Genomic DNA, 72,089 nt, shown 5'->3' on the forward strand with positions numbered 1-72,089 from the left:
CTGTTCGTGTGAGGCCAGAGATGACTTTTCTGAAAATCGCACTTGAACGGTTATGCCAATATAGGGAATAAATGGATTTATAGCCGAATAGGGGCATAAGGTCACAGTATCGATCAGGAACCTAGATAAACACATAACAGGGCATGGAAAGGGCAGCCTCACTCCTGACCCCTGCCCAGCCTTAGGATACAGACCCTAGGCTAGGATCACTCCTGACCCCTGCCCAGCCTTAGGATACAGACACTATGCTAGGATACCAGTTGCAAAATAAAACCCCTGAACTGGTGGGCAACTTGTGCAGGACACCTGCCACAGATGTCCTGACAATTCTGTAAGGGGGTACCGCTCCAGGTGGGAGGGTGCAGAGCCCCAAGGAGGAGGACGAGGTGTGGGAGAGACCACCCCAGTCCCCTCTCCAGTCTCAGGGTACAAACCCTGGGCTGGAGGGTCATTGTCAGGATATCACCCCTGACCTGACAGGAGGGAGAGTGGATAAGGGAAACAGCCATTACAACGCGGCTTTACACCGCGCTACTATTACGATGCAGCAATCACAACGCAAGTCGTTACAATGACTTGTGCTGGATGGCACTATATACTAAGGAATAACATGATTTACTATTCCAGCCCCTTCCCTACTGTTACATGGGCTGTAGTTGGAATAGTAAATTATACTATTCCTAAATCCAGCGCCTTCAACGAAAGTTGTTGTAACGACTTGCGTTGTGATGGCTGCGGCATAATGGTAGCGCGGTGTTAAAGCCTGCGTTGTAATGACATACATCCATGAACAAACGTTGCCCGGCACCTGGGGCTCCTGACCCCCACTCTCTGACGCCACAGAGGTTGGAGAAGCATGAAAGACCTGGGGCCTGGCTCTCATCACTGACAGCTGTCAGTGGCCACTGTGGGTTGCTGTCCTGGTAGAGAGAGTTACTTCTGGGAGGGGGACAGGAGTCGCACACCGGGGGTGGACAGGGCCACACCACTGTGTTGGCCATGTGGGTACTGTCTCCCTGTTGGGACACATCTGTGAGCCAAGTAAGTTTAGGCGCTGCACAGATGGGGTCCAGAGGTGAGGAGGGTTCCTCATGGGTCAGTTTAGTGGTCCCTGAGATTAAGGACGGGGCTTATCCAAATGGGGTCAGAAAGGCGTAGAATCAGAAGGTGCCCCCGTTGTGGTGGACCAGGTCTAGCTTCTATTGCCTCAACCAGGGAAGTCCATCAAGGGATTGATTAGTCTACCCTTGATTTAGGCTGGAAGAGGGCTGTGTTGGACCTGGCTTGTCCAGCGGGTTTATCAATAGACTTTTTGCCTTTTGCCTCCCATTTTTCTGACCCTGTTTTTGTTGACTTTAGTATTATGGGCACTTTACCACTGCTGTCAAGTGCTAAAGTGCATAAGCTCTCTGTATACATTGTGATATGGATTGGTGATTCCACATTTGGCATATCTGATTTACTAGTCAGTCCCTAGCATAGTGCACTGTGTGTGCCCAAGACATGCAAATCTACACACCTACACAAGCAGCCTTTCAACAAGGTCTCAGGCCTGCAATTGCAGAGCCTGTGTGCAGTCTAGTACTACCATGTCAACCTGGCAAGTGCACCCACTTTCCAGGCCCTAGCCTTCCCTTTTTGTTACATGTTAGTCACTCCTAAGGTAGGTCCAAGGGAGCCCTGTGGGCAGGGTGCAATGAATGTGAAAGGAAGGACATGCCCCTGTGTGTCAGTCACGTCCTGCTAGTGAAATACTGCTAATTTAGTTTTTCACTATTGCAAGGCTACCTGTTCCCATAGGATAGAATGGGGAGTTTGCTCATAACATCTTATAAACATAACTACTCCTGGGAACAAGGAAGGAAAATAACGTCTAGTATGCCTGAACTCAGAATATTAAAATGCATCTTTTAGTGAGGGTGATTTTTACATTCTTTGTTTGAAAATACAATTTTAGAACGTAGGTATTTTCTTGCTTGGCTGTCCAGTGTGCCTCAGCCAGAATGTGTATTGACCGTTTGGCTTTTGAGTGACAGGGGCTGGGGAGGTGCAGTGGCTCCAGAGAGTCTGGTTGAGGCAGGGCTGGGATGAATAGACCTGGGCTGCAATTAGAGTGGGGGAGGAGATTTCCTTTCACCTGAATGGGCCAGGAAGCTGCACCAGAGAGGACAGAACTGGTTGTGACTGAGCACCGGACTTCTGTTGCCACCATAGAACAAAGGATTTTGTTTATAAATAGAGGGGCCCAGACCCCAGACTTTTAGATCACTTCTGGGAAATCAAGAGGAGCATTTACCAAGAAGAAGAGAAACTGAGAAGGAGTACTGCCCCTGTGCTATTTGCTGTCTGAGGGAAAATCACTTTGCTGTTTGTTGTGCCCCCGGCTTGAGGAAGATCTCCAAGGGCTTTAAGAAGAGCTTGTCTCCTGTTCTGAAGGCTGAAGGACACAAAGACTTCACCCCCAGCTCCCCTGAACTTCCTTGCTGGAACCTCTGACCTGGCAAGAGATGCCTGGAGCTGTTTTGAGCCTCTGTAGGTTTTCTGGCTGTTGGGAGCTGGAAAAGCAACGCAATAACAAGAAGCATGACGCATCCGCGCCTGTTTCAGATGCATCACCAAAGAAACTCCCCACAGCTCGAGAAATCACTGCACAACACATTAAGTGCATTGATCTCTGAAGTCCGAGATTACTGTACCGATTCCGACGCAAGCCTCACTATGCGGCTGCAAGAAACAACGCATTGTCTCGGATTGTTGCATCGCAGCTAGGCGCCAGGCCTGTTGCATCGTTGGGGGACGCAGTAAGAAACTGATGCATCACCTTCCCCTTCAGTAAGAAATCGACGCATCACCACCTCTCCGGTAAGGAACCAACACACCATCTCTCCTCCGCAGCAGTATTGAACCAATGCATCACCTTCCTGAAGCAAGGAATCAACACATCACCTTCCCTGAGTGTAAGGAATTGATACATCACCTTCCCTGCAACCCTTTTTGTTTGTTTGCATGACAAATCTAAGGTACTTTGTGGGAAAAGTGTTGCATTTGCAATTTGCTTTGAACAGAACTGTTTCTACAGTTTGAGAATCATACTTGTAGTACTGTATTGTGGATTTTTCTCATTTTGGGTCTTGTTTGGTTTAGATAAAGATTACTTATTTTTCTAAACTTGTGTGGTTTCCACTTGTAGTGTTTTCACTGTGTTACTGTATGTGTTCACACATGCTTTAAACACTGCCTCTGAGATAAGCCCGTCTGCTCGTGCCAAGCTACCAAGCAGGTGAGCAGGGGTCATTTTAGAAGTGTATCCCCTTAACCCTGACTAGGAAGAAGGGTCCTTACTTGGACAAAGGTACCTACCTCTGCCAACTAGAGAACCCCATTTTTAACATCTCTCATTTCTAACTACAAGCCTAACTTTTTGCCTCTTACTTGCTGCCTTTTTCAGCCAATTACTAACTTTGCTGGCTTTTTCTCCCACTCTCCACTGCTCGCTCTCTTGCTTCCTGCCTTTGCATGACCCCGCCAAGAGCCCTTCTCCCTCCCAAAAACCTACTTAGTGCAGGATGCAGCGCAACCCTATTGAGCAGGTCCCCAGCACAGCTTCCCTCTGCAGCTGCAGATTGGGCCCCGCTTGAACCTGCACCATGCTGCCAATCCGTTTCACTTTTGTACTTTACTTACTGTCCCCTTCTCTTACAGCGGAACCTTGAACATTCGTCATCCCCTAACCTTTGCCTTTCTCTTTCTCATAACTTTTGCTGCCTTTCTTTGTCATACCTTTGCCTCTTTGATTTCCAATAACTTTTACCTCCTTCATTTTTTCATAACTTTTGCCTCCTATGTTAACCATAACTTTTGCCACCATCATTTTTCATAACTTTTGCTTCTTTCAATTCCCATTACTTTTCCCTCCTTTGTTTTTCATAACTTATGCCTCTTCACTTCCCATACCTTTTGCCTCCTTGTTTTTCAGAACTTTTGCCTCCTTCATTTCCTATAACGTTTGCCTCCTTTGTTCCTCATAGGTTTGCCTCCTTCCTTTCCCAAAACTTTTGCCTGCTGCTCTTCCCATAATGTTTGCTTCTTCATTTTTCATACCTTTTGCCTCCTTCGTTTCCCATAACTTTTGCCTCCTTCATTTTACATAACTTTTGCCTTACAGCCTATCTCTAACTTTGTTTTGCCCCCTCACATCTAACTTTTTGCTCCCAATTGTGCTATTTTTTTCATCCAATTGCTAACTCTGCCGCCGTTTTCCCCGACTGAATGAATTACATTTGCATCACATTTTAAAAACTTATTATCCGACTAAACTGCAGGGGAAAGCAGTGATTGGCAGTAGCTGCTCAACAACTACACCTGAAAAGAGTGAAAAAGGACCCCCTGACAGCATCGTCAAAGATTTCTCCACACTCCCAAGCATCCAAGAACACCATCACCCCCTCCCAGACACTCTGCAACACCATTGCAGACTTCTTCCTCAGCAAAATCAAGTCCATCTACAAATACTTCAATCCCAAAATATTTATCTCTAACATCCACAACCTACTCAACCTCACCCACTTCACCTCAACCCCAAGATCACAGCTTGGGCCCCTCTCACAATCGACTCAGGGGCACCCAGGGATTCCTGTCCCCACTACATGTTTAACCTGAGCAACAATGCCATCAACAAAGAGCTCACCTCAATCCTCAACACCTCCATCACCGCACCTTCCTTCCCAATGGAATGGAAACACACCAAAATCAAACCCCTCCTCAAAAAACCCTTTGCAGACCCAGAAGAACTCAAGAACTACTACTTCATCTTACTGCTTCATTCAGGTAAAAGCCATCAGTTACCAACCAATTGGAGGAGATTTAGTGATTAATATTTCCTTCATTACCTTCACATCAATATTCTTGTTCCAACCCTGGTCACCAGTCATGCTAAGAGAAACTGGGACCCAGCTTTATTAAAGATGTGACCTGGTACAAAGAGACTTAAAGCCACACAAAGGGCCTCACTCTCTGTGGGCAGGCGACTGTTCTACAAAGAGTCGGTGGTGCCACCTGCCCTAACACGATACAACCACTATGCAGGCACTCTTAAAATGCCTTTTTGTACTGTGGCCAAGGAAAAGGGCCACAGCTCAAGCCACAGTACAACAGGTACTTTTTGAACATTCATGCATCGTGGGCCAGACAACATGTGGTTCCTGGCACACAGTGCATGGATGTTTGGGGGGACCACATGCCCCCAAAGTCCCTTTCCGTCTGCCTTTACATGGCAGTGGGACCTCTATATAAAGGCTGAGGGAAAGTGACACTGTAATTCCTATGGCAGTGCCTGCGAAGGCACCACCTCCATTGTAGGGATTACAGTCCAACTGTCACCCGACAGGCTCCTTGAGCCTGTTGGAGGTAGTGGTACTCCCCCTTGACCACTGTGCTCCAACCGCTGGTATTCTGAACCAGCTGTCGGCCCGCTGCCCTAGATGTCGGTGAAACCGCCGCCGACAGTCTGTCGGTGGCTGTCCCACCGACATCATAATGAGGGCCAAAGCCTCTCAATGGTATTAACTTTCCAGTGCAAAGTTATTTTCAGTTATAAATGTACCCTTTTCTCAGCACAATTAGTGCTTTCCAACACTGTGTCTCAAGGTTGGGCAAATCAGCCAAACACCTATTGTTTTTTATGCAAAACCTGATCCACTAAGGTAGGCAGACCGGGCTTTTCATTAAAAAAAAAAATCCTTATCGGATCAAGTTTAAAAAAAGGGAAATGCTTTCATTTCTCAGAGCAACTCAAGCAGTGCACAGCTCACATGAGTATGATGCTTCAGGGTTTGTCTCACAATAGGTCTTTGCACTGGAAAGGCACACTCACATCTGCACCTTTATGCGAGACTGCACGTCAGATAAGATAGTATTTTTACTGTGCTAGTGCAGGTGATGACAGCAGCTGGTCATTTTTTCATAAATATGACTTTGTGTTGTTTTCTCCCTTTGCACAAACAAATAAATCTGGGCCCATGCCTGCAGTCATATCCATACCACAATGTGGAATTTAAGAACTGATCTAGACAATAGTGGTGGTGTTGGACCTCTATGTTGCGCTTGGCCACTCAATTCTGATGGCTATCTTCGTAGAGCAGTAGTTTGTTTTGTTTTTTGGCTCTGGAATGAATGTATCATATCATAAATAATCATGAATAAAACTGACTACAAATCCCCCAAAATTATAATTTCCTGATTCAAAGAGTGGGCGTCCACAGTGCTCTGCCTTATCGAATACTCTCTTTAATAGTTGCTGTTACTACTCCAATTGGTAGAATCATATAGAGTTGAATTGTGCAACTTTGCCATTGATATGAAGTTCATTTTCAAACTTTAGCTAAAGTCAGTGTGTCAAGACCAAAGTTCACTAACTGCCTAGTAGAAACTGATAATTGTAAGGAGAATAAAGTTAAAACTGAATAGGTCCAAAAATGAATTAATGACTGTAGGTGTCAGTGACAGAGATTTACCTTATGTCCTTTGACAAACTTAAATATTATAATTTTGTCCTTCCCAGCGATTATGGTCAAAATAGTTCAGGAGTTTATCTTTAACTACGAATTTACAGACCTGTATATATCTGAAATTAAAAAAGGAAATTGTTAGTGTTCTTTTTTGACAAAAGAATTTCAAGTTGTGCTTGCATTAGTCATGTAACTCACAGACTATGAAAATAGCATATATCTTGCCGTTTCCAAATATTTGATTCACTGGCTTCTTCCAGTCGCATTTAAAGTACCACAGTAACTGAAATACCAGGTTCAAATAGTGTTTCTCCTGATTTTACCTTTTAATTTCAATTGCTTGTTTTGATCTAGTTTTGCTCAAATTTGCTTCAATCTTGGGTTCTAACTGAGTTCTGGGGTTTTGGTGTGGGCTTTTATTTCCCTAGGTACTATCTGGAGTAAACAGCACAGGGAAAACAGTGTGAAAAATTGATTGCAAAAATAATTTACTCATGTTATCCAACATTACATTGCAAAACTCCACACAAGTTGCCTCAGATTGAAAAACAGAACCATTACAGTGACATTATTTCTGTACAGTACTGAGAATGAAGCTGTTATTCAGCAGTTCTTAACTAGAAATGGTCACTGAGGTCATTTTCCTCTTTGACCATTGCATTCTTTTACCAATACACTCATGGATGCCAGAAGTGGTTCCTCCTCTAGGGCAAAGGAGTGTCGCCCCGCCTGCTGTGAATGGAACGCAGCAGCAAATGTAAATTAATGAAATAACTTTACTAATAAAGTGCCATGCATGCACTGTTCTGTCCAGTGCTTTAAATGGTCCGGTACTCACCGGTACTGAGTACCAGCACTTCTTTTTTTCCCCCTCAAGAGTACCGGCACTTTTCCGTTACTAAATAGAGTACTGGTACTCACTGTCACACAGTCATGTGAGCATGCATCGCATTTCTACACTGCGGCGCATGCTCACATATTGGTGATTTCACAAGGAGGGCAGTAACGCCATGGTGCCAAGGCAGAGCAAGGTGTGACCCAGGCACGCAACGTTGTGATCAAAGGGCTTCAGCCCCCCCCCTCCTCGTGTGTGTCAGCCCGGCCGAGATAAACTTCCCGGGCAGACATACACACCGCACCCGAGTACTTCACATGTCTTTAAAAGACCTTTCGCTTTTTTTTTAAGTTTGAGTTTATTGAAAGATTTAAAAAAAGCAAAGACAGTATATGAAGAAACAATCAAAAGTTACAATCATGTAGAAACATCTCATGTAAGTAAGAACACAATAAAATATCTTGAATCAGCAAGAAAAAATACAAGGCAAAATTGGACAATAAAGAGAAAACAATGTAAGCAGAATAATTCAAATTGATAATAAATATGCAGTCAAAAGAAATATTAAAAGGCATTGGAAGGAATCATGGTGGTTTCCGAACTTCAGCATTTGCAGCTTGGAAAGAGGATGTCGAGGAAGCAACTAGGGACAGATAAGTGGTTAGAGGGAGCCATAGAAGATCACGTTTGATTGCAAGGGAAATGGGGGTGACGAAATTAGTGTCAAGTCTATGGTGGAAACAAACTGCATTCCACAAAGCCCAAAAAGTGACGTCAGTAGCTTGCTTCCAATTGGAGGTGATGAGATGAAAAGCAATAACTATCAAGAGGTCTAATAAAGTATAATGTTGTGTGGATTGGGGGTAAATAGGGGAAGGGACCCTAGAAAAATATTGACAATGGAGAAGGGGGATTGAAATTTAAAAATCTTTCGGAGTTGAGTCCAAACCAGTTTCCAAAAACGGGAGATGGGTGGGCATTAAAATAGCGTGTGTTTTAAATCTGCAGAAGGGCAAGAACAGGACCAACAAGTGGAAGGAGTATCCGAGGAAAAGGTTGATAAAGCAAATGGGGTAAATAAAATGCGATTATAAATAAAATATAAAGTTTTGGAGGTATTAGCAGCTCTAGAGGTTTTATGTAACTTCGACCAAATCTTGTCCCATAAAGGAATGAACCAATCCTGCAAGAAATCTTTTTCCCAGGCCAACTCAACTTTGGACTGAACTCAATCCACTATGCACTGAAAGGATTTATAAAGGAAGGATGCAGATGGAAGGTTATCCAACGCAGAAGAAATGGGACACAGAGGAATGGGAATGTCATTAGTAGTGGGAAGCAAGTGAAGATATTGGATGAGAACAGGAGAAAGAGAAGTATATTGTAAGCGAGAAGAAGAGGGCAAAGAAAATCGTGATTGTAGATCCGTAAAAGAAAGAGGTAGATTAGAAGAAATGAGTTGGGAAATCCATTTCAAACCATGAGAATGCCAAGACTTCCAAAAAACAAAACGATTTCGAATCTTAATGTGTTTATTCTGTCAAATAGGTTGTAAATGAGTAGAAAGGGTAGATGGATAAGAAGAGGCTAAATAAGGAGTAAGAAGTTTACGAGAATAAGAGATGATGGGATTACGCAGGGAGGTCACATTTGACGTAAAGGCTAATATTTCATGAAAGTCAAAAGGAACAAAAAAGGTAGACCCTATCTGAAGCCAGAGAGGACGATAGAAAGGAAGGTCAGATAAAAACCATCAAGAAGCTTGCTTCAAGGAGAAGGCTCTGTGGTGAGTCTTAAAGTCAGAAAATTTAAGTCCTCCGTTAGACTTATCTTTCTTCAAGGTAGCAATAGCAATACTTGAGCGTTTACCTTTCCAGAAAAATTTAAGAAGAATAGAATCGATCGATTTAAAATAATAAGAATGAATGTGAATAGGGATCATCGAAAGAGTGTATACTATGATTGGTGCTAGGATCATTTTAATAGAGTCAAGTCGACCCCACCAAGAAATAAAGAGGGGATTCCAATGTGTAATGGCAGCATTTAGTTTTTTACAAATGCAATCAAAATTAATTTTAAGAGTATCAGATATAAGAGTGGCAAACCAAATCCCTAAATGTTTAATTTTCGAAGGTTGCCAAGAGAAACCAGAGTGTTCGAAAAGATGCTTTTGACAGAGAGAGTTCAAGGGTAAAATTTCACATTTATCAACATTAAGACGATAGCCAGAAACTTTAGAAAAAGAGGAGAACTGTTGTAGAAAAAACGGAAGAGAAGATTGAGGGCCAGAACAATACAAGAGAATGTCATCGGCATAGACCGAGAGTTTAACTTGCTGAGAGCCGAATTGAAAGCCAGAAATAATAACATCATTTCTAATTTTAGTGAGAAAAGGTTCTAAAGCCAGAACAAATAATAAAGTGGACAAAGGACACCCTTGTTGCACTCCTCTTTGTAATGGAAAATAATCTGAAACCATACAATTTGCAAATAACGAAGCGTGAGGGCTCGAATAGAGTAAGGATATAAGGGAAATAAATTTGGGGGGAAAGCCTGCCCGCTTAAGGGCTTGAAACATAAAATCCCAGCCAATCCTATCAAAAGCTTTCTCAGCATCTAAGGAGATGGCAGCCAAAGGATGAGAAAGTGAAGGAGCCTTACTTAAGATATTAAAAAATACACGCGAGTTATCGGACAAAAGACGTCCTTTAACGAAGCCGGACTGTTCTGGGCCAATTAAGTCAGGGAGAAGAGGATCCATTCTGAGGGCTAAAATTTTAGCAAAGATTTTATAATCGGTGTTTACTAATGAAATGGGACGGTAATTCTTGCATAAAGTATGATCCTTATCTTCCTTAGGGATTAAACATATCAATGCTTCTTGAAAGGATCCACGAGAGGAGCCTGAATCAGAAAAGGACTGAAATAGCGTAAGCAATTTTGGAAGGAGAAGAGAGGCAACAGAAGTATAGAATTCAATGGTAAAACCATCAGGGCCAGGGGCCTTACCTTGCCTCAATGACGAGACTGCGCAAGAGATTTCTGTAAGAGAGACATCAGAGTCTAGGGAATGAAAGTTTACGTGGGCAAAGGGGGGTGAGGGAATATTCTGGATATAAGAATGAAGGTCAGCCGAATCAATAGACGTTTCAGGAGTGTATAGAGTTTTATAGAAAGAAACGACTTTGTTTAAAATATCTTTATCCTTAGACAAGGATAAACCAGTGGAGCCCCGAATAGATTCAATTTTCTGTCTATTTTTCCATATTTTAATATAATTGGCAAACACCTTCCCCATTTTATTTTGACTGCGGTAATACCGAGAATTACACTTCAGTAAAGAGTTTGAAGCAGCAGTTGTGGTAAATTTATTAAAAGTAAATTTAGCATCAATGAGTTCTTTAAGGGACGATTCAGTGTTGGACTGATAATAGAGATATTCAAGTTTTTTAATGTTATCCAAAAGCTGAGCTGATTTGGCTTTTGCCTGCTTCTTCTTTTGAGACACAAAATTAATCATAAAACCTCTAGCAGCCGCTTTAAAAGAATCCCAAACCATCACAAAAGGGGAGTCAGGGGTTTGATTGAGTTAAAAAAATTCAGTAGCAAATGTATTACATTTAGCACAAAAGGAAGGGTCAAGGAGAAGAGAGTTATTAAATCTCCAACGCCCAGGGTGGGGGGAAAAGAGAATGAGATCGATATCTACAAAAATGGGAGCATGATCTTAAATTAAAATGGATCTGATATCTGAATGGAGGGTAAGCTGGGCTAGGGACTTACTTAGAAATAGATAACCAATGCGGGATTGTGAGTGATGAGAGGGGGAATAAAAACTGTATTCTCTAAGACCTAACCTCCAAATATCGACAAGAGCATTATTATGGATAGAAGCAGTAAATTGAGAATGCATTTTGGAAGCGAAAAACTTGACTTTAGAATTTCTGTCTAAAATAGGATCTAGGATTTGATTGCAATTACCACCAAAAATAACATAATCCTCAGTAATTGTAGCCAATTTTTCAGATATGGCAGGCCAAAACAATCTATCAATGCCTGTAGGAGCATAAACATTGTATATAACCACAGGAATCTTATCTATAAGTAACCTAACCAATACCCATCGACCCTCAACATCACATTCTTGAGAAACAAGACAAACATTTAAGTTTTGTGACATAATCACACAACTCTATTTTTCTTACCCATAGCAGGTGAATGAAAAACATGACCCAACCAACAACGCTTGAGTTTTAAGGCCTCAGTTTCACAGAGGTGGGACTCTTGGAGTAGAGTTACATTAACTTAAGTCTGGCTAAATGGGATAAAACCCGTTGCCTTTTAATAGGCTTATTCAACACTTTAATGTTCCATGTAACAACGCGGAATTTAAATCAACAAAATGATGTAAGGAAAAACCATTAGATGAGAAGAAAAAAAAGAAATGAGAATAAGTAGAAGTGAAAGAGGTAGCAGCATAAGTAGAGAGAACAGAGAAATCACAAAGTTTTGCGAGGACGAAGGAAGAAGAAAAGAGAGTAAAAGAGAGAGAGAAAAGAAGAGAATACTAGAGTGTGAAACAATAAGCAAAATGTAACAAAAAGAAACAATGAATAACATACTTACAGATACAAACTGAAGAGCGGGAGTGACGACGCCGGAGGATGACAACCCCAACAGCGAGAACAAAACACCATCAGAAACCCGAAAAAGGACAACATGTTACTTGACTAAAGGTTAACATCAGGATGGAGAGGAAAAAGGGTAGACCTGCAAAGGAAGGGAGAGAAGACACTGAGCCAGCAAAAGAAACAAAACATACCTTTTATGTAACAATACAAAGAGGAAGATATAAACACATAAGTACACAGAAGGGGAACTTATTGAGGATGGAGCACAACAATAGATAAGAGAGTGAGCTAAGCTAAAGTTTAACAATTAATCAACTCTTGAGATGTCCATGACATCAGCCCCCTGTCGTCGAAGAAATTCCTGCAAAGCGAGAGGATCCTCAAAAGTCGTAGTCTTATCTTTGTAGGTAACCTTGAAGAGGCAAGGATGGAGTAAGCCAAACCTGGCGTTGAGAGCACATAGCTGTGGACGCATATCCAAGAATTGTTTGCGACGGTCTGCTGTAACTTTAGCCACATCCTGGGAAAGATATAGGCGGTGACCTTCCCAAACAATCTGCTTTTTAGATTTGGCTGCAGACAAAACCTGGAGAAGATCAGTATACTGTAAGAACAATATGATGACGCCTCGGGGCTTTGCAGAAATTTTTGGTCCCCGTCTATGTGCTCGTTGAATATTGAGAATCGTGGAAGTAGGAAGGTCTAGAATTTTTGGCAAAAATGATTGAAAAAAACTCAGTCGGGTTTGAACCTTCTGAATGTTCAGGTAATCCATAAATTCTGAGGTTATTCCTGCAATTTTGATTTTCTAAATCTTCCGCCTGTCTCCTGAGGAGGGAAAAGTCTTTTTCCAGAGTTGCAATCCGAGAACATGAAGCCTGATGGGATTCCGTTGACTGTTCCACAAGAAGAACACAAGACTCCAAAGAGGACCATTTATCATGTAAAAATTGCAAAGTTTTTGTAGTTTCAGCCATAAATGGTTTCAAAGCACGAATTTCCTCTAGTGTAAGATCCATGGCGGCAGAATTTGATGAAATATCTGGGGAAGGAGGATCTTTTTTGAGTCTTTTAGATGGTGCAGACTGCGGGAGTTTACTTGAAGATTGCGTTTTTGGAATAGCCCCAGATGTGAAAGCAGGTTTCAGTGATGCACTTTCCTCCATGTCGGGGTGAGTAGAATCAGAGTCTGAGCAAGTGCGAGTGTGAGTAGGGGCGGAGAGTTTAAGGTTGCGCAGTTTCCCCATAGAGAAAAACGGAAGGTAATGTGAAAGCAGCAGTCCTCTCAGTCAATTTACAGCACTCCAAAAGAAGTCGACGACAGCAGGTAGACTCAAGAAAAGGATTATAGACACAGGAGTAGTATTAAAAAGAGAGCGCCAAAAATCTTTAACAAGGTAATTGTGAGAAGAGAGAGCCCATCTTCCTCCTAAGACAAAATGGCGGCAATTCAAATCATGAAGAGAGGAAAGATGTAGTAGAGCGGAGTAAAAACGATATGCAACATCTTCAATGACGGCTTACACGTTGGGTGATATTGGCAGTATCTTAGTAATTAAATCAGGTAAGAGTAATTTTCCTCACAAAAACGAGCATCAGCGTGAGTAAGGAAAAAACAAAATGGCGGCCGCAACAGAAATGGGCTGATTCAAGGATAATTTCAGGGCATATGGGCAATGAAAGAGGTTGTAGAGCCTTGCAAATAGCTCACCTCATATTCCCATTAAAAACCCAGCGTTTTGAAAAGCTCTTCACCGATGGAAACCGGGTTTATCGGCCGGTTTTGGGAATCCGATGACGGAGCTCTGCCGTCAAACAGCCATCTCAAGCGGCGTTCAAGCCACGCCCCCCAGACCTTCAGCTTTTTAATGAGGCGTTGAAGTGTTTCACCCCTTCTTAGAGCACCTGCTGCTCAACTCTGCCTTTTGCCTGAAGAATCAGCCCCCCCCACCTCTCCAAAATTTGACGCGCAGGAAGAAAGGGAAGTTCTTTAAAAAGCAGAATTTGCTCTGGCTTTTCCTTTCTTTTATGCGAAAAAGAATTCAGATTGCAAACTTGGAGTTAGAATGGATTTATCAAAATACTTAAACACAGTATAGACCTTACTGGGGCACAGTGGAAGGGAAAGAATGATGTGCACAGAGTTGAAAATGCACATTTACCAGAAAACACTGAACGTAGCTAACAATATAAGCATTCAAACACGACTAAGACATGACGTCACATGGCTTGGTGTACGTTTCTCATTAATTTCTATGATGTTAGATCACACTTTAAATTGCTTCCAGAATGCTTGTGTCTGATTTCAAGCATTTCTCAGAAACTAGGCCTGTTCAAGATTGCCAAGTACGCTTTTTTGCTGTCATACACATGCCCAGTCACACTTTTTGGTATTTATTTGTTCTTTAAACCTGATAAGTGCTACTCTCTAAACAAAAGTGCTTCAACATCCCATCAGGGGTAAAAAGTGCTATATAAATGCAAACCTTTTTCCCTCTTCGATCCCTCCACTATCCTTCTGAAACCAAATAACTGCCTAACCTATCCACCACTCAAATTACTTTCACATTTTCACTATACTAATTCAACACTAATCCTTCTTTGGTTCCGGAGTAGCGCGCTGCTCGCCGAAAAAGCACTTTGACGCCTCGTCTGGGGTAGTAAGGGCTATATATATGCAATTACAATACAATACAATACAATATCTTCAGTGTGGGTGGATTTCGCCAACTTCTACAAGACTATGATGGGAAGTGTTACAGTGGTTAAGGTGCTTTCATGGGTGTCTTAATATTGTTCAGGAGGCTAATAGGCAGAGAGTTGCCTCCATTTAGGTGGGTGAGGACCAGGGCTTCGACTGACAAAGACATCTGGAAGGAACGATGTCTGGAGGCAGAGCTCTTACCATACTAGGACAGGCCCATACCCAGTTACCTGCCACAGATGCAGAAATTACTAGATTCCCCAAACAGTGAATGTTACTGACATCCAGCAATATTCACAAACGGGGAAATTCAGTTTTATTTCTGCATGTCAAAGACTGTCTGCCTTGGGGAAGGGACACTAACAGCCAGCCCTTCACCTCCTTTTATAGCAAATTGATGCAAATTCACATTACTCTCTGAGGAAAATAACTGCATTTTTCAGGTGTGGTTTATGTTTCATTTGCTGCCTTCTTCTGGATGCACACCCAACACTCTAGTTCGGGAGTTCTACACCTACAGAGTGCCACTACTGTGTTGTGACAAAAGTATAATATGAACATAGATTTCAATCCACGTAAAATGAGGGAATTGGCAAAGTGGTACACAGACTACTGTAAATATTGTCCCAAAAATGTAGTTGTTATTTCAGATGTGGCCAGAGGGCTAGACACCTCCCCCAGGCAGGGATCTTAAGAACTGCCAACACCACTGCAGGCCAGGACACATATCCCCGTCTTTCCAGGACAATGCTGTGGAGGCATCTATAAGTGTGCGGCTGTGAGCAGTACAGAGATATGAACGAGAAGTGCCAAGTGTCTGCCCCTCCCAATGCCCCACCCAATTTCCACTACAGCAGGTTAGAAAACTGTAGGGTTCCACTGCACTATTAGATGCACCAGACTGGTCATCACCAGTTGACACAACAGCTGGCTGTATCTGGTATTCATGAAAAAAGTGAGCCACACAGTAGGAGTGGGAGCACCAGGGAACCCAAAGCACCCAAGGGCGGAAGCCAAACCTTGGACTTCAGGAGAAGGAGCAGGCCTAAGGGAAGCTTTGAGAATCAAACACATGTGGGTACAGGGTTCCTCCCATATCAGAAACAGTGGCTACAGCAGGCCTGCTGACCACCATCATCAGTGACGCCGTGCTCATATGTTCATGGATATATGTGCCTTTACTAGCCCCTCAGAATTTTGGACTAGTTTTTGCTTGGTGGCACAGTATCTGAAAGTGAATGAAAGGGTGATATGTTATTGCTCTATTGTGAGACCCCCAGATAACTTTCTTCTCCAAGGATCACTAGCATGACAACTGATAGCTCCCTTCCACCCGATGTGAGTCAGAGTAGGATGTAGTATTTTGTCCTTTAATTCATTTTCAGTAAAACAAGTTTCTGTACCTTTTAATGTTTTGCTTAATATACAGGTGCCTCTGACAAAAAGGGAAACCTGATAGTTACCTTTCAACAGTCTGTCAACTAGTACAACTTAATACATGCAAGGGCATCAACAATAAATTGCAGAGGGAAGCAAGGGATGATGAGTAAAGCTAAAGTGCGGAGTGCACATGTCAGATTGGCCAGCTTCAGACCACACTAATCTGAGCTGTTTTACAGCCAGCCTGAATGAAGACACAGGCTCACAGTCTTAAAATGAGCGCTGGATTGCATGCTGTAACCAATCCTGGTGCTGCTTATGCTGAAAATAGCTTGAGAGCAGCTCCAGGATTTGTTAGGTTTGTTGGCTTTTGAAAGTCGACTCAATGTGATCAGGCAGCTGTTGGCTGATGGCACGCAGTATGTGTAAGTTGTTTCGGCATTGCATACAGTGCTACCAATACATCCATGAATGATTTCATCTGGGCAGTGTCTATGCCGCGATGAGCGTTGGAGCTGGACTTAAAGCAGTGACAGCAAGTAAGAGGTTACCTTTCCCCTCTCATCTTCAAATCTTCACCACTTTCTCTTACTACTGTCAAAGATATAAAGTCTCCCTGATTGGAACCTTATTAAGAGAAATCTTCATGTGTCTGGCCAGCCAGCGAACGACAAACCTCACCCCGATTTTCATAACCGCAGGGAGAAAGGTAACATGTTTACACAGCTGCGGCAGACACAGGTAAGAGCGGTGGGGCGGGTGAGGCACGGCAGGAAGGGAAAGTCGATAGACAAGGGAATAGGTATCATTTATTTATTTAATTATACCTCTTTCATCGTCTGTCATCTTCCACCCACTCCCACCCCACCGTGCCCCACGCCGCCCCACCACGTTTACCTGTGTCGGCTGCCATTTTGTTTATAGCTGTATCCATTAATGGATCCAGGTTGGGTTCTTGAGGAGGGGTTAGCTTTAACATTTCCAACCACTGGGTACTATGCCTGACGCAAAGGATGAATTAGTAATAGTTGTGCTCGGGCTGAAATGCATTGTCCCACTAGCAAAGATCTGAATATGAGATTGACATGTAGTAAAGTTCTGTAGGCTCCTTACCCCCACATTTTTTTTCCAGTAAAAGGAAATGGTGTATTTACTTTTTTATGTTCACCAGTATTTTCAGAGCACTATTTTGAGCCATTCACCATGACTTCATATGCAGGGACACCGTATGAAGAGGCGCCGCAGCCCTGTTTTGTCCATTGCTTTAAACAACATAGACCTGTTTTACAGACAAAGCCATGATGCAGTATTTACTGTACATGCTAAAAAAATGTATAAATTGCATTCATGCTTAAGCCAAATATACATGAACCATCTACCTGTTGAAAATGTTTACTGTTTTGCATTCACAGAGAATGAACGAATGTACAGTCAACACGTATGGCCTGGTGGTCATAACAAAACAACAAAGAAGTGCAGGGGCAGCTCCTCCGTTCTTGATCTCAAAGTTAGGTTTGATAAGGATAAGAAATACTCAACAGCATATGCGATCTTTAATGGGCTCCCCTGTAATATTAGCCTCTCGTAATAACAGACAAGAGCTCACTGCAGCTTAATAAGGCAAAGTAGACATAGGCCAAAGTCCTTCATGGAAGGAACACCAGAGTCGGACCTCACGAAAAGAGGTGGGCTGCCTAATATTCTAGCCCTCAAAAGTAAAATAAATTTGACCTTTCCTGACTGGGAGACCAAAAAGGTTAAAGATACATCTGATTAGAAGCCAGGAAGCCAGGAAGCCCTCGCAATTCACAGCTACTCTGTCACTAGCTGCACTGTTTAATTCGTTTTCAAATTCCCCCCGTTTTTCTGATAGCGTTTAATTTAATTTTTTTCCCTTGTCCCTTGTTTTAAATTGAGGCCACTCGCAGACTTGCATCACTGCCACCTTACCCCCACTCTAATTTGGAGAGATCACTGCGTTTTTCGCGGGTCCCTGCCCACTGTCTCGTGGTAGCGGCCATCTTGGGAGGGGGGACATTGTCGGCGGCGCGGTTAGCGCTCTAGCTGGTAGGTGCTTGGCGTGCATAAAGGCAGGCACTTGGGCAGGTGAGCAGCCTTAACATCTTATTAGAAGCCAGGAAGCCAGGAAGCCCTCGCAATTCACAGCTACTCTGTCACTAGCTGCACTGTTTAATTCGTTTTTAAATTCCCCCCGTTTTTCTGATAGCGTTTAATTTAATTTTTTTCCCTTTTCCCTTGTTTTAAATTGAGGCCACTCGCAGACTTGCATCACTGCCACCTTACCCCCACTCTAATTTGGAGAGATCACCGCATTTTTCGCGGGTCCCTGCCCACTGTCTCGTGGTAGCGGCCATCTTAGGAGGGGGGACATTGTCGGCGGGGCGGTTAGCGCTCTAGCTGGTAGGTGCTCGGCGTGCATAAAGTCAGCCATACTGACGCGCAGCGTCATGACGCAGCGTCATCGCCGGAATGTCGCCGGAGTTTCGCCCGAGTTAAGCCCGTCTGTGCCCGTCTGTGCCCGTCCGGGCCCAGACGGGCTCAGGGCACGGTACCCTGCTTAACTCAGTTGCGCAAAGGGAACCCTCTCTGAGATATTCTAGGGAGTCCCTGCTGTCATTACGTGTGTCCAAACATTCCAGCTGTAGCTACTGCTGGGTGGAAGGTACCCCGTTTGCACATTGTCATGTGTGTTGTTCTGCTAGTACCTGCAAGGACCGGACTCTGCTCTCTATGGCCCTGCTTAATTGCAGGTCACTACCTTGCCATGCCACAGAAATTAACTCCCTCCTTTTAGACCACAGTTTGGATGCCTTGTTCCTTACGGAAACTTGGCTGACCTCTTGTTCTGGTCCTGACATCGTTAAAGCCCTCCCTTCGGGATACCTCATGTTCCATTTGGATAGGCCGGATGGGAGGGGGGAGGAGTGGCTATTGTATACAGAGACAAATACGTATGCAAAGCGGTAGATTGCGGCATTAACAACTCTGAAGGCTGTCAATTTTCCCTATGCATATCTTCTACTGTCTCCATTTCTGGGCTTCTTGTGTATCGGCCTCCTGTAATGCTGGGTAATTTTGTAGACTCCTTCATTGAGGCAGTGATTCCATTGGCAGCCGCTTCCTCCAACTTTGTAATCCTCGGGGACCTCAATTTACATTTCGATGACTCCGACGATGTAGTAGCGAGAGACCTACAAGCCACACTGGGTGCACTTGATTTACATCTTGCCAATGTTGGTGTCACCCATAATAGGGGTCATCAGCTCGATGTTGCTTTTGCCAATTCAAAGAACCTGCTAGCATCCCAGCCGTTGGCTCTCCCCTGGACGGACCACTATCTAGTGCCGCTTAGATGGCAGCTGGAGAAGTGGAGAGATCCTGTACCTAGACAGCACACAGTAGAACAACTTTGGTCGAAGCTGCCAGCGGACAGTTGGGCGGCAGAGTTAGCAAGAACCTGTCCTCCCCCTGTCGCTGATCCCATTATTGCTGACCAACATATGGGAATTTGGTTGACTAATGCTTTGGACTCGCTTATCCCAAAAAAACGGAGACCCGTCAGGGAAAGAAGAATTGGCTCCGCTCCTTGGTATACCCCCGAACTTAGGGGTCTCAGAACCTCATGCAAAAGATTAGAACGTGCATGGAGGAGAGAGCTGACGAAAGAAAGTCGAGAAAATTACAAGAGAGAGATGAGGAAGTATAAAAACGCGTTGAAGGATGCCAAAAGGAACTTCTTCAGCGATAGGATCGAGAGGGCAAGTAATTCACCAGGGGAATCCTTTAAAATCTTTAAGGAACTTCTGAAGGCCCCGGTCCCGCCAGTTGTATATGATAACCCCAAAGAAAAATGTGAAGAACTGGCTCACTTCTTTCATTCTAAAATAGAGAAGATCCTGTCCTCTCTGCCTGCAACCCCTCAGATCCCGGAGTTAGATGTTAGCCCAATAATTTGCCCTGATGAGCTCTCCTCCTTCGGCCCTTTTTCTGAGGAAGAGGTCATTAAAGTTTTAAAAGAGATGAAGAGTGGATCTCCTAGTGACCCAGTCCCCATGAAATACCTTAAACTAGTTGCAAACACTCGGTCCACTCCGCTTACTGACCTTATTAACCTTTCACTCTCTCAGGGCATAGTGCCCCAGAGATGGAAAAAGGCAGTGGTGAAAGCACTATTGAAAAAACCAGGATTAGATTCCTCTAATCTGGCCAACTTCAGGCCTATTTCACTTTTGCCTGGCTTCTCAAAAGTCGCAGAGAAGTTGGTCAACCGCCAGCTCTCCTGTCATCTAGAGTCACATCACCTGTTGGGGGACTCCCAGACTGGCTTCCGTCCCGGTCAGGGGACGGACACAGCCCTACTGGCAGTAGTGGAGGAAGCAAGGAGCATTCTTGATACAGGAGGGTCAGTGGCAGTGATCCTCCTGGACTTGAGTGCTGCCTTTGACACCGTAAGTCATCAGGTGCTCCTCCAACGCCTGTCAGAGGTGGGTGTGTCAGGGACGGCCCTAAAATGGCTGGAATCCTTCCTTTCCGATCGCTTCTACCAAATTTGGGAAGGGGCAGAGCAGTCGACCCTGTTCCCTCTTCAATGTGGAGTCCAAACATTCCAGCTGTAGCTACTGCTGGGTGGAAGGTACCCCGTTTGCACATTGTCATGTGTGTTGTTCTGCTAGTACCTGCAAGGACCGGACTCTGCTCTCTATGGCCCTGCTTAATTGCAGGTCACTACCTTGCCATGCCACAGAAATTAACTCCCTCCTTTTAGACCACAGTTTGGATGCCTTGTTCCTTACGGAAACTTGGCTGACCTCTTGTTCTGGTCCTGACATCGTTAAAGCCCTCCCTTCGGGATACCTCATGTTCCATTTGGATAGGCCGGATGGGAGGGGGGAGGAGTGGCTATTGTATACAGAGACAAATACGTATGCAAAGCGGTAGATTGCGGCATTAACAACTCTGAAGGCTGTCAATTTTCCCTATGCATATCTTCTACTGTCTCCATTTCTGGGCTTCTTGTGTATCGGCCTCCTGTAATGCTGGGTAATTTTGTAGACTCCTTCATTGAGGCAGTGATTCCATTGGCAGCCGCTTCCTCCAACTTTGTAATCCTCGGGGACCTCAATTTACATTTCGATGACTCCGACGATGTAGTAGCGAGAGACCTACAAGCCACACTGGGTGCACTTGATTTACATCTTGCCAATGTTGGTGTCACCCATAATAGGGGTCATCAGCTCGATGTTGCTTTTGCCAATTCAAAGAACCTGCTAGCATCCCAGCCGTTGGCTCTCCCCTGGACGGACCACTATCTAGTGCCGCTTAGATGGCAGCTGGAGAAGTGGAGAGATCCTGTACCTAGACAGCACACAGTAGAACGACTTTGGTCGAAGCTGCCAGCGGACAGTTGGGCGGCAGAGTTAGCAAGAACCTGTCCTCCCCCTGTCGCTGATCCCATTATTGCTGACCAACATATGGGAATTTGGTTGACTAATGCTTTGGACTCGCTTATCCCAAAAAAACGGAGACCCGTCAGGGAAAGAAGAATTGGCTCCGCTCCTTGGTATACCCCCGAACTTAGGGGTCTCAGAACCTCATGCAAAAGATTAGAACGTGCATGGAGGAGAGAGATGACGAAAGAAAGTCGAGAAAATTACAAGAGAGAGATGAGGAAGTATAAAAACGCGTTGAAGGATGCCAAAAGGAACTTCTTCAGCGATAGGATCGAGAGGGCAAGTAATTCACCAGGGGAATCCTTTAAAATCTTTAAGGAACTTCTGAAGGCCCCGGTCCCGCCAGTTGTATATGATAACCCCAAAGAAAAATGTGAAGAACTGGCTCACTTCTTTCATTCTAAAATAGAGAAGATCCTGTCCTCTCTGCCTGCAACCCCTCAGATCCCGGAGTTAGATGTTAGCCCAATAATTTGCCCTGATGAGCTCTCCTCCTTCGGCCCTTTTTCTGAGGAAGAGGTCATTAAAGTTTTAAAAGAGATGAAGAGTGGATCTCCTAGTGACCCAGTCCCCATGAAATACCTTAAACTAGTTGCAAACACTCGGTCCACTCCGCTTACTGACCTTATTAACCTTTCACTCTCTCAGGGCATAGTGCCCCAGAGATGGAAAAAGGCAGTGGTGAAAGCACTATTGAAAAAACCAGGATTAGATTCCTCTAATCTGGCCAACTTCAGGCCTATTTCACTTTTGCCTGGCTTCTCAAAAGTCGCAGAGAAGTTGGTCAACCGCCAGCTCTCCTGTCATCTAGAGTCACATCACCTGTTGGGGGACTCCCAGACTGGCTTCCGTCCCGGTCAGGGGACGGACACAGCCCTACTGGCAGTAGTGGAGGAAGCAAGGAGCATTCTTGATACAGGAGGGTCAGTGGCAGTGATCCTCCTGGACTTGAGTGCTGCCTTTGACACCGTAAGTCATCAGGTGCTCCTCCAACGCCTGTCAGAGGTGGGTGTGTCAGGGACGGCCCTAAAATGGCTGGAATCCTTCCTTTCCGATCGCTTCTACCAAATTTGGGAAGGGGCAGAGCAGTCGACCCTGTTCCCTCTTCAATGTGGAGTCCAGCAGGGCTCATCTTTGAGCCCTACCTTATTTAATATATACATGACTCCGCTTGAAAGAGTGGTCGCCCCTTCAGGAGTAAAGATTATCAGCTATGCTGATGATACTCAGCTGGTGGTAGGCCTCACCCAGCTGGTGGAACAACCTGAAGTTCTGCATGACTGCCTTGCAAATGTCCATCGTTGGATGTCCCACTCTGCCCTAAAGCTCAATGGGGAAAAAACTGAGCTGATGCTCCTAGGCAAATCCAGTCCCTCCATTATTGCTAGCTGTTGGCCCCGGTCTCTGGGTGATCCACCATCTCCCAAGAAGGAGATCAAGACCTTGGGAGTTTTTGTTGGAGGAAGATCTGTCCTTTAGGACCCACGCCAGGAAGACCGCGGGGGTCTGTTTTGGGCTGCTGCGGTCAGCTCGCAAGGTGTTGCCACTGCTCCCTGATCCAGCAAGGAAGCTGCTAATTCGCGGTTTAATCTTGTCGAGGCTCGACTACTGGAACGCGATGTTTCTCGGTGCTCCCGAAGCGACTTTTAAAACTCTCCAACAAGTACAAAATGCAGCCGCCAGATTGTTGTTGGATGTTCCCAGAAGACATTCAGCTGCCCCGGCCCTGAAAACGCTGCTCTGGCTCCCCGTTAAGGAGCGGGTGAAATTTAAAGCGCTATGTACGGCCCACAAAATTCTACATGGTAAGGGCCCCCCCATTCTCTCCACTATGGCACGCCCTTACAAGCCCACACGTCCTTTGCGTTCGGATCAAGGACATCGTCTGCAGTCAGCTAGAGTAAGGAAGGCTCGCTCTGGGGGCAGGCGTTTCTCAGTGCAAGTGGTGACTTCATGGAATTCCCTGCCCCTTAAGATCCGTTCAGAGCCCAAGATCTTACTCTTTAGGAAACTTCTGAAGACTCATTTGTTTCCAGTGTAGCGATTGAGCTGAGGTTTCCTCCCTGTTCTGTCTCGCGCCGGGATGCTCCTGGGTAACTGAGCACGCTATAAATTTTGTATAAATAAAAATAATAATAAATAAATACATTTTATAGGAAGAAACTTTAGCCTCTGGTGTGGTTCAGGCTGGATTTGCCCAGGCACCACTACATTATAAACATATTTTCTGTGTTTCTCTTTGTAGTGGATTGTGAGTAGTTTGTGAAATGTCTCCTGTACACCTTGTAAATCTGAGTTTACTTCATATTTAAATGTTTAACCAGTTAAGACTTTGAATGGTGTACATTAATTTCTTTAGATGATTGGAACATAAATCTCAGAAAGTTGAATAAGTAGTCAATTGACATAGCTTCAAAATGAACCCATGGGAAAAACACATTTTTTCATCAGTTTGACCACCTGATCATTTTCTTTATTTCCTTCCCTGCTTGAAATAGAGCTCCTAGTGACCACATCAAAGGATTCTGAGCCTGCATTAGAAATTGACTTTAAGAAGCCCCATCTTTTTAGTTGTCCGCACCAGGAAAACCTCTAAGCTATACGGTAACCTCTTCTGCAGAGCCAAATACCCAAATATAAGAATGGTCTACAAAGAGCTTTGCCTGCCCATCCTTTACTATCACAAAAAGATCTGCAGAGGCACTGAAATTATTGTATAATTTTGTTATACTTATCTATGACGCAATGACTTAAGCCTTTGATCCATAAGTAATTTAAGGATACCTGAAGAAGCCTCTTGTTTATGAATAGCTGAATTGGGATGTCAGGAAGGTAAGCTAGGGTACCGAAATCCTCTAGCCTTTTTCCAAATCTTCCCTGGGATGTATGTCAGTACAACGCGATCTTTTAGATCGCGGTACTTTACAACGCGGTTATTACAACGCAAGTCGTTACAACGTCTTGCGTTGGAGGGCGCGGGTTGAGGAATATTATAATTTTAAATTCCGAACACCAGTCCACGTAACAGTAGGGAAGGTGTTGGAATATAAAATTACAATATTCCTTAACCAACAGCGTCATCCAGCGCAAGTAGTAGTAAGGACTTGCGTTGTAATGGCAGCGTGTTAAAGGTCGTGCGGTGTAAACACCGCGTTGTAAACAACGTTTACCCTTCCGGGCTATTAGAGTCTTCAAACTCCTTTATAACTTCAATGATTTCCAACAAAACTTAATTTCTTATTCTAAATTTAGTATCGCTTTAAATGTGACATTGTTTGTTAAATAAATGTATCACTCACTAAAATGTTTCTCATTGTACAGGATTTTTTATCATCACATAGGTGACATGTTTTACCATATGGAAGCTTGATGCCACATTTTGCCAAATGTAAGCAATTTCTCACTAAAACGATCAATGAGTTTTCTTGGCTTTGGATCTTTCTGCTCCAAATACTAAGTTTAAAACAGAAAACTCCATGAGTTACAGAATGATCATACGATTCGAGTTAACAACTAGTAAAATTAAAGGTTCACTATACATTTAGAAAACTTGCTTTGAGACAACAAATCGGCCAACCATGTAGATATTAATGGGATATATACTGTATTGTATAATACAAGGCAAGTTATCCCAAACCAATTTTCATGTAGAACCCAAAAATGTAATCAACACTCTTTCAACAAGTTGCTTAACTCATTATTTAGCTCTATGCAAGCCAAAATGCACCTGAATGGTTTTCAGAGGCCCTAGTGGGCATGAAGACACTAAGGAAACTTCACTAATCGGCTATTGATAAATGAATCCAAACAATGATATGACCTTCTCTGAAAGCCCCACACTGTGACTTTGTATTCCTCACTCCTCTCTCACAGCACATAGCATTCTCAATATTCTGATCAGTGAACGTACCACAAGCCTGAACTTCAGCTAGCAATATTAAAGACTGTACACCTGCCCATACATATCCCTGATCAACCTTCTTCCTGGAGGAAGGCTTCAAAATCCTAGCTGCTTACAACACCAACCTATTCAACCCCATGTCCTCGTTACCATTATGATGTTGAGCTAATAAGATCAGTGGCCAGGTGCACCATTTTCCAAAGTGCTTTCTGGTAGGAAGGAAATCACTGGCATTTATGAGACTATTTTGAGGAACGAAACACTGCCTAAACTGTTTGCTTGGAACAGGAAACTTCGAAAGTGCACTGGCAATGAGTAGCAGTTGGAGGTTGTCCGAAGTGCTAAGGACATGTAAGTTGGAGCTCACCTGTGGCTACTGAAACACATAAAAATGACATAGACCTAATATAGGTCCTGTTGTTGTTCTTTTCAGAATAGGCAGTTGGCATCTGCCGATTTCCTCAAGGTTAGAAACACACCTAATTACCATGCTGAAGCTCTTCCTACTAACACACTAAATGTTGCTGACCTTAGTTGAACAAAGAGCGATCAAGCTTAAGTAGTCATGAGATGTGGACCCACCACCTAGAGCCCCTCTTTAACCCATTAGCTGTGGCGGCTATTCCGCCGCAGTGCTAAGGGGGAGGGGGGCCGCGCGACGCTCCCGTGCTCGTGACGGAACCGCTCCGTCACGAGCCTCGGGTGGGCTATGCTTGTGACGGAACGGTTCCGTTATGGCCCAGCCCGTCCAATAGAACGGTCAGCGCAGGCGTGGAATTCGCGCCGCGCAGACGCGGCGAGCGGGCCGTGACGGAACCGTTCCATCACCAGCACAGCCCACCCGAGGGTCGTGACGGAACAGTTCCATCACGAGCACACAAGGGGTTAATCATTTTTAGAGACCATAGGAGTGCTGCCGCAGCATCCAGTGCAAAGTACAAGGGACCATATTTATTGCAAAGTAATGCCACACAGCAAGTCACCTGACTGCACTGCATTACAGGGAAAGGGCAGGAATGCGCCGTATTTAAGGACACATTCCTGTCCTTGTCCCTGCCAAGGCACAATTTTGGCTGCTAAGCGCCAATGCAGGCACCCTTGCACCATAGTGCAAGGGTGCCTGCATTGTAGACAGGATTGTGTCTGGTCAGGAAGGGACACCTTCCTGCACAAAACAATCCTGAGAGGCAAATTCCTCTTTCTATGGGTGCTGCAGACTGAATCACACATGGAAAGAGGAAGAAACATGGAGAAATAAATATATTTCTCCTTATTTGCTGAAGGTGCTGCTGCTTCTGCTAGTGCTGGAAAGTCCCACTGCTGTCCCTGAAGATGACTGATGGTGCCACTGGTAATGCTGCATTAGTGGTGGAGGTAGTGCAGTAGAGGATAATTGTTCTCTATTTTCTCCAAAAATGCTTCTTCTAGTGAGCCACATTTGTTCCTTACATTTCTCTCTGGACTAAAGATAAATTTCCAAGACATAGAAGGGATGTCCAGGTTGTATTCAGTTAAAATTTGGAAAACAGGTGAGAATTGTGAGCATCCAAAGTCTGTAAATGTTATGAAACCTCCTTAACTAATGTGATTTTCATAAAATATGTTCTCATCATTGTAGTCATATAGCATGTGCTAGAGAAAAACATGCAACCATTTCTGATAATATCATGCATCAGCAAAAATCTCTGTCCCAATATAATATCAATAGAGTAGAGATACTCTGGGGCAGATTTATGTTAACTGGCGCATCCCGAGGGATGCGCCAGTTAACATGCGCCAAAGTGCGCCACAGCTCCGCCACCCATGGTGCGCCGCATTTATGATGCGGCGCACCATGGGGCAAAAACGGCACAGATGCGTGACGCATCTGTGCCGGAAATGTGGCGCATTGCAAGAGTTGCTTCGCAAGCGCGACGCAGCTCCAGCAATGCTCTGGGGGGGCCTATTCTTTCAATGCTGCCTCAAGCCTTACGCCTGCTTCAAGCAGGCGCAGTGTTTTGACGCAGCATTGCCCTGAAAGTGACTGAGTGAAATCTCATAGATTTCACTCAGCCACTTTCAGGAGGCGTTCCTGCGCAGGAGCGCCCCCCTGCGCAGGAACGCCTCCTCATGGCGCAGTGCTGTACAACGTGACGCATCTCCTAGATGCGTCACGTTGTAAATAGGGCGCAGGGATGCGTCACGTTTCCGTACCATTGCGTCACGCAACGGCGGCGTAAACGTGGCACAAGCCCTTCATATATCTGCCCCTCTGACTCAATCAAGGAATCAAAGTGTTCCTACAAAGTCAATGTTACGACATGCCTTGAATATCATTTGCAGTGCTTAAGACAAATAACCACACCCACAAAGAGACAATAAAAAACAAAATCTCATCCACATACCTCCACATACAGATATCAACACATGACAATATCTACTTTCAACAGGATTAAAACAACAATCAATTAATTAGGAACAAAATGATGCACAAAATGAATACATCCAAACAGAGTATAAGGAAATCCTGTGCAGGGAATCTATGCTGCCCAGTTCAATGTTATGACACAATAGCAACAACACACCTTCTGTCCCCTGCAGCAAGGCATACGCATTTGCCAACCAATGAACTTGAATAGTATAACAGCTCTGAGTTACGTCCCACAATTACATGGGTTTCAAACTCCAGTCATCAACTACAGCCATCTCATCACATGTTGTTCTGCATGCAGAGAGTGCAGGTAATGACTGCAATGCAAGGTGGAGAAGACAATTGATATAGCAGCCTTCATAAGCCTTTATGATCTCCCATTTTATGTGATACATTTTGTGTGTCATAAGTGACTTAAGTGGACCAGTGGCATGCCACATTTCCTTGCATGCATAGAGGGCAAGAAGACCACCATCGCTTTGACATCATTCCGAAATGGAAACCTTTCTGAAAGCAGTTCAGTTTGTTAAAGGAATGAGCGTTCTTTTTTTTAAAAACTCCTCCCTTTTTTAAAAAAAACTACTGGGGAAGTAGGCAGTGGGCCCCTGTGGGACCTCTCTCATCTCCCTCTGATGTTGCCAACATTATTCCCAAAGGGGAGGTGATCCTCTTAGTACTCCTTTCCCCTTGCAAATCAGTTACAACCCCAACTCAGAGTTGGTAAAGCATCATTGGTTTGCAATGGCGATGCCCAAAACCACCAGGTTTGCAATCGTAAAAGGGCTTTTCTTTTTGTACAAAAGCTTTTTTATTGGTAGGAAAAATTCTTTGTGACTCAGGAAAGTGCTTTTTCCATCCTTTTCGACTAGGAAATAGGAAAGGTACACTCCTGTGACAGTCCTCTTTTGCAATAGAGAAAGGATGGCAAAAGCCTTTTAAGGAGCCGTAAAATTATTTTCTGACGCGAAAAAGGGCTTTTGTATTGGAGGAAAAGCCCTTTTCCATTTGGAAACCCGATGGCTTTGCAAAGCTTAGGGTTTGCGATTGCAAAAGTGCTTTATAAATAGACCCATAGTTATGGAATGCCAAGCAACTATAATCCCACACACCACTCACATCACGTCACACCTGAAGGTACTCCACTGGCTCCCCATACACAATTGATCATAGTTTAAACTCCTCACCCACTTTTTCAAGGCAGTACATGATACTGGGCCAGCATACCAGAACAATGGCATCTGCTCTCACAACCCACATTTGTAGGGACTCCTACTTGCACACAATTCACAAATACAAAAACAACACAGATGCTCCTAAAACATGGACTGACCTACTACTACACATAAGAGCCTCCTCCTCACTTCTTGAATTCCACAAGAGGCAGAAGACCTGACTTTTCTAGTTGTCCCACTAGGCGCTAGGGTTGGATAGGCTCACACCAGCTTGGCACCAGAATACCCCGTGGGCGACAGCGTGCTCTGGAAATCTACATAACATAATACAACACAAATGTTGTTCTGGTGTTAGGCTTTCAGTTTTGGGTGTAATATAGAGCGTTTTGTGTAGGTGTTAAACTGCAGATGATGTCTTTGTGTACACAGTATATGTGGGGTCCGAAAGTAATCCCCTTTATCAAGATTTCCTTCTTCTGTGGATTTTCCTTGGTGTCCGAATATCTCACAGAATTAAGTTTATAAGGTTCTCTTGCATTACCATGAGGGTATTTTGCTATATTATGGTGCAGTTTATGTGGGGTATTCCCTGCGGGTGTGGTATTAGTTTATGCAGGTATCCACACTACTGTGCTGTGATTGTAATGATGCAGATACTTTTATTCTGATTCTCTCTCTTTGGTCCTTTCTTTTTTGATGCGTTGGTGTCCCCAGTGGTTGTTGCCCTTCTAAGTATCCCTTATTGCCTTTTTTGTTGTAAATGTCTGTTTGAGTGTATTTACATTGGATGTGGAGTTGGCTGTTCAGTAAATGCACCTCTATCATGGTTTAAATGTATTGCTCTTAGAATATATACATGGAGGTGATTGAGTTATTAGTCAAGCTGGATATTTTTCTGCTCGATTCAGACGACTGCATGATGAGCATATTTGTTCTTCACCGGACATTGGCTCTTTTTAAAAATGTGGGTTTGCCGGGCCATTACCTCTTCCGGCTATGTTATTTTGATTATATATTGGTGACATTTTATAAATTATATACTTTTTCGCTTCGTGTCCTGCTTGGAGATTTAATAAATGAATTTTACCTGCATTAATGTACACCTAATAATGAATGTCTTGTGTGAGTTTCACATCTGATTCCATAATAATTCTGTACATATATCAACAATACAACCTCAAATGCCAGAACTTCGAAACAAGGACATAGCTAAACTCTCTCTGAAATCCAGATTGTGGATAATTATATTATTTTTCTTTGCAGGATATCGTTCTTTTCTGACTAAAGTACAACTCATCTATGATACTTGTGGAACCTGTAAATGTTTATCCACTCTGAGTTTATTCAAAACATAATATGGCCTGGGGCGGCCACCATGGCTCGCAGGTGTGGGTTGGGTATGGGGGTTTGAGGGCGAGGGCTGCTTCTTTAAAAGACTATAAAGATACAAAATAAAACTTACCTTGCTGCCGCCGGGTCCCACATCTTCTCTCCTGCTTGCGTATCAGAGTCCAGGTCGGAAGAGGAAGCAGGCAATCGGCTTCCCACCCCTAAGCCAATCACAACGCTCCAATAGAGTGTTGTGATTAGTCTGAGCGCCATAGCATGGCGTTCTGCCAGGGGCTGTAGTGGTGGGCATGTTTTTCATGCAGGCTATAATGCAGCCTGCATGGAGAACAGTGGAGTGCGCATGATTGTTTTGGATGGCCTGAGAGGGTCGACCAAACACTCATTGCGCACAGGAGGGTTCTACAACTCCTCCCCTGCAGCTCCGCCCTGCCCCCTCATGCTCTGCCACAGCAGGAGGAAAAAATAAATTGATAATAGCATTCTGTTATTGCCATTTGTCTTTTTCCTTTCTTTGCTACTCCTGGAAATGGGGCGACGCTCTTCCACTTTAGCGGAGGAGCCGCCACTGAATATGGCATCCAGAGAAAGCAAGTTTGTTTCCACCATTCTGTCCTTGCCACAGTCCAAACACTACTCTGTTCACCACAGAGCATATGTAAGGCATGAAGAGAGATGTTATCAGGTAGCTGGAGCATTCATGTAGATCTTAGCTTCCTTAGTTTCTGGCACATCAACATTCAAAACTTCTTAAATCTTGATATGACTTAGCTCACGGTGTGCGTTATGTGAAAGCAAAGGTATGACGTTCTATACAAAGTCTACAATACAATTTTTTCTAACACTAACATAGAGCTATGCAAAATGTTACAATGAATAGCATTGCTTTGGTTAATAGTCCATATATAAATTACTTTTCTGAATAATAGTAAGCGAGTATATACAAGGAAATCATATTTTTTTCTGTTTGCCATCTTTTTTCTGCTCATGGGAGCTTTTTTTTTTAAGCTCTACATTGATTGGAGGACTGACAATCAGGCCTCAACCATGAGGACTCTGTTTAAATAGAGAATCAGTTTTCATTTAGATTCCTATAGACATCGCTCTGGTAAATCAGATGGGCTACGTGCACGGTTTATGAATGAGAGATAGGAGTCCTAATAGCGATTGAAAACTTTTCCCGACATTTTAAAATAGATTCTACTTTTGAAGGTGAGAGTTTTCTGCAGCCGCAATGTGAAGCATGATTAAAGTCCAATCCTCTGTTTAGAAACTCATTTGACAAGTTTTGATAGCAAAGTTATATCAAAACCAAATGTGTAGCTGTCTAAAAGACCATTGTCAAGGTATATTTTCTTTATTTATCACCCATAGTGATTCTTCAAGCTCAGGAACTGTACATATTTCTTAACTTAACTAGACACCTAAGCCTACCTAGTCATAAGTTATCAACAGGCAGGAAATATTACAAAGGCCCGAATGGACAGGGAAAATTAGCCCCAACAGCTCGAAGAGGTTAGAGAAGGTACAAGGGGTGAGAGTTCCCAGCCCTTGCTCCAACTTCAAGTGCTCTTCAACCTGCAACTTCATATCATAAAATGATTTTTACTCAGTCAAAAGACCATAAAAAAACAAGGTAAAAAACAGGTTACAAACAGATCACACACAATAAAATCACAAAGATAAAATACTAAATTGCATATCATCATTGCCTTTCCATTTCATCACAACTGAGCCACACTGCATACTTTTTCCTTAAGCTCCTCACCTGAGTGATAAAGTTCAATACTCCTTAACAGATTGTTGGAGAATCGTACTGACGTAAAAACTGTAAACTTTCTTGATGTGTTTAAAAACGTTTCGCTGCTAAAATTGGGCATAAAAACTGGATCCTGAAAGCTGAATATTAAGTGCACAATAACATGAAGTGTTAAGTGGACAGTATGGACACATTATCATATGGGCAGCGGGGTAATGAAGTGAACCACGTCCCAGTAAAAGGATAGCCACCAGGAAATTAACCATATTTATTCGAAGGGGGTTAAATAAAATCTATGTTCTGGTGCCTCAATACATAAAAGGTTAAGGCTCCATACCTTCACAAGTTGACAAAGGGATATGGACAAGGACTGTTACCCTGTCCAGAGCTTTCTTTTTAGCTTGATACTTAATACTGAGAAGCTCAGACAGGCGCACGTGGATAACTACAGAATATACAGAGGGCCATAAAGATCCTTTTTTAGGCTCTTTAACCTATGACCTCCTAGCCAAGTTCTATCATGCTGGCACGAGTCTTGGCAAAAGGGTAGGACTGAGGGTAGCGCACCTTCTCCCTCGGGTTCCACACTGATGATATGGGTATGGGCTCCTGGTAGCTTCTCCTCTTCCCACAACCCTCATTTTCAAACTTAAACCAGAAGTACTCAGAAGCTCTTGGAGAGTGGCATTGAACACTTTGTATAACAAGCATTTGCAATGCAATGTCTCGTATGTACACGAGTTTGAGCTATTGACATTGTAAACGACAATGCCTTTTATTTTTATTTTTGTTTTTAAAACGTAATAGACTTCGTCATTTACAATGCCAATAGCTTAAACTCCAGTAAATGGGAGACCTATTGGATTGCAAATGCTTTTTTGTGGATGTCATGCAGGTACTCGCCTTTATTTTCAAAGATACATGTTGAAGGACTCTCTGAACCCAAAACTAGACCAGACGTGTAGATATGTTCCTATGTTATATAATCACGGGCTCTGAAGTGCACCCACTGCTGTGCAGGTTAGCACCAATTGTACTACACATGCAGGAATGCCACTTTAGGGGAGTTAGATTATTTTGCAGCAGAGAGGAAACTATAGCTTTAGTATAGATATAATTGTTTGCATACACTCAAGCAGAAGTGGATAAAACAAGGCATTCAGAAATTATGCACTGTTAAACTGTATTCCGAATATTTGGGGGGCGGGGCGAATGACGATGACAAGCTCAACTTGTTACAGGTAAAAACAAGAGGGAGGTACTGTAGTGAGTGAGTGTTCCTTTTTGTAAAGTACACAATTTGCAGGTCTTCAATTCCAATCAGCCAATGCAAATGTAGATCATAGTAGGTGCATTATCATTAAACAGCACTAGAGCGTGACCAGTCAATCACAGAAAAGATGAGTTTAACTAGCATTGACAAAGCCAACTGGTCTCAGCCTTTGGGACTGGCTTTACCAATGCCTTCTAGTCACAATGTACAGCACTGGCAATATGCTATGCAGCATGTCCAAAGGAAGATAAAAAAGGCAGCACTGGCGTACCTGCCTCGTTTTGTATGTACCTGATGGGTGTGTGCTGTGCAAGCGCCTTTTTTTATTTGTTTACCAAAAAATGAAAAATTATTAGAAAGGTTTTTTAGACATAGGGCCCAGCAGCAATTAGCTGTCTGGTCCTGCACCCCTCCCCTCCAAAAACTACAAACAACAGTGGGCTGCAGAGAAGCAGCAGACAAAGGAGGGCAACACTGGGACAGGTGGAGAAGCACACAAGAGAAAAAGCAACAGTGAACACGAGAAAGAGGGTTTGACAATAGGGGGGAAGTACACATGAGAGACTGCAACATGTGGGATAAGCAATACAGGATGTCCAGGGGAGTGGGAAGGAAGCACACAAAAAAGAAAGCTGAGAAGGACAGGCTTTCTTATGGAGGGTGTCAGAAAAAAGTAGTTCCTTAAAAGTGAGCAGTGCAAGGCTTGAAACCAGCCAATCAGGGAAATGCTAACGAGGATATGCTCCATGGGTGGGATAAACACATGATGGGCAAGCTGGGACAACGAAAACCATTGGAGAAGAAAGCAAATGAGTGACAATAAAGCCAACCAATGGAAAGCAGTGGGCTGGCTGTAAGACCCTATAAGTTATTGGTAAACATATAATAGGCATTTTGCAACTAGATACCGCAAAGCACAGGAGGGGATATATGGCAAAGGGAACATCTTGAAAGAGCAGAAACATTTTATCGGAAGACTGTATGTAGGCAGAAAACAAGAATCCAAACAATTAAAAATGATACAATTTTGTGAAAGAAAGGGCCAAAATACTTTACGAAAGCAATAGTAAAAGAAACATAAGTTACCTAATTGGCTGGGGCAGAACGCTCAAAGAATCCAGGTTCAGGCATGCATAGATCACCTAGTCCAGTTTTCTCTTTGCATTCTGATGTTTGAGTTACAGTCGAGTTTTTATAGTGGAATAAACAGGACCACAATTTCAACATGGATCTGGAAAATTTTAATCTGATCTTAACAATAAGAAAGTAGTGAGTTGCCGCCTGGAATCTGCGGATACTGAGAGGGAATTTGACACCTGTATTGCCGTAGGCGAGGAGTGGGTATGGGGAAAGCAATGGGAACAGAGCGGCCATTTTGGAAGGGCTAGAGAGAAGCAGAGTTTCATTCATTATATGGGAGTGTGCGAAGTTTTCAACTAGGTGCATCCGTTTTCAAGATTGGTTGTCTTTTATTTCCGAGTCACAGATTAGTTTTTCTTGTCTCATATTTTGAACTGTAGCTTTAAGCATGTTTACTTTAGCTTCTTGAAGTATCGGCATACGTCTCAATTTCGCCTGAAGCCTTTTACCCTTGAATCAAGCAGGAGTATAGACGTAGCTCTGAAACACAATATTCAGTTGTGTTGTCAAGGAGCAAGAAGGGGCAGCTCCAAATTAAACTAACAATGTCTAACACAAAGCCTAACAAGCATTTGCAATGCAATAGGACTCGCATTTACGCGAGACCTATTGCATTGCATCACGGACGGGGGAAGCACAGACAATGGGAGTACGGGTGGGGGATGGGGGAGAAAGGAGCGAGAATGCACGGACAAAGGAGTGCTCATAATCTAAATAACATGTACAGTACTGTGTAACACTCGTAGTAAAGGGGCCAGTAGCCATGTGACGTACAAATGACGACATGGCCATAATAAGGAAGGACTAACGAGCCTCATAATCAACCAGAAGGCAGCATTTACAAAAGACAATGACACAAGCCAATTAAAAACATGGGCGGAGAGTGGACAGAGCTTCTACTCCATACTCCATTACTGCACGCCTCGTAGAGAGAGCACCGCATGTGCGCTACCGCTATAGGCTCGACCTAAAAATGCTACATCACATTCCTTTAGAGATAATAGGAATCTCATAAAAATGTGTAAGCCTGCAGTTTGGAATTTGTACTTTAGGTTGACTTTAATGAGCTTCACGATGTCATAGGAAAAAAAGCGCTGATTTATGAATTAACTTTCACAATATAGAGAGTATTGGTACCTGTCAGGGATTAAATGTTTGTGAGTACAACTTTAACATTGATTGAGAGAAAACAAGGACCCCCTGGGTATCAGTAATACACAGACTCCTAGGGCAGGGTAATAACCAGTGTGGGTAGAAAATCCTAGGCCATCCGCACAGTAAGTGACCAGAGAGTCTAGGACCAGTGGAGAAAAGAATTTTCGAAAAATGGTGTGTATATTAAAAAATATATGTTTAATTTAACATAGATAAAAATCATATAGAGACTCAAACATATAAGTCAAACTATATGATACAGTAAATTAGTAACATATAAAAATCTTGAACACAATTCAAAGACAATAAGTAAAAAACATATACATCATATTGACATTATAAATCACAATGAATTGCAAGTGATTATACATATAGAACCCAGAAATAACATAAGAAATACTGCAAAATTAATTATAAAGACTCGACGCGCGTTTCGGCAGAGAAAAATCCGCCTTCCTCAGGAGTCATAGGTGAAACTCTGAAAGAACATTATAGGAAAAATATTATAAATCACAGTACATATATTATTTCACATAGTTAATACATATTACTAACTGCATAAACATTTATTTTTTACACAAAACAGAATTCGAAAACACTTATTCTACCTAACAGGTCTAGACATAAAATTTGGTCACTTATTGTCATATGATAGACAGGTAAATATACAATGTCAGTGCAGTACTTAGCTAAACGGAAGATAAATGGTCAACAAATCATGTCAAGTTCATTACATATCTAAGTCAAGGTTGGATATTTTTAGTACATTTAAGGGTGTTTCTGAGTAAGTTCTTCAACAAAAGAAACTGATAGAGAATAACGTATTGAGATCTTACTGTGTAACATCATGGTATAAATCAATCAACTTACATTTGCAGTGTTGTCTTTCAATTCATTAGTTTAAAGGGATCGATGGTAACTTCTTTAAAAAAATACACAGGGCCACTTGATAAAGGCTAATACCTGATCAAACAAAATGTATATTAATCAACAACATAGTTGTAAATGAATGAAGACACTTTGAACACAATGAGCCATTCAATGTATAACTACATGCGGTCAAGGTTGTATTTGATGAAAAAGATATCAGGATTACTGGGACTGGCTAGTATAGCGCAGAAGATGATATAGTTACATGGTCACTGATTTACCTGTTCCAGCTATTTCTACACCTATTCCAACTAATTCTTCACATGCATGTCATAATGTGCTATATAAAGAGAATAGATTACTCAAAAGAGGTTCAGTAGTTCAGTATTGTTGGTACAAGTATCGGCTGAATGTCAAATAGGACTAATGAGAGAGAAGCTTTTCAAGAGAAAACTGTCGGCATATATATTGTTTAGAATCCAACATAAATAGGTCGACATCCCTAGTGATTCTCCTAGTAGTTTTGGATTCGAAAGAAAGTTACCTAATATCTTCACAACGTGGATTTTGGGGCCCAGGGTATCTGGATGTTTCACTTGGTATAGGCGTCCAAATGTTAGTATATGATCATGACTGCAAAGAAATATATGAAAGGATATAAACACATCTAAGGTCACTTGCAGTGCTCAATAGATTATGTTAAAAAACATTCACTAGAAATGAGCTCATGAAGGAATTAAGCAAGTATTGTTGAACCTAAAAAGGTATGGCGTGTACCTTAGAGCATATAGCTGATACTTCTTCGATCGTAATTCATTTCAATTCTTTGATCCAAAAACGGGTCGGAATGCCGGGAGAGCTTTAGTGGCTGAAAAGAATCAAGACACGCCACGTACTTAAAAGCAGACCGAATAAGGCTCTATGAACGCCAACATGCAGAAAATAGGCGACGCGGCAAGGGATATTGCAAACAAGAGATGCCACGTAATGAAAAACAAGCTATGAATGGCTTTACGGACGCCGGTGCAATGAACGCCTATGTGCGCCCACGTGCAGAAAATAGATGACGCGGTAAGGGATATTACAGACAAGAGATGCCATGTAATGAAAATGTAAATGTATAGGCATTTATATAGCGCACTACTTACCCGTAGGGTCCCAAGGCGCTTCGACCGCTGCGAAACCCTTCCTGGCTTCCCTGAGAGATGGTCCCTTAATGGGTATCTCCAGGGTGAGACCAGGCATCGCCGGCGGTCTGGTGGGGCCGTTAGTGAAGATGAGGCAAGCTAATGCCCAGAGTTGCCGAGTGTGATCGCTGATCAGAGTGGGCACCGAGGCGAGAGAATTATCGAGTCCGCTGACCCTGGTCCAGAAACCTGCCGTGCCGGGAATCGAACCCTGGTCCCGGGCCGTCCTCTGCTCTCGGGTCTGCCGCCTCTAACCAGTGAGCCACACTACTTCACTGGTACACGCCATACCTTTTTAGGTTCAACAATACTTGCTTAATTCCTTCATGAGCTCATTTCTAGTGAATGTTTTTTAACATAATCTATTGAGCACTGCAAGTGACCTTAGATGTGTTTATATCCTTTCATATATTTCTTTGCAGTCATGATCATATACTAACATTTGGACGCCTATACCAAGTGAAACATCCAGATACCCTGGGCCCCAAAATCCACGTTGTGAAGATATTAGGTAACTTTCTTTCGAATCTAAAACTACTAGGAGAATCACTAGGGATGTCGACCTATTTATGTTGGATTCTAAACAATATATATGCCGACAGTTTTCTCTTGAAAAGCTTCTCTCTCATTAGTCCTATTTGACATTTAGCCGATACTTGTACCAACAATACTGAACCTCTTTTGAGTAATCTATTCTCTTTATATAGCACATTATGACATGCATGTGAAGAATTTGTTGGAATAGGTGTAGAAATAGCTGGAACAGGTAAATCAGTGACCATGTAACTATATCATCTTCTGCGCTATACTAGCCAGTCCCAGTAATCCTGATATCTTTTTCATCAAATACAACCTTGACCGCATGTAGTTATACATTGAATGGCTCATTGTGTTCAAAGTGTCTTCATTCATTTACAACTATGTTGTTGATTATTATACATTTTGTTTGATCAGGTATTAGCCTTTATCAAGTGGCCCAGTGTATTTTTTTAAAGAAGTTACCATCGATCCCTTTAAACTAATGAATTGAAAGACAACACTGCAAATGTAAGTTGATTGATTTATACAATGATGTTACACAGTAAGATCTCAATACGTTATTCTCTATCAGTTTCTTTTGTTGAAGAACTTACTCAGAAACACCCTTAAATGTACTAAAAATATCCAACCTTGACTTAGATATGTAATGAACTTGACATGATTTGTTGACCATTTATCTTCCGTTTAGCTAAGTACTGCACTGACATTGTATATTTACCTGTCTATCATATGACAATAAGTGACCAAATTTTATGTCTAGACCTGTTAGGTAGAATAAGTGTTTTCGAATTCTGTTTTGTGTAAAAAATAAATGTTTATGCAGTTAGTAATATGTATTAACTATGTGAAATAATATATGTACTGTGATTTATAATATTTTTCCTATAATGTTCTTTCAGAGTTTCACCTATGACTCCTGAGGAAGGCGGATTTTTCTCTGCCGAAACGCGCGTCGAGTCTTTATAATTAATTTTGCAGTATTTCTTATGTTATTTCTGGGTTCTATATGTATAATCACTTGCAATTCATTGTGATTTATAATGTCAATATGATGTATATGTTTTTTACTTATTGTCTTTGAATTGTGTTCAAGATTTTTATATGTTACTATTTTACTGTATCATATAGTTTGACTTATATGTTTGAGTCTCTATATGATTTTTATCTATGTTAAATTAAATATATATTTTTTAATATACACACCATTTTTCGAAAATTCTTTTCTCCACTGGTCCTAGACTCTCTGGTCATTTACTCTGCGGATGGCCTAGGATTTTCTACCCACACAACTTTAACATTGAAACATCAGTGGCACTTTCGAGTAAAGGAGTAAAGCATCACATTTCTGCAGCAAGTAATTTACTAAAACGAAACATCGCAATTTTACCTTCTGTTTTTACACGTTGGAAAAAAGTGATAACAGCTAAATGAAAAAAAATGCACACTTCAAAGAGTATCCTGTTCAGTTTTTGTATTTTAATATTGAAATTACATTGGGCAGGTTAACTAAAAGTATTTTAATGTTTTAGGAAACTTATAATTATTAAATATGACTTTTTAAAATGCTGGTAATCTTGACTAAAAACGAGAGTGGTTTTGATGGGTTTTCAAAAACGTAGGTCTTTAAATCAAAAGTAAAAAAGTTTTGGGAAAAGAAAACCTGTGGTCAATTTAAAAACGATTAAAGTAATGATTTTTCTGTAATGTTGAAATTAAATAAAATATAAAATAATAATTCTATTTTTTAAATTATGATTTTGCGTAAGTATTTGAACTGTTTAACATATTTCAGTAAAATCCCTTAAAAATATTTGATTTGTCAGAGTTATTATAAACAGGTTTAGTAATTTTTATGTGTGTATGTATGTATGCATGTATGTATGTGATATTTGTTAGTTCAAGGTGGTATTTAGAGGTTTTATAAATAGTTAAACTGATAACTACACAATTGGGAATCTTCAATATAATAAAATCCCTAAAATATATTTTATTTGCTTACTTTTTGGGTCTCAGATTTGAAATAGCTTTATGTCTCCCTACAAGGAAGATTAGCCAGTATTTTTTTGTAAATTGTTCCACGGACCAATCTCAGTAGTGGAGAGTGCGTGTTAACATTTTTGTTTCCTTTTTTCCACAATGCGCATTGCAACATGGAGTAAATTCCGTTAGATGCTTCGAAATTTCTAGTTTGGGTGATTTTTTGGCAATATACCTGTGTATGTCCACTTTTATTTGGCAGGAAACACTTTCACGAACCCTCAAAGTGTACGTTTCTCTCACTGCTTTGGGGTCATTTATTTTTCTTGTTCATGACAACGCAAAATGTCTGGCCCTAGTGAAGTTACTATTATTCTGTTAGGGGTAAGGGATGCACACCTGTTTTCAAAACGTTTCTTCCAGCTTCCTCTTTTTATTATTTTGATAGCGTGCAGATTGGTAATGTGGCATGCCCAAATGCCACCAGGTACGACCATGGTATTTACAAATGGGACACATTCATGCCCCAGCCAAATGCACAGCGTAGTGCCGTCCTTGCGACATTCAAAACTCTGTCAGTTTTACTCCAAATTTTCATTTTTAAGCTTTCACAGTTTTCTCCTCTTTTTTTACTCATCATTCTTCAATCTCATTTTTGAATCCACGTGTGAAATATTGCCTTTTATCAGATTTCTTATATTTGCTCTGTGCCCATCCGGACCTCTTGAATAAATACGATTAATGCCGGGCTCATCTCAAGCAGTATTTATTTCATAAAAACCCAATGCATTTCGGGCGTCACAGCGCCCTTCTTCGGGGGTCACTAAAAATAATAAAACATTTCCCAATCAATCATCCATTTTCAAGTGTACGTTTAAAGGAAAAACTTCACACAGTATATCATCATGTTATCAGTTATGTACCCAGTTACCAATTCTGTATTATGGTTCATGGTAATTCTATGTTATTCTCACAGACCTTGGTAAACATAATCCATAAGTCGTCCCACCCAATAATGTTCTGACTTCACTATTCAGCAGTATTCTTTCGTATCACTCCGTTACCCAAAATAGTCTTCTCCCGCTTACTTACACAACCCCTCTCCGTGTCACAGTGTTTACATCACCATTTTTTTGTGAAGCCATACACACCCTCCAACTCATGATGCAGCGAGACATTTTTTCAAAAAAAGGCGTTGTCAAAACTTCCTACATTTGCTCCAACATTCTTAAACTTACACCCTCGTGTAGTGCGCACCTTCATTACCTCTCCCGCTCTTTACCTTCAATCCTGCGCGCTCATAATCCCAGCCTCAATTATGACTCCCTGTGTTCTACCCAATATTATGTCTCCCAAAAGTTTGTTGTGTTCACATACCTGCCGTCTGAGTTGAAAAGCCTCTCTTCTAAACGAACGGTTGCACCATACAGTTAAACGGTGTCACCTGTCTCCTTATCAACCTGCGGACCCACCCTTCTGTGCTCCTATTGGCCCGATGTTTATCTTACTCTGGATTGGCCGTGAACGGCTATTAACCAACTAGCTGTATAATGTCTCCAAGGATAAACTCCATTCCCCAAGATGCAGTGTACTGGTAACCCTGCTATGTGCGTCTTCTTTTTACTTAACATGTATCCTAAACATAGTTTAAAATGTGACACTTTTAAGTCCATTGTGATGATTGTTCCTCGGCGCTCAGTGTTTCAAATGCTCATGATGAGCCCTGATGTTTCTCCAATCACGTGGGTTTTTAGTCCAAGTTTGTCCCTTGTTCTCGCTTTATTTTAGATGGGTGCAGTCCCTGGGCGGGCATAGTTACTATTATTCTGTTAGGGGTAAGGGATGCACACCTGTTTTCAAAACGTTTCTTCCAGCTTCCTCTTTTTATTATTTTGATATCGTGCAGATTGGTAATGTGGCATGCCCAAATGCCACCAGATACGACCATGGTATTTACAAATGGGACACATTCATGCCCCAGCCAAATGCACAGCGTAGTGCCGTCCTTGCGACATTCAAAACTCTGTCAGTTTTACTCCAAATTTTCATTTTTAAGATTTCACAGTTTTCTCCTCTTTTTTTACTCATCATTCTTCAATTTCATTTTTGAATCCACATGTGAAATATTGCCTTTTTTCAGATTTCTTATATTTGCTCTGTGCCCATCCGGACCTCTTGAATAAATACGATTAATGCCGGGCTCATCTCAAGCAGTATTTATTTCATAAAAACCCAATGCATTTCGGGCGTCACAGCGCCCTTCTTCGGGGGTCACTAAAAATAATAAAACATTTCCCAATTAATCATCCATTTTCAAGTGTACGTTTAAAGGAAAAACTTCACACAGTATATCATCATGTTATCAGTTATGTACCCAGTTACCAATTCTGTATTATGGTTCATGGTAATTCTATATTATTCTCACAGACCTTGGTAAACATAATCCGTAAGTCGTCCCACCCAATAATGTTCCAACTTCACTATTCAGCAGTATTCTTTCGTATCACTCCGTTACCCAAAATAGTCTTCTTCCGCTTACTTACACAACCCCTCTCCGTGTCACAGTGTTTACATCACCATTTTTTTGTGAAGCCATACACACCCTCCAACTCATGATGCAGCGAGACATTTTTTCAAAAAAAGGCGTTGTCAAAACTTCCTACATTTGCTCCAACATTCTTAAACTTACACCCTCGTGTAGTGCGCACCTTCATTACCTCTCCCGCATAATGACATTACCAATCTGCACGCTATCAAAATAATAAAAAGAGGAAGCTGGAAGAAACGTTTTGAAAACAGGTGTGCATCCCTTACCCCTAACAGAATAATAGTAACTATGCCCGCCCAGGGACTGCACCCATCTAAAATAAAGCGAGAACAAGGGACAAACTTGGACTAAAAACCCACGTGATTGATGAGCTTTTGAGGAACAATCATCACAATGGACTTAAAAGTGTCACGTTTTAAACTATGTTTAGGATACATGTTAAGTAAAAAGAAGACGCACATAGCAGGGTTACCAGTACACTGCATCTTGGGGAATGGAGTTTATCCTTGGAGACATTATACAGCTAGTTGGTTAATAGCCGTTCACGGCCAATCCAGAGTAAGATAAACATCGGGCCAATAGGAGCAGAGAAGGGTGGGTCCGCAGGTTGATAAGGAGACAGGTGACACCGTTTAACTGTATGGTGCAACCGTTCGTTTAGAAGAGAGGCTTTTCAACTCAGACGGCAGGTATGTGAACACAACGAACTTTTGGGAGACATAATATTGGGTAGAACACAGAGAGTCATAATTGAGCCTGGGATTATGAGCGCGCAGGATTGAAGGTAAAGAGCGGGAGAGGTAATGAAGGTGGGCACTACACGAGGGTGTAAGTTTAAGAATGTTGGAGCAAATGTAGGAAGTTTTGACAACGCCTTTTTTTGAAAAAATGTCTCGCTGCATCATGAGTTGGAGGGTGTGTATGGCTTCACAAACAAATGGTGATGTAAACACTGTGACACGGAGAGGGGTTGTGTAAGTAAGCGGGAGAAGACTATTTTGGGTAACGGAGTGATACGAAAGAATACTGCTGAATAGTGAAGTCGGAACATTATTGGGTGGGACGATTTACGGATGATGTTTACCAAGGTCTGTGAGAATAATATAGAATTACCATGAACCATAATACAGAATTGGTAACTGGGTACATAACTGATAACATGATGATATACTGTGTGAAGTTTTTCCTTTAAACGTACACTTGAAAATGGATGATTAATTGGGAAATGTTTTATTATTTTTAGTGACCCCCGAAGAAGGGCGCTGTGACGCCCGAAATGCATTGGGTTTTTATGAAATAAATACTGCTTGAGATGAGCCCGGCATTAATCGTATTTATTCAAGAGGTCCGGATGGGCACAGAGTAAATATAAGAAATCTGAAAAAGGCAATATTTCACACGTGGATTCAAAAATGAGATTGAAGAATGATGAGTAAAAAAAGAGGAGAAAACTGTGAAAGCTTAAAAATGAAAATTTGGAGTAAAACTGACAGAGTTTTGAATGTCGCAAGGACGGCACTACGCTGTGCATTTGGCTGGGGCATGAATGTGTCCCATTTGTAAATACCATGGCCCTAGTGAAGGCCAGCCTTCTCATGCTTTGAGCTGGTGGCCATGTTACAGATGGACAGAAAGACAGGAGTTCTGAAAGCAGAGCTGACTTGGGCTTCAACTTTGTATACTCGGCAGTTCCCCCACCAAGTGTGGTGCTATGCTATATCATCTGATTTATAGAAGATTTTAAATGACAACTTCAGTTTCTACTCTTTAAATGGTATTCAAAAGGGAAACATTCCTACAAAGATAAGGCCTAGGTGTTTTGTGTAAGGCAGGTCTCCTTGATACAAAAAAACTCAGGGGTATACTCTCAAGGAGCTATCGTCGAGTTAACGGAACTTTATGGCAGACAAAGTCACGATAAATTTATCACCCCATTCACAAGCTGGTGCTAACCAGTTTACCTGTGATAGCAGCCGCAAAAATCATCGCCACAGATGACCCCCGCAACTATTGATAGTGAGATGCAGAGTAGGTGTTCCTGAGCTAAAAGCATTCTCAAAGACCAGCCAGATCGGCGATAAGATCACAAAACATGCGATAAGGCGCGTTAGCAGCAGGAAACTAACACCTGCTCCGACCTGGTGTAAAGTCGTACCACATCCTGCAGCACAAACGGGAGCCAAGGTCAGAGCCACACCTGAAGAAAAACAGATGCCATGGAGCCACTGATTATGCAGACCGGACACCCAAGATGGCCACAACATCCGTCGCCACCACCCCCAGGACCCCCCTCCCCGCGCCCCCGGACAAAGACATGCCACATCAACCACACAGAATCATGTACCAAATATTCCGCCTGATGTCGCAAAATCACATCTGGTTACATGCATGTGTCGACACAAAAATGAGCATCACACATTCACCTTCAAAGCAACAAATTAAAATGTATTAAAACAAACACAGAACAGAACTGAAGACACATGATGGCACCCCTCGGAGAAGAGAGGTTCGAGCTGCTCTCCAGGAGGTGTTGATTGTCCCTCTGCAATGGGAAGGGGAAATGCAGTTTAACAATGGCATTGCCGCCACGGAAAGGCATCTGAAAAAGCCCATTGTAATATGGCTGGCGGTGTCTGATAGACACCGCCACCATATAAACCCTTTTCCTCCCGGTCGCAAGGCAACCGGGGCGAAAAAGCGGTGGACGGTCTTTCCGTCCGCTGCGGACCCCCCCAGCCATACTAATATGGCGCGGGGTCATTCCGGCAGGCCGGCGGAGGCTACCGCCGGCCTGGCGGGGGCGATTCGCATGCCATCCTAATGGGGGCCTAAGATTGGTCGAGTTGGAGTGCAAGCTGTCAGCAATACAAGATCAAGAGGCGTCGAGGTCCCAGTTGATGTTACTTGGTGATTTCAATTGCCACCTGTGCCCCATTTGAAAATTAGCAGGGGGGACTGATCCTCATGCCCAATGGAAGAGGGCCTGCATTTGGAGCATCCAAGGGACGGAAGGGAGTTAAGTAAGGCATTGGGCATACATGCCCTCACATACACTATGGATTTGATTAGAGTGGGGGAGGATAGAACGGTTCATCCTACTTTCAAAAGCAGAGGAAGGGATTCCGTTATTTATTTTATTTTCGTTACCAACACGTTTTTAGTGATCACAACCCTCGGATTATGTCGCTCAGGAACCCAAACCCGAATTAGCATTCTGTGAGAATGGGGGCCAGCGGCACGATAAGTGCCACTGATCAAGGAAGGAGGCTCAGATGGTCCCATATCAATGGGGAAGCCTTTTATAGAGCGTTCATTTTAGACAACGGACAGCAGGTTTGGAAGTGTTTAGATCAGTGAATGGGGCAGATCTGGTCAAGGCCTTTGAGGGTGTTGCCCAACATAATGATGCCCTACTTAGGAGCAGAACGCAGAAAAAGGGAATGGATGATCCAAGGTGGTTTCACCGTCAGTGCTCCATTGCCCTGAGGGACCTGAAGTCAGCTCTAAAAACTGTCCCGAAAGATAAAATAAAGGTGTCCTCTTGAAGGGCTTTATATAAACAGCCAACAAAATGACGTAAAATTACATTGCAGCAGCAGGCATGGGAGAACCTGAGGGAAGCGGCCGAGCCAAAGGGCTTGACCGCCTTTTGGACAGTTATAAATGACCCTTGCTTCCAAGAAACAAATAAACCAAACGTAGTAAGCCATATTCTACCAGAGTCTTGGTTTGAGCACTTCCCCGGCCTTTACAATCATGGCAGCACCAATGATTCACCAGAAGTAGAGGAGGAGAGCAAGAGTACCACTCAGATAACATTCGCCCTGGGAGAGATAAAGTTTGGCATCGAGGGTCAGAAACGGAATAAGGCCCCGGGTCCCGATGGGATCCCACCAGACCTTTTTATGAGTCAGGTAGAACTGTGGGCACCCATATTAACTAGAGTTATTAACCCCTTGCCCGTGGCCGGAATTCCGCTCCTGTGCAGCACATTCCGATCGCGGGCGTGGTCGTGATGGCTCTCGGACATCATCAGCACACGAGCACTGTGTGCCATGACAGACGGGAACCGTTATCAGCACACAAGGGGTTAATGTAGCAGTGGATTTAGGAGTGCCAGCATCATGGTTCCCAGCCACAATTGTCCCTATTTTAAAAAAAGGGAAACAAGGATAGACCACTATGCTATCGGCCCATTTCCCTTATTGATGTGACAGTGAAAGTACTAGGCCGGGTCATCCTCTATCGATTAATGGACCAGGCGGATGAACACCACACAATCACAGACACTCAGTACGGATTTAGGCCGGGTCAGTAAACTGCCGTCAATGCCTCAACCTATATTTATTGGTAGCCAAGTACACTGTTGCTAGTCACGAGACAGTGTACTTGGCTTTCATGGACTTGACGGTAGCCTTCGACCAGGTGAATCGTAGGAAATTGTGGGAACTATTGGGGGACCTTGGTGTAGATCCGGGACTGATGATCATTTTACGAGTATTGCACCGGAATACTTTTGACCAGGTTAGATATAATGAGGAGGGAGTACCACTGACCCTTTTCCATGTACTAGGGGGGTGAGACAGGGTTGCATCTTGGCGCCTTTCTTATTCACCCTGTATATAAATGGCCTGGATCAGGTGCTTGGAGCCCTAGGGGTGGACTCTCCAAGAATAGGAATGAGAGGGATCCCTGTTCTGCTGTACGCGGATGACGTGGTGCTTCTCACGCGCACCTCGTGTGGGCTCCAGAGTCTGATAGATGGTTTTGTCCACTTCATGGAGAGTTTAGATCTGTCCCTTAATCTTTCAAACTCATACATAATGGAAGTGGGAAAAACACAGAAAAGGAAATTTGTGTACAGGATCTGTACTCACTGCCTGGAAAAGGTGCAGGCATTTTTATATTTGGGAATTCTAATGGACACCCGCCTTAGTTTTAAAGCATTGGCAGATGAGAAATGCCGCACACTAGCTAGTTGCTCCGGGGCAATAATGAATTTTGCAAGAAGGTTGGGTCGGTGGCCCGGAGCAAATTTTGAGATTGTATAGCTCCATGTGCTGTGCTAAAGTCCTATATGGCAGTGAGGTCTGGGGTTTTATTGACTTACAACACTTACAAATTGAAGAGAATAAATACTTATGGCGGCTGTTGAAAGTGCCCGAGAGTACACCTCCCCACATTATCCATGAGGAATTGGGTGTTAGTTACATTAGAGATAAGTCGCAACTCAAACCCCTAACATGCTGGATTAAAATCTGGACAAACCCTGAGGCCTCACTAAGTAAGTAGATCATAATGGACTGCATTGCCCGCGACCGGGCCGGAACATCCCTTGGCTTAAGTATGTGAGGGAAACCCTAACAGGCATGAGATGTGCAGATTACTTTAACCACCGACAAAATTGTTACCCCGGGATAAGGCGCTTGTCAAGGCTGAATTTCTAAAGCATATAGTATCTATTAGGGAAGATAGGGAGCTGATCAAACCATCTGTGAGAGCTTGCCTGCTGACCAAATCCTGCCTGGGCATCGAACCTTATCTGTCTCTTATTCATAATGCCCAGGACAGATTTATAATAACTCATTTTAGGCTGAACCTATTACATCATATTTTAGCAGTTCCGGCCGGATATACAACATCTATAGAGTTGAAGGGCCCGTGTGGCTGCGACCAACGGTCTCCACAGGATACCCTTCCCTTTGTTTTATTATGCCACTATTATGCTCGCCCTAGGAAGCTATTTTTAAAACGCGTTCTAAAGAACGCCAGCTTCAAGCAGGCAAAGGAGGCCCTATTGTTTCTGAAATTGTCCACAGAGGTTTTAACACTGTTTTGCACTGTAAATTTTTTTAAGGTCAGCTGTGAGACTCAGAAACACAAGAGGCGAGGGGTGGATAGGCATGGTTGTAAAATGTATTTGTAAAAAATGTTTTATTAATGAACTGTGCGGGGAGGGCAATTTTTAGTATCAAGGGATTAATGACCTGTGCACCTTATTTGATTGATTTTATATGTAACCCCCCCACAAACTCACTCTGACCCACTCTAACCCAGGACATCCTACACATGACCCTAAAAGAATAAGGACATTGGAGTGGCTCTATCTATGAATTGATTGCACATGTATCTTAGCCTGATTTTAATTGTATTTGCTGCTGTTCTTTTTAAACTGTACTTTTATGGTATTGTATTTATGCCCAATAAAGTATATATTTTGTTGATTGATTGATTGAACTGACATGTTAACCTCTGTTCAACAGGAGATCCACAAGCAACTGTAGCAGAAAACACCACCAACCTGCATAGCCTGTTTTTTTACCAAGTGAACTCTCTGATGCAGACTCCCTACATTTCTTGGATGAGGAGCAACAACCTGGCCCCTCAGAACTCCCAGAGCACACTACGTCTCAGGACCTCATAGTCCCCATCACCACCACGATCACCACAGCAACAGCAACAGTGCTGATCCCTGCTACAATGACCTGTGCGGCAGCCACCTCCACCTGCAACACTCTCCCTGCCTCAGTGGTTACCAACACCACCACAAAATCCAAAGATGCCAGGGAGAGTGTGCGGGTGCATCGAGTTCCAATGCCACTTTTCCGTTTCAGCTGGGAAGTGGGAGGGCAACTGAGGGACAATCACAGGAGGACACTGAGACAGAAGTCTTGGCCACCATTGACAGAGTCCTTGGTGCATATGAACAGAACCAGGGACCGATGGTCCAGGTTGTGGAAGAAGTGTGTGTGCTCTGTCTGCTGCTGAGGTCCAAGGACACACCTATGGGCCCACATGTGGGCCTCATGGGCCAGCTTGTGGGTGTTCTGAGGGACTGACCTTCAGCTCCAATGATGGCTCAACCCCCTCCAGTGGCCAGCCTGATGATCCTCCCACCACCTCAGCTGTGGTCACAGGGAGGGGGGAAGTGCAAGACAATGACTTCTCAGATACTGCTGAGCCATCAGCAGAGGGGGGACGTCCGAGAAACATCAAGGGAAGGATCATGTGGCCAAGCACCAACCAAAGGCAAGTCGCTGAGCCAGACATGATGGCACCTGTATTGCCCTCGACAATGAATTTGTTAACTATCCTAACCCACATTTCCATGTTGATGGCAGGAGTTTGTTGGACTGAGTGGCTACATCAATGTGGTGACTACTCTATTTGTCTCATTTACCATTACTTACAACTCATAAATTCGCTTTGCACTTTTATTAAAACAATCACTTCTCTTTCGCAAAAACTTATTGAAAATAAACACTCTTTACATACCTAAGTCTTTGAGTCAGTTACATGTTTATCACAGTATGAAGAATGTCAACTCGGATTCCAATGTACCACAAGCTCTGATTGTGACAAGGCATTTATAGGGTGAAGGAACCTAGAAAGACACAAGAGCATGAGATTTGCTTGTCAGGTGATGCCATTACAGCTAAAGCACACCACTAGTCAACAACGCACAAAAACCATCACACATAACAATGAGCAACAACAGCAACCTAGACATGAGGTATATTGAAAACAATACCCTGTTCCATACACATCAGCCATTAGCACTGAGCCAATAATAGCCAGCAGTCAAAAAGCTTATCTTGGCACTACAATCAAAGCCAACAGACAATGTCAATGTTGTACAATGTCACTTACACTCAAGGGAAGTAGTTGTTGATGAGCTGTTGTTGCAGGTCAACACCTTCCTCTTCTCCACTATCATTGTTACTAGGCATGTGTGGATTTGCAGAGGGGGGCTTCTGCTGCTCATCATCCTCCAGGAGCAGGGGGATCTCTTTGCGCACGGCCAGGTTGTGGAGCATGCAGAATGCAACTTTGATCTGGCACACCTTTTGGGGAGAGTGTGCCTCTGCTCTTATCCAGACACCGAAATCTAGACTTCAGAAGCCCAAAAGGATGCTCCACTACACAAAGTGTCCTCCCATGTGCATCATTTTAGTGGACTTCACCCAGGGTCTTGGATTCCTCAGTGGGCTCAGCAACCAAGGCCGGTTGGGATACACAGACTCACCTAGGTGTAAGATACACCGATAAATTGTGAAATATAAACAGTAGCTGAGAACAGCATGTCACACATACAGCACACTGCTTGACTCTGCGTACTCACCAACAAGCCATCACACTCTGGATGCAGATTTGCCATCAATTGTGGGATGATGCTGTTATGCGGTATGTAGGATTCATGTGCTAACCCGGGAATTTTGGCACAGACATGGGAGATAATCCTATCCGCTTGAAATACTACTTGCACATTAATGGAATAGAAATGTTTCCTGTTGCGGTAGATGTGCTTACGTGCCTGTGGTGGAACTAGGGCAACGTGTGTGGAGTCAATGACTCCGACAACATTACGTATTTGTCTAAGTCAAACAAATCACCCTTCTCATGGCTCCTTGGAAAGTGGATGTAGCGTTCCTTGTAGGTCAACATTGCAGAAAAGGACAACACGCAGCACCAGGCTGAACACAGCTTGAAACATCCACCGGCGATGGCCACCGTGTACTGAAACGAACCAGTGGCAAAGAAATGCAGGGCGGCCATCACCTTTACTGTTGGTGTCAAAACTGTCAGATAGGTTCTGTGAGGCCTCAGATGGGGCTATAACTGAGCACATAGCTCTTGAAGGGTAGTGCAATTCAGATGGAACTTCCTTATGATGTCCTCATCATCCATGTTTGCCAGCAATGGGAAAGGCTGATGCACATTTGGTCGTCTCCTACGTATAATGAAAGAGGACAAATGTAAATCCAATAGACAGAGAAGATGTGGCAACCATCTTACCAAATGACTTCATGCACAAGTCACATGCACAGACACCTTGAGCTCAAGTAGTACATACTAACTACTTCAGAATCAGATACAGACTATGTGAATGTTAAATGGTACACTCTTACATCTTGTGTCAACAGCCCTAAGTTTAACTGACACAGCACATGTGGCAAACAGCAACCCTGCTGACTTCTATGTAGCTGCTGTACCTGTAACACCTCCTTGCTTTAGTCCCACTAAGCACATTTGTACACAATGAGCACATTGTGTGTAAGCTGGCAAACTATCAAAACAAATACAGCACTGTGCACAGTGATATAGGCACATTATATGGTCAGTCCATCATTGCTGTGGGTTTAGTAGCCATTTAACACATTGACATGTTCACAAATATGAGACATATCAACAAGAAGAAAGGTAGGGAGAGACTAAGTGTGAGCACAAAATCCGTTCCGCTCGCGGATTTTGCGGATTTTCGGTAAATCCGCAATCCGCAAACTCCCGCGAATTTACCGAAAATCCGCAAATCCGCGAGCGGCGGATCCTGGGGGCAAAAGTTCAAGCCTTCAAGCTTGAAGTTGTTGTAACTATTTTAGGATGGCGCCGGCAAGCTGCCAGCACCATCCTAAAATAGTTACTAAGTTAGCTTCAACAGGAAGCACTAATAGATAAAATAACGCAGGTGCTCGAGCACCTGCTTTATTTTATCTATTAGTGCTTCCTGATGAAGCTAATTTAGTAACTATTTTAGGATGGCGCTGGCAGCTTGCCGGCGCCATCCTAAAATAGTTACAGGATGATGGACAGCTCACTCAAGGGACCCCTGCACACATCGGTGCGATGGCATAGTAACAGACACGTGGTCACTGGAGACAAAGCAGGGGCTCAAGTTGCACCTCAAATTCAGTAACGCATTCCCCATGCAGTTCCTATGACCAAGAGCTTCTTTATCCTCATCTTCCGCTCTGATCGGCCTCTGACCATTTATACACACAAGAGGCACTTGAACTCGCACAGAGGACCCCCCATTTAAAAAATCCGCAAAATCCACGAATCCGCATATTCACGGATTTGAGAATCCGCGAATACGCAAATCCGCAAATTCGCGGATCGCGAATCCGCGAAATCCGCCCATGCTTAGAAGAGACAACACTCTTATTCTCCACTGAACATTATGAACAACAATGAAAGAGTGTTAGTAACTTTAAAGGAAAGGGGTATTCGAGCATAAAAGAGAACAACACCTATTTGGTGTGTCTAGAAAGCCCTCACTCACTGACCTGGTCGGTGACATGCTTCATCATTGCGACCCACCGGGAGTGACCGAGTGCCACCCCAGTGTGCTTCGACGCTAGATTTACTGCGGAGCGGGTAATGTGAAGATGTGAGAGCTAAGTGATCGTGTTAGTGATTAGGAAATGTGTAAGTGGTGGGTTTAAAAATCCCTTAGTTATATCAAAAAAAAAATGTATTGGCTGATCAATAAGACATATTAAAAATGTGTTGGAAACCTAGACCAAATTAGTTGATTGGTCTGTTTCCAGTAATATTAGGTGATGGTCAACATGTTTCTGCCAATGTCGGTTATATTTACCTGGCATTCGTCAGGACCTAAGGTGGACTATACCCCGGCGGTATGGACACGCTAAGGCCCACCCTACCAAGGGACGTGAAAGTAAAAAATCGTCAGAAAAAGTGCAAGCAAAAAGGGAACACAAAAATTCCCTTTAGGGTCTCTCAATTCGGGAGACTATAAAAATTAAAATGCACCTGTGGAGGGAAACAACACAGACATACAGATAGAGACAAACAAACAATTAGTTTACTCAGCTCAGAAGTATATCGGTTGAATTCGGTGACTTTGTGCTCGAGTGGTATAAAAACATCTGTACACACACACTAGTTGGTAACTTTTGGCTCCGCCTGTGGGTGTGAGCTGATCTGCGTCAGAAACTGCAGATCGGTGCAATGGCGATCAAAGTAATATGCCTGTGACGGTAGGTATTGAAAAATGCCCACCGGTGGGCGTCTGTGCTTAGGTGCGCATAGGGCAATACAATAGGTGTCACAATGGTGGACAATCAGGGCTATAACTATAAGCCCTTAAGTAGCGCCTGGCGCGCCGCGTGCGTGTGAGGGACGGATCAATGGGCCAAGGGCCGGTGACCCCTCTCCCCTACAGAAAGATACAAAAATGGAGGTGGTTCTCACTTGAAAGGTGAGACAGTGTCACCACATAGACCTCGGGAGGGGGGTGGTAGGGTATTTGGCACACCCTACAAAAAAGCAAATATGGAAATGAACATTAAAAGAAGCCATAAATAGTACTTAGCTGGATTAGATTCCGTAATTTAAGAAGCACTCACGCCCGCGATGCCAGGCACCCGCTAGTAAACCTGCATGCGGCCTCTTAACCGGGTCTCGATGATGGGAGGCAGAGCCCGGTGTAAGGAATATATGGACATCTCAGAGCGAGGACGTTCACATTTCCGGGGTGGGCGGGGCCTGGGTGATCGTGCGTGTTAATGCCCAATCACCAATGGCGCCAAAGTGAGTGTGAGCGCCTAGCCAGAAGGGGAGACTAGAATGCTGACTCACTCGTGTGTGTGAAGGGGAAAAAAAGTTATTCGTTTTTCTGGTGTCCTCTCAGGATATTGCTGCAGCGCTCCGAGGTGCCATGAGTGTCTACAGTATAATTATAGAGACTGCCATCGCGGGGTGCTCAGATCAAAAATTATGCTTAAATAAGTGGGTAACATACTGGTATGGTACCACAATGGTAGTTTCCCGAAGCGAGTGACAGCTTGCAAATTACTGAGCCCGTTGTGGGCAGAGGTGCGCCCAATGTATGGAGAAGGATGCAAGTACATTGAGACTACAAATTAATCCGCAATATGGTGAGTACTTGAACAGGCCAAACGTGCACTGGGTCTGAGAACACGCCTAGGCCAATTGCAAACTACGTTATTGTCAGTGTGCAAGAGTAAAATGACCGCAAAACCATGGGCCAAAACACAAAGGAATGGACAGGGAATATTGTGATATCCTCGGTGGTGAGGGTTTGGTGCCCTGCATGAAGAAGCAGTTTGTTTTCAGGGATATTCCTATTAGAAGCAGTCACACCATTGACTTGGACAGTTGGGTAGAACTGGACTTGTAACAAAGTCAGGGAGCGTGCAGGCCAAACCAGTGGCTTTCTTCTGAATGACCCAGATTATACATAATACAGTTATTTGAGGACAGAAGCCCATGGTATATCATAATTCAGGCCGTTGAGGTGGGTACCAAGGCGGTACCCCCACCTTTGTTCTTTCTCAAAGAGTCTGTCAGCAATGTTCGTGCCTTCATTCATTTGTTCTATTATGGTCCACCTTAGGTCGTTCGTGGTATGATTGGCTTGTAGCAAATGATCGCTCATCTTGGTGGACGGTCTCTGACACCTTATGTTGCTTCTGTGTTCACAGATCCTCTGCTTGATTTTCCTCGTTGTCATCCCGATATACCGTAGCTTGCAGGGACATGTGATTAAGTAAACGACATTGGAGGAGTTACAGTTAGTATGGAGTTTTTGTGTCCAAATTTTTCCTGGTTCCAGCGATAGAGTCGTGGTTGCTGTCGTCAGGTGGCAAACTCTGCATTTGAAGCATGGAAAGTGTCCTGTGACTCTGGGTAGGCCCCAGGCATCTGTGATGCTCCGTGTTGTCGCGACAGTACCTTCCTTCGGTCTGGTGTGTACCAGGGAGTCTTTCAAGCTTCGCCCCTTTCTGAAGGAGAAAAGTGGTTTTTGCCAGGTCTTGTTCGTGCTTGTAATAATTTTCCAATTCTTATTGATGGATTTCTTCATCAAATTGGATAGACTACTGTATGTGGTCACACAGGTCAGGGGGTTCCTCAAGAGGTCTCTCAAATGATTCCAGGAGGGCTTCGCGAGGTTGATTGCGTGCCCGTTTGAAGCCTTTATTCTGGATGTGATTGGGGTATCCTCTCATTTGCAGTTTGTCAGTGAGGCCTGCAGATTGCTGTTTGAAGTCGTCAATGTTGCTGCAGTCGTGCCTAATCCTCAAGTATTGTCGGTAGGGTAGGTTTTCCTTTAAAGGTCGAGGGTGAAAACTGGTGAATTCAAGCAGATTGTTTTTAGCGGTGGGTTTATAGTGGGTTTTGGTAGTCAGCGAGGTTCCTGTGTTGGTAATGACTACGTCAAGGAGGACCACTTCGGTGGTGCTAACTGTGTGGGCGAACCTCAGGTTCCTATCGGCTGTGTTGATCCATTCTAGGAACTCTTCCAGACGGGCCATGCCCCCTTTCCAGATCAAGAGCACGTCATTGATATAGCGTCTCCAAAAGTAGATATGGGGGGGCAAAAGGATTATCCGTAGGCAGGATGTGTCTAGCCTCGAAATCCTAAACATACAGGCCTGCCACACTAGGGGTGAATGTGCTGCCCATAGATGTACCAGAGCACTGGAGATAAAGTTGCCCTTTATATGCGAAGAAATTCTCTTTGAGTGCTAAGGTCGAGCAGTCTACAATGAATTTCTTTGGGGTGTTGTACTCCCAAGTGGTAGAGTCCAGGGCTGAGCTTAATACTTTGATTGTGTCGTCTTGAGGAATACTCGTGTATAGGCTCTGTATGTCTAGAGTAGCCAAAATCACTGAGTCCTTTTCATAGGACATGGTTTGCAAAAGCTGGAGGAGGCTCTAGGTATCCTTCAGGTATGTAGGGGTGTCTTGGATGATTGGTTTGAGAAAGTGATCGCAGAAAATGGACAGGGGTTCAAGTAAAGACCCTTCCTTGACGTAGTCATTACCAACACAGGAACCTCGCTGACTACCAAAACCCACTATAAACCCACCGCTAAAAACAATCTGCTTGAATTCACCAGTTTTCACCCTCGACCTTTAAAGTAAAACCTACCCTGCGGACAATACTTGAGGATTAGGCGCAACTGCAGCAACATTGACGACTTCAAACAGCAATCTGCAGGCCTCACTGACAAACTGCAAATGAGAGGATACCCCAATCACATCCTGAATAAAGGCTTCAAACGGGCACGCAATCAACCTCGCGAAGCCCTCCTGGAATCATTTGAGAGACCTCCTGAGGAACCCCCCCTGACCTGTGTGACCACATACAGTAGTCTATCCAATATGATAAGAAATCCATCAATAAGAATTGGAAAATTATTGCAAGCACGAACAAGACCTGGCAAAATAAGACCCTAAAGGGAATTTTTGTGTTCCCTTCGTGCTTGCACTTTTTCTGACAATTTTTTACTTTCATGTCCCTTGGTAGGGTGGGCCTTAGCGTGTCCATACCGCTGGGGTATAGTCCACCTTAGGTCCTGACGAATGCCACGTAAATATAACCGACATTGGCAGAAACATGTTGACCATCACCTAATATTACAGGAAGCAGACCAATCAACTCATTTGGTCTAGGTTTCCAACACATTTTTAATATGTCTTATTGATCAGCCAATAAAAATGTTTTTGATACAGCTAAGGCATTTTTAAACCCACCACTTACACGTTTCCTAATCACTAACACGATCAGTTAGCTCTCACATCTTCACATTACCCGCTTCGCAGTAAATCTGGCGTCGAAGCACACTGGGGTGGCACTCGGTCACTCCCGGTGGGGCCTAATGATGAAGCATGTCACCGACCAGGTCCGGGAGTGAGGGCTTTCTAGACACTCCAAATAGGTGTTTTTTCTCTTTTGTGCTCGAATACCCCTTTCCTTTAAAGTTACTAACACTCTTTCATTGTTGTTCACAAATATGAGACTCCATTACATATCAAATCTGTGTACATGCACACAAATATCAAATTCAAATTCAAAATAAGCTTTATTCGATTTTTAAAATCAAAATCATAAAAGCATGTTACAGCCAGATATATACTTAAAAAACATTTATACAATGGGATCAAGTAAAGAGTAAAATTCGAATAGACTTAATCGGGTGCATACTATAAAAACCCTTGGTTAAAACATAGCTTCTCACATGATTAAAACGGTATACATTATCAGACAATGATGTTATTACGAGAGCGTCACATTGTATTTCTGAATTTGATTACAAGTTTTAAAAAACTAGAGATGACATGAATACAGTGGTCGTCTTCTAACTGCTGTAATTTCACGTAGGCCGGTCTACAGGTCTGAATCCCCCATGTCCTGAGAACAGGTAACAAAAGAGCCCTTCTTGGCCTTGGGAAAACTTACAAAACAACACACAGTGTATGTTTGATTGGTATGAGGTGTCGTCACTAGGACAAACCAAATTTTCCAAGGACCAGATGTTGCAAAGGGGGAAAGTAACCAGACGGAAAAAAGTGCCTAACCTAAGACGAGACGGCAGCATATGGACATAGGGACTTAGGGCCAAGGAGAGGTAGTGCTGCAGCCCCTCGTGCTGGGTGATTTCCTGAAATCTTAGAACTGTATTTTTACTTTTTTCAAGATTCCACCTAACGCTAATTAAGTGGTCAGAGACCATCCTTTTCAGGAAGCCTCCAGATACCGCCTCCATACTAGATGGCCTGGTGAAGAATTCTGGGTGCCTTATCTCTGTCAGCGTGTTTCTAACATAAGATAGCCATTTGATGTTGGCCACTCCATCGAGTGCGAGGCAGTCTGCAATTAGTTCCCTGTTAAGGGTGAGCGCAAAATCCGTTCCGCTCGCGGATTTCGCAGATTTTCGGTAAATAAGCAATCCGCGAACTCCCGCGAATTTACAGAAAATCTGCGAAATCCGCGAGCGGCGAATTGGGGGGCAAAAGTTCAAGCCTATTGAACTTGTAACTATTTTAGGATGGCGCCGGCAAGCTGCCAGCGCCATCCTTAAATAGTTACTGAGTTAGCTTTAAGAGGAAGCACTAATAGATAAAATAAAGCAGGTGCTCGAGCACCTGCTTTATTTTATCTATTAGTGCTTCCTGATGAAGCTAATTTAGTAACTATTTTAGGATGGTGCTGGCAGCTTGCCGGCGCCATCCTAAAATAGTTACAGGATGATGTTTTGTCGAGGCTGGGCAGGTGTGCGTTCTCCCCATATCTATCGTCGAAAATTAGCTATGATGCTTGATGGAGGCCTTTGCATTATTGACTTTCACGAGCTCAATCCCTGTGCAGCTCCTGTGACCACGAGCTTCTCTGATCCGTGCCTGTCCTTTTATACACACAAGAGGCTTGTGAACTCGAATATAAGCCTCGCCCGTTTGGCCCTGCCCCTCACACTAGCGATGTGCACAGCTCACTCGAGGGACCCCGGTGCTCTTCGTTGTGATGGCAAAGTTAATCAGCCCCCCCTAAAAATGTGAGTTTTGTCGAGGCTGGGCAGGTGTGCGTTCTCCCCATATCTGTCGTCGAAAATTAGCTATGATGCTTGATGGAGGCCTTTGCATTATTGACTTTAACGAGCTCAATCCCTGTGCAGTTCCTGTGACCACAAGCTTCTCTGATCCTGTCCCAGGACACCCCCGCGCCGCACGGCCACCAGCTGTGTGTGTGCCCCTCGCCCTCTGCTGCCCACAGCCTCGTTGGGACTGCCTCTCTGCTCCCAGACCCTCCGCAGTATTTCTCGAGCGTGTGTTGTGCCACCTATGTAAATTCTGTGCCTTAACCTTGTTTTCTTCCTTTAATTATATGCTTTTTTGCCCTTCTGTATTGTGCCACTGCCAGGCTTCATTGCTGTTCTGTCCCCCTGTGCCCGCCCTGCTCCCCGCTTCCCGCTGCCGTCCATTAGGCCATGCCCCCTTTTCGTTCTGTGCCCTCCCTGCTCCCGCCTGCTCCTACCTCCCTCCCACTTCGCCATAAATGGCGACCGCGCGTACGCGCAGCGTTGACGCACAGTGGGCGCGCCGATTGTGCGCCGAAGGCGCGCCAAAGGTAAGCCCGTCTGCGCCCGTCTGCGCCTGGACCGCACCCAGCGCCAGAACCCCTGGCCCCCACCGACGCAAGACGACCCGACAGACCTACAACGCCGCCGCCCTCTACGCACTCAATGCCGGCCGGAACCCCGCCTGCTGCCGGGCCGCCGGAAACGCTTCCACGGACCATACACCTGCACAGGCTGCAAGTTTACCTGCCTCCGAACACGCACTACGCCCGCCAAGCCAAACCCCCAGCAGCGACCTCAAGTGCATCCTTCTCAACACCCTCTCCGTCGACAGACACGCCGTCGAACTCTGGAACCTGCTCGACACAACATCTCCAGACGTCGCCTTCCTCACTGCAACATGGATGATCGCCTCCTCAGCCCCCGACATCGCCATCCCTGATGGATACAAGACATCAGGAAGGACCGCGTCAACCAGACGGGAGGAGGCATCGCCATCGTCCACAAGAACACCATACGCATCACGACCGACACCGACGACACCTACACCGCCGCCGAACACCTCCACTTCCAGATCCACACTGACCCAAAGACAACCCTCAGAGGAACCCTCCTCTACAGACCCCCGGGACCACGCACACAATTCAGCGAAGACATCACGGACTTCATCAGACCACACACCCTCCCCTCCGACGACTACATCCTCCTAGGGGACCTCAACTTCCACCTGGAGAACAACAAGGACCGCAACACCGTCACCCTGCTGGACAACCTCGCCAACCTCGGACTCAAGCAACTGGTCAACACCCCCACCCACTATGCCGGCCACAATCTTGACCCTGTCTTTTCATCCAGCAAGCACATCGCCTTCAGCCACTCCACCTGACTTCACTGGACCGACCACAGCTGCATCCACTTCAGCTTCAGAAAAACCACCACCCGCAACAGGTTCCTCACAGGAGCTGGAGCAAGATCACCGCCGACCAGCTCACCGCTTCCCTCAGCCAGAACCCACCTACCAGCACACCAGATCCCAACGAAGCAGCCCGCAACTTCACGCAATGGCTGACCGCCTGCGCCGACGACCTCGCACCACTGAAGAACCCCCCCAGCAAACCCAGAAGCAAGAAGGCCCCCTGGTTCACCGACGAACTCAAGGACTCCAAGAAGACCTGCTGCACCCTCGAGAAAGCCTGGCTCCTCAACCGGACCACTGACAACATGACCGCCCTCAAACACACCACCCGCAAGCACCACCAGCTCATCCGCACCACCAAGAAGAAATCACTGAAAGATCGACTGGACAACAACGCCCACAACAGCAAGGAACTCTTCATCATCGTCAAGAAGTTCTCCAACCCCAGAACCAGCAACAACGACATCACCCCTTCACAAGATCTCTGCGACTCTCTTGCCTCGTTCTTCCACCGCAAGATTGCCGGCATCCACAACAGCTTTGGCACACCATCCTCGCACCCAACCGTCGAACCAACGCACCCCACGGCCACCCTCCGCACCTGGACCGCAGTGACCACCGAAGGCACAGCCCGCACGATGAACACCATCCACTCTGGATCTCCGACTGACCCCTGCCCCCACCACATCTTCAACAAGGCCGACTCCACCATCGCACCCCAACTCCGAGACGTCATCAACACCTCCTTCGACACCGCCACCTTCCCGGAGAGCTGGAAGCATGCCGAGCTCAGCGCCGTACTGAAGAAACCAACAGCGGACCCCACCGACCTCAAGAACTTCCGCCCCATCTCGCTCCTCCCTTTTAATGCCAAAGTCATCGAGAAGATCGCCAACAGACAGCTTGCCGTCTTCCTCAAGACAAACGGATCCCTCGACCCCTCGCAGTCCGGTTTCAGAGCCAACCACAGCACCGAGACCGCCCTCATTGCAGCCACCGACGACATCCGAGCCCTTCTCGACAACGGAGAAACAGCGGCACTCATTCTCCTGGACCTCTCCGCCGCGTTCAACACTGTCTGCCACCGCACCCTAGTCCAGCGCCTCAGCATCACCGGCATCCAAGAGAAGGCACTGAAGTGGATCATCTCGTTCCTAGCTGGAAGAACACAGAGAGTCCGCCTCCCCCCGTTTCGTTCTGAGGCCACCGAAGTCATCTGCGGCATCCCGCAAGGATCATCACTCAGCCCCACCCTTTTCAACGTCTACATGAGACCCCTCGCAGCCATCGCACGCCGACACAACCTCAACATCATCTCCTACGCCGACGACACCCAGCTGATCCTCTCCCTCACCAGAGACCCCGACACCGCCAGAACCAGCCTCCACGAAGGGATGAAAGACGTCGCTGAGTGGATGAAGAACAGCTGCTTGAAACTGAACTCAGACAAGACGGAAGTCCTCATCCTTGGACCATCACCCTCCGCCTGGGACGACTCCTGGTGGCCCCCTGCCCTGGGCACCGCCCCCAAGCCGACAGACCACGCACCCAACCTGGGCTTCATCCTGGACTCCTCCCTCTCCATGACCAGACAAGTCAACGCCGTCTCCTCTTCATGCTTTCACACCCTCCACATGCTCCGCAAGATCTTCCGATGGATCCCGATCGAAACCAGGAAGACAGTCACCCAGGCCCTCGTCACTAGCCGGCTAGACTACGGAAACACTCTCTACGCCGGAACCACAGGCAAGCTACAGAAAAGACTACAACGCATCCAGAACGCCTCCGCCCGACTCATCCTAGACATCCCTCGACACAGCCACATCTCGGGCCACGTGAGGAACCTGCACTGGCTCCCCGTCAACAAGAGGATCACGTTCAGGCTCCTCACCCACGCACACAAGTCTCTCCACAACCTGGGCCCCAAGCACCTCAACGACTGCCTGACCTTCCACACGCCCACCCGCCAGTTACGATCCACTAGCCTCGCCCTCGCCGCTGTACCACGCATCCGAAGAGCCACCGCCGGAGGCAGATCCTTCTCCTACCAGGCGGCCAAGACATGGAACTCCCTCCCCATCCACCTTCGGCTGACCCAGGACCACCTTGCCTTCAGGAGACAACTCAAACCTGGCTGTTCGAGCAGTAGCGGCCCCCTTCCCCCAAGCGCCTTGAGACCCTTCCGGGTGAGTAGCGTGCTATACAAGTGACATGATTGATTGATTGATTGATTGATCCGTGCCTGTCCTTTTGTACACACAAGAGGCATGTGAACTCGCATATAAGCCTCGCCCGTTTGGCCCTGCCCCTCACACTAGCGATGTGCACTGTTTTCCCGCCCAGCCTTTACCCACACAATCCGCAAAATCCGCGAATCCGCAAATTCGTGGATTTTGCGGATTGCGAATTCGCAAATTCGCAAATTCGCAAATTGCGAATTCGCAAAATTCACCCATGCTTAGTCCCTGTTTAATGTGGTTTCCGTAGTAACCCAGACCTTGTGCCACAATAATATGGGGGAGATCTTTATGGTGTCTGTAATATATGGAAGGCCTAATTCTATGTGTGTCATATAAGTTGATGCAGATATGGGGACGCCCAGTAGGTGGCAGATAAACAGATTTTCACAACGTTGTATCCTCTGGGCATTCTCTACCCCCCAAAAGCCGGCCCCGTATGTAGCTGTTGATGCGCATTTAGCCTTGTAAATGTGTATCAATTCCTTAGCCGGTTTCCCCCCGAGTTTGGCCGAGAAATTGCTCAGACCGCCTTTGGACCGTGTAAAGGCTAGTTGCTTAGCATTCACGGCGGCCTGCCAGCTTCCCCTCCTATCAAAGATTACGCCTAGATAACAAAACCTATCAGTGGTTTCTATCTTCTTGCCTTCAAGGAAAATTGGACATGGCGCCTTCTTCATGCCAGACCCGCAAGACATGGTATAGGTTTTGGATATATTACCTTTTAGGCTTCTGTCCCTCATGTAGCTGGTAAATTTAACCACCTCCCTCTGTAAACCTAACCTAGTCCGTGACATTATTGCTGCATCGTCGGCGTACAATAATATAGGTACAGGTGTCCCGCTTATGGAGGGGTAATCATATTGTGCGTCTCTGAGGTGTTGTCCAATGGAGTTAATATATAAGGTGAAAACAGGGGTGCTAGAATGCACCCCTGCCACACACCGCTCAGGATAGGGAATTTCTCTGAGCACTCCCCCTGCCGTCCATACCTCACCCTCGCTCCCGCGTCTCTATATAATTCTTTGATGAAGATTAAAATTCGTCCGTCGATGCCCAGATCACGAAGTATCTCCCATAATATCTCGTGGTCCACGCAATCGAAGGCCGAACTTAATTCAACAAAAGTGACATAAAATTTTTCGCTCTTAGCCTGGGTGTACTTAGAAATAAGTAGTGCCAAATTTAGGCACTGTTCCATTGTCCCTTTACCTGTTTGAAAGCCATACTGCAACTTGCAGATAACTTCATTTTCCTCCTCCCAGGGGTGAATCCTATTTAAAATTATTCGGCCAGCTACTTTTATTAGGGCGTCTAAAAGCGATATTGGCCGTTAACAAGTGGGGTTGTTTCTGTCGCCTTTTTTGAAGATGGGTACAACTATAGCGTCAGGCCAGGAGGATACGAACCCGTGTTGATTGGCTTTGTTTAAAACGTTCGTTAACAGAGGCGCCCAGAGCTCTAGCTCTGCTTTATAAACATCGTTCGGGACACCATCCGGTCCGGGTTCTTTCTCGGATGAGCTGTCTTTGATGGCTTTAATGACCTCCTGACAGCTAAAGGTTATGTCTAATGGAAAAGAATTAGGATGGGTCAAATCATTGGAACTAAGCTCTCTCTGGCTAATAGCATTCGTATTGTCGCCGGGTATTACCCTATCAAAAAGTGATTTAAAGTGAGACACCCAGGTATCCCCTGGTATTGCCATATCTATAAAATCCTCATTTTTACATTGGAGGTAGGAAGCATTTACCACTTTCCAAAAAGCTGTGTTATCTCTTTTACGTGAAGCCTCACAGAAGGCCTCCCACGCCTCTTTCTGTTATGTGGCTTTCCTGGTTTTAATAGTCATTTTATATGACTTCCTGGCTTGCCTAATTAGTTTGAGGTTCTTGGGTATGATCTTCAAGGCCTTTTTTAAAAATGTTAAAGCTTTAGTAGACTTATTATCAAACCAGCCTTGTATTTTATTTGGATCATACCTGCATTCTTGGAATAATAAATCCTTCACAGCTAGTTGAATGTTAGAGAAGGAAGCCATTACTTTTACCGGTTCCTCGTCTTGGGTCAGGCATACAAGAATGTCTGCAGAGGTTAATGAAACTAATTTTTTCAAGAACCCAATAGGCTCTACCTTCTCCCATTTAATGGCATAGCCGTTTATAGTCGCCAGTTTAATCTTTGGGGTATAAGGTATGCGGCCCTCTACAGTTTGTGTATCCCTCCCAATTTTTATGGTAAAAAATATGGGATAGTGGTCGCTAAACAACGCCTGTCCTGTTTCCAATGTCCCCACGAGTCCAGCGTGGGCAGAGGAGATTAGTGTAAAGTCAATTGTGGAATTACTCCCTCGCCCATTAAAAGTTGTTTGGAACGGGGTATATGGGCTACATAACTCGTTCCCAAAGGAGAGGTTAAAATGGAAAATGATGTTGTTGATAGTACCGCCTAATTTGGTGTGGACAAAATGAGTGGGGCTGTCCTCCTCGTGGTCCGCTAGGCCGCAAAAGCCTGTTGATCGGTAGGGACAGACAGTACAATTAAAATCACCCACCCAGATCATGACCTTCTCCCCTATTGACTGATCCCGTAAAGCTCTCAGACTGAGCATAAGGTCATATAATACGGTATCTATCCGGTTGAGTGGCACATTATTATTAAAGTTGATTAAAATCATATTATGAAATTGGCCCCATCTAATCACCAGTATCTGATAGAACTCCATGGTCAGGAACTTCTGCACTTTAATGCCCCCTGACGTGGAGACATAAGTGCAGAGTCCTCCTTTGTTCAGACCCTGAGTACTAGGAGTAGCTGACGTATGAAAAGTTTGGAAACCCATTATGTGAATTTCCTCTGTCGTTCACGTTTCCTGTAAACAAATTATACTATGTTCCGAAATAACATCTAACCATGGCTGCTGGGCCACTTTCCTTAAAAGGTGGGCCACATTCCAGGAGAGAAGGCTGTGTGTGAGGTAATTTCCCTTCGCTCTGCTGTTCTCTGTGATGGGGCTTGCTGTGATTCCTATAGAAGGGGGAAAGTCTGTAAGTGCTTGAGGAATTGGTGAAGATGAAGACGAAATATCCACCCCAGGGATCTCGCTGGGTCGTTGGGCGACTATTACTGACTTCCTCCCTTCATCTTTCCTTAAGACTTTCATGTCATGTGAAGCCTCTATAGCACCTGGAGTAGCCTCCCTCTTTTTCCAGTTAAGCTCTAGGGATGGCGGAAGGGTTGATATCATATGGTATTCTATCGGCATGTTCCTATTCTGTCAGTCTAAGTCGTCCAAGCCCGAGAAGGCATTGTAAGTATTTGCTAGAGGGACTGACCAATGTGGGGCAGGATGGACAAACTGGGTACTTCCTCCCCATTGACCGTTGAATCTGTCAATGGGCCTTGATCTAAAGTTTGTTGAGCCCCATCGATTTGTGTTTCTGTTCATAACAGGGCCATGTGCAATATGAATGGAATTGTTATTGTTGCTTTGGTAATCCCGGGGTGTCATCAGGGACTGAGGGTAAAAATAGCTCAAATCCCTAGTTGATATGCCGTGACCTCCTCGGTCCAGGTACCAATCAGTAATATGAGTCGCAACCCTCCGGTCTCTAAAATTAATAATAATTACATCCCCTGTTAGATCTTTGGGTCTCTGGCCCACCCAGGCTAATCTTCTCACAAATACGATCTCTCCATCCATGTTAGGGGGCAGTGATCTGTTGTGGACAACTTTATTCTTTAGTTCGAAGTAGCCTTCCCTTTTCCCTTCTGAAAGTTCAGGGAACCCTGTAAGCGCGATAACATATGGGGCCGCTTCGGCTGGCAGGTCTATTTGGCGTTTTATTCTATTTGTCCTTTTATCCGAAATGTGGGCCTTATCTGTTGTGGCATACTTTGTTGATGGTTGTAGTTTGGGGACATGGTCTACTGGCCCTCTACCCTTGGACTCCTTATCCCCTGTTGCCCTAGTAACTTTCTCTGACACCAGGGTAGAGTTTGCCCCTTCCTTAGTTACTGTCTTAGCTGCTATGTCCGCTTTTTCACCCTCTGAAATCACCTTCTTCGCCCCCTTACTAAGCGGTTTCGGACAAGATGGTATATCTCCGGGAAGCAGGGAGCTGTTGATAATATGTGGTTGCCCATTGCTCGTAGCGTCCATTTTGCGGGCTGTCAGTTCCTTTAAAAGGTTAGTGTTCAGAGTGGTCACAGCTGCTATGTTACTCAACTCACTACCAAGACATTTTACCCTCTCTATTAATGGGAAGACTAGGGACCTGAGTAGGTGTTCCATCTTATCCATAGTGCACTGCTGTAGATCAGTCTCAGTAGGGAGAGGTTTAGGCAGGTTTTCATTTTCCAGTGATTTTTGCTCCCCCAATAACTGTTTGAATTTGTTTACTGTAGTATGCTGATCGGAAGGAGATTTCAAGATAGTTCTGGGTGCTTTGGGCCTCCTGCCCCGGTGGAAGTGGCCCCCTCTCTTCCTTTTTAAGGACGCTCCTTGAGCTAGTTTTTTAACAGGCTCTTTATTCCTGTTTTTATTATTTGGGGTGGGCTTAGGCAGCTGTAACAAGGAGGGCTCCTCCAGGCTAAAATCCAGGGAGGGGTCCAAGTTGACAACTTCATGAGATAGACTCTTGTGGTGGCGACTGGTCTTGGAATAATAGAGGTATGCCAATAACTATGTTGCTGGTGTTCACATTGCTTTGTGTACTTTGTATAGGGGGAGTCATTTTTGTGCTTATTAGGCCCAGGTAGGATCGTTTACTTTGTTGAAACTCTAAGGACAGACGACTCTCGAAGACATGAAATTTCATGCTCCAGCATTAAGACCGCCTTCGTTAGATATGCATCCAGTGTCCCCCTGATGCTTCCCCCCACCTGGGTTTTCCTGCTTTTAGTAACTTTACTAGTCATTTTCTATAGGTTGTGAGAGACAGTATATTTTTATAACAGGGATTGGATAACAAAAGGGCAGCAAATATTATATGTTATTTGTTGTTTATAACTGTTAGAGCACAAACAGACCCCACAAAATATATAGTAATGAGCCTTTGGCTAATAGCTTACAGTCCGGAATGTCATAGAGGGTAGGACCAACTTTATCATCAACAGCAGACACAATCCTGCCTTGGATCAATGAGGGACTGTCAGGGACTTGTGGACATGTTGGTATGTGACATCACAACGCATGAAGGCGTTGCATTTACTTCACATTCTCATGCTTAAGTGCTTTGTGTTTGTGACTACATTGTGCAATGGTGCTCATTGACACTTCATTGACAGATAAGATGTTACCTTGTGACATATGCTGCAGGATGAGTGCCATAGACATCAACTGGCAGTGAACAGCAGTGAGCATCATGTTAGTGTGCATTCATAGATGTGTGCTGTGCACATCAGATAAATTGTAACATCTGCACAGCTGACACAATGGACAACTGTAGTTGTGCTTTCAAACCCAACATCGTGGATATCAGGAGCTTGTAGCCCTTGCAAAAAGGACATATTAAAGTTTGTATTTGTGGTGTTCCCTTATGTGACAGGGGCAACATGTTTGGATGTATATCTATCTCACCTACAGGCACATAGGTATGCTTACAGACAATAGTATGTGTGGTTACAGGGAGGCACAGGCCCAGCTATTTGTCTCTGTCAATACCACCGGAGCATTACTATCAACTATGCATGTTTCCATGTATTATCTAATGATTGCATAAATGTAGCATATGCTGAATGTACATGGAAGAGTTCAACATGGAAGTATCATTTTAAACGTGTGTGCTTTGCTTGCATATTATGTTTGTGAGTATGGCACCATGCTGAGCCTATGTCTCTTGCAGAATCTACAGAGTGCAGGGAAGGATGGGGGACTGACACCGGTGGGAAAGCAACTGGCATGACTGCTACACAGGAGTTCACTGACACTGAGGGGACCAGCGTCTCGGAGGAGGACAGGAGTGCCCTGGATGATTCATGCCGGGAAACACCAAACTCCACATCTTCAGACTCCAGCGGTGACTCCTCGGTGTTGGCGGGCATAGGAAGATCAAGATCTGCATCTTCTTCCGCCACACCTCGTCCAGTGCCCTCCCTCCTGGATACTCCCCCAAGTGCTGCCCGTGGACGCAGCCCAGGGAAGGGTAGAGTCGCCTTCCCACCAGACACAGCTGCCATCCACAGGTCTCCCCTGCTACCCTCAGTGTGGAGGCGGTAGACATTTTGTGCCAGCTATGTGTGGGTCAAGGTGCTCTCCTTAATGCCTTCCAAGATCATGACAAGAAGTTGGCACAGGTAGTTGCATTCATGGAGGGCATTCATTTGGAAATGGGTGGCCTACACCAAACTGTCCAGTCTTTGTACTTTACAGTGGCGGCAGCCATTCAGCAGTCCCAGTCCCGCTCCTGTGCCTTCAGCAACCACCCTGCCAGTGGCACCACCTGACGAGAGTGCACACACGCCAGAGCCCTCAGGCACCCAGTCATCCACACGCAGCACACAACAACAGCACTCAAACATACCAGACCACAGACACCCTCACCTCAACACAAAACGGTCACACATAAGCGCAAAACAAAAAGCCTATCACATGACACTCAGGGGCATCAGGCCAAAAAGCAGGCATCAACATCACATTCATCAAAATCCCCACCATCCAAGGGCACTCCCATCCCCACACCTGATCCCAAAAGACTCACAGACACTTGCCCTGTCTGCTGTGAACATTGTAGCTGCCACAACTAAGCCCAACACACATTCAGAAGGCAGATTCACCCAAAATGTCAACTCCCACCCACACCCCTGTGAAGCAGGGACAGGAGAACAAAGTCAGGGTTTACTTCGACAACAGGGGATGCAGAGGAAGAGGCAAAGCCAACCCAGGTGTACCACCAAGTCAAGCAAATCCCCACAGGGAGAGCCACCTACACCTGCTATACCTTTGGGGAAGAGTGAGGCTGTTGTGCCCACCTCACTTCCCACTCCATCCAAGACACTTGTGGGCTATCTGAGCCACAAATAGTTGAGACCCAGCCCTCAACATTCACCCTCAACCACCTTGCCTCCACGCAGCATGTCTCCATCTCCTCGTGCTACCACTCCACCTGGTCCAAGCAGCCCTCAGACTCCCACAGCCACGTATGTCTCTACCTCAGCCGGTTCTCTCCCTCCCAGGTCCAGTCCTCCAACTGGCCCCGACAATCAGCCCCAGCCCAGTTCAAATTGAAGCCAAATTTGAAGTCAAGTCCCCCTCCCCACACCATTTCTCCCACAGCGGTACCTGGAGTGACCATTTGAAGCCCTTGAGCTGTGGTGATTCTCATGGCAGTGGACTGTGTTACCCATTTGATGTGTAAGTTCTCATGCACCCATGTGTGGACTAGAAAATTGGTCTGGACAATTGCCTTGATGTTTTACACTTTTGATGCCTATCCAGAGATTATGTAATAAAGTCTGTTACTCATGTTGTCTGCTTTGTTGCTGCCCTTGCTAAATAAAAAGTTTAATGTATGGGTATATGTTCATGTGATACATGCTCTGTATGCCACATTCACATTGGCAATTACTTGATTTACTTTTTCAGAGGTTGCCAGAGGTTACAGGCACTTTTGTGCTTCTTGACTCTGAGGCTTGAGGGTGCAATAATGGTTGTTTGTGATGATCTACTCTTCTGTTAATCTTTCTATTATAAGGTTTCCAAATTTGTATACATGTGATATTAGGATGCAGTACCATGATATAAGTGAATTATATCTGCAGGATAACTTGCGGGTGGCCAGAGTTCATCATATCTGCGGGATCTTTCTTGATTTGTGAAAAGCAGTGTAGATGTGTAATCATTGTATGTAGTCACATAGGTACATTTGAATGTGTGCACTTGAGTAGTCATACAATTTGATTGGCCTGTCATTGTCAGAAGTGTTGAGGTGTGTGTGCCCCTGCACATGACACCTACAAATATGTATGATCTAGGTAATGAGTGCCTTTTTGTGTACATTATCAGACATGTGCATCAGATTGCTTCAGATTGTGGGCACATGTAGGAGTTGTAGGCGGAGCACTGTGCAGTATGTCGGTGTGACCTTGCAATCCTGGGGTACACCTACTTGTTGTTGCTGTCAGTTGTGAGTATGCAGAGTGTGTCACTGCAATGTCTATATTGTGTTTTGTTGATCAGCCATGGGTCTTGTTAAGGTGTGTGGTCACTGTGCTGACCTGCTCAGACACACTGACTTTATATGTGACTTTTCTCATACATTGCTGTCACTTGACACATTTTTGGGACAAATATAGTAGGTGGTATGAAGAGTCATAACATCCCCAATAGGTACTTTTGATGCCTACACATTGTGAGTTACTCCTCTATGTTTTTTTGCACTGTACAATCCTCACCTGTCCAATACTGATGTATACACCACTTCAGTCTCATGTTTTCTACCCCATGCCTTGCCAGTGTGTGACCCTTCCCACCACTTCTTAGTGTGCCACTATACTGTGGTAAGATGATCTGTGTACATGACCAAGGTGCCACTCAGGACATTTTCACAATTTGTCATGTGGTATTTTCTTCTACTTGATTGCAGCCACGGTTGCTCTTGTGCAGTACATATGTGTGACCAGCACAGTCCACTAGTCATGTTAGTTGTATCTGGGTTGTCATGAGTTGTGCAGCTGTGGGTGATGGCTAAGGTGTATGTCTGTTTGCTGAGGTACTGCTACCTTTCCTGAGTGTGATGTGATCTGTGTGCTGTAATGATTTATGGTGTGAAAGTTTATTGTGGAGCACTCAGATATGTGTGATACTGGTTATGTTGGTCACACCCTGCTTACTGTGCATGCACTGCTGTCAGTGTATATTGCCTTGCACTTGCCTGGTGTGCATCCCCCTGATGTCAAGTTGATTTTGTTATGTGATGGCTTGGTATGTGCATATGTTGTGTTTTTGTTGTTAAAGTATGCAGTGTTTGTGTTGGCTCTTTCGACTTACAGGTGCATGTGTGTGTGATGTTCTATTTGCATGACATTGTGTGTGAGTAATTTGTACATTGTAATGCATTCAGATGTGTGTTGAATTTGTAGTTTGCATTTATTGTGTGAATGTCACATGCAGCAATGTGGATTCTTGTTCATGAGCTTATTTTGAGTGCACATTTAGGCTATGTCCTCCTATATTGGACCTCTCACTTGTCAGGAGTGTGCATGTGAATGCTTGTACTACACATTGACAACATGCTCACTTGATAACTGGTATAGTGCATTTGTCTGTGTTAGCAGATTTTTCCTATTGATCACAGTTGGTGTTCATGATTGACATTTGATAATACAATTTTTGATTGGGTTGGGGTATGGTGTCTGTGCATTTGGCCAGAGTGAAAATGTTGTGTAATCCTGTTCTGTTTGGGGTCACATTGCCTATCAACTGTTTGCCTGCACATGGCTGAGCTTGTAGGACAATTCAATTTATATAATATAGATATACACCAGGGGGTTATATGTCTAAACA

Source organism: Lissotriton vulgaris, chromosome 9, assembly GCF_964263255.1.
Source record: "Lissotriton vulgaris chromosome 9, aLisVul1.2, whole genome shotgun sequence".
Lineage (NCBI taxonomy): Eukaryota > Metazoa > Chordata > Amphibia > Caudata > Salamandridae > Lissotriton > Lissotriton vulgaris.